We start from the raw sequence: 72,089 nt of genomic DNA on the forward strand, positions 1-72,089 counted from the left end.
CAAATCCTCCCCAAACTTCAGACCCGGCTTAAATCTTATTTTCTCCACGATGTCATCTTTAACTATTTGAGCCCGTGCTTATCTCTCCTGTGTCTGAATGCCTTTGGCAGACATAATAAAATGTATTAAGGTATTCTCGAATTCCATGATGCATGTGTCTTGCTTTTCTCAGCAAGAGTATTAGCTCTTCTGGGCAAGGATCACATCTTAATCTCTGTTGGTAATAGTGCGGCAGATTATTAAACTGGTAAGTCAACAGAACTATTTTCATCCTTATTACTAATTTCTCCAACGGTGAAAAAACTTAGGCCCCCATACCCTACTTTTGCCTGTAAAAGGACCACAATACCAGGTTTGTGAGAAAGCCTAAAGATCAGTCAATATTACTCAAAGTGATAGATTTTTAAAAACCTACTTTTTTGGCAACCAAGTCAGAGTTTCTTTGCAGTTAGTCTAGCTGGCTGTCTTGCGACAGGTTACGGCAGCTGGGAGAAAGAGTGAATTAAAAATGATTGACTTTTGTGGCTACTAGAGAAACAGGGCTGAACAAGGCCCCAATAAATTAAACTGATTATCATTTTTTTCATTGTGGGCAAAATAATAAAGCCTAAATTCCTGATGATTAGGTTATTCTAGCCCTAAAAATCTACGTGGACGATATTTGGACTCCCAACATAGATTTAATCCGTTCAGGCATTTAAGGGGTTGCTTAAAAGGCCTGAATTGGGGCACCTGGGTGATTCAGTCGGTTGAATGTCTGACTCTTGATTTCGGCTCAGGTCATGATCTCCCTCACGATCCGTGAGATCGAGCCTGCATCAGGCTCATCGCTGATGGCATGGAGCCTGCTTGGGATTCTCTCTCTTCTCTCTGCCCTTCCCCCACTCGTTCTCTCTCCCTCCCTCTCTCTCTCTCTGCCCCCCCCCCCAAAATAAATAAATAAACTTAAAAAAGAGACCTGAATTACTAGGCCTGCTTTGAGCTGGAGAAGCATACGTCGGTTCCACATACGACACAAGGAAGAACTAAAGGGCAGAGTTGAACAAAAGGCACAGTGTAGCTTAGGCTTTGTGTGAACTGAACTCTGTACCTCGACGATGTGCAGGGAGAAAAAAAGAACAGCATTTCTGCCATCATTTCTGTATTTTTAGATTCATTTCTCATTCTAGGGAATCTGTTTCCTCTTAAGCATTTTGACATGTTTCTAACACAACGAACTGTTTAGCTGCATTTGACTTTTCCTACAATTGTTTTAAAAGTACAATAATAAACCATGCCATTGACCATGTCAGAAGGCAGATGAGATCAGACACTTTATGGAGGTCTGGTTTGCTTCTTACAGTCACTCATTTTTATATTTTTTCTATTAATAAGGATAAAACGTTGCATTCTTTCTTTGGTCTCTGTTCTGTCGTTTCCAGCTGCCACAGAATGTGAACTGTTCTATCATCAAAGTTCCTCTGGAAGCCTTCAACCATCACCAGTCACCGGCCACCGCTTCAATGGGTCACTTCAGTCATCATTTTTTTTTTTTTTGTGGACCACCAAAGGCTAGTTACAAAAGTATTTAATTAAAAATGCTCCCTCAATTTAGTAAAGGTTTCTAGTTAAAAAAAACACACTTAGAAACAATGTCCATACAGAGACTTGAAGATGAATGTTCAAAGTAGCATTAGGTATAATAGTCAAAAAATGGAAGCAGCCCAAGTGTCCATCGACTGACGAATGGGTAAACAAAATGTGATATAGCCACACAATGGAGCATTACTTGGCACTAAAAAGAATAAAGTACTGAGAGATGTTACTCTATAGACGAACCTTGAAAACACTAAGTGAAAGAAGCTGGACAGAAAGAACACATTATTGTATGATCCCATTTGCCTGAAAGGCAAATCTCTAGAGACAGAAAGTAGATTAGAGTTTGCCAAGGCCTGGGGGGAAGAGGTGAATAAAGAGTGATACTTGGGGCTACTGGGTGGCCCAGTCAGTTAAATATCTGACTCTTGATTTCGGCTCAGGTCACGATCTCACGGTTGGTGAGTTGGAGCCCCGTGTCGGGCTTTGTGCTGCCAGCACGGAGCCTGCTTGGGATTCTCTCTCCGCCTCTCTGCCCTCCCCCACTCTCACTCTCTTGCTCTCTCTCAAAATTAAACATTAAAACAATTTTTTTAAGAAGTGTGATCCTAATAAGTATGGGTATTCTTTTGAGGTTATGAAGATACTCAAATTAATTGTGATGATGGTTGTACAACAGTGTGAATATGCTGAAGAACTTGGAATTGTGCATTTCAAATGGGTGAATTCGAATGGTATGTGGATTATATCTCAATCTAAGAAAAAACTTAGAAACCCCACTTGAGGATGGAATTAGATACCAATTTCAAATACTGGTTTTGTATCAGAATCTCCAGAGGTTGGGTTGGAGGGCAGTGCCTGGGTGGCTCAGTCAGTTAAACATCTGACTCTTGATTTCAGCTCAGGTGATGATCTCACCATCTGTGAGTTCGAGCCCCGAGTCAGGCTCTGCGCTCATTCTCTCTCCCTCTTTCTCTCTGCCTCCCCCCACCACTTTCTCTCTCTCTCAAAAATAAATAAGCACTAAAAAAATTTTTTAATAAGTTAAAGGGGTGCTTGGCTGGCTCAGTCGGTTGAGTGTCTGACTTCAGCCCGGGTCATGATCTTGTGGTTCACAAGTTCGAGCCCAGTGTTGGGCTCTGTGCTGACAGCTCGGAGCCTGGAGCCCATTTCGGATTCTGTGTCTCCCTCTCTCTCCGCCCTTCCCCCACTAATGAGCCGTGGGCGTGCTCTCTGTCTCTCTCTCTCTCTCCAAAATAAATAAACATTAAAAAAAAAAAGTTGAAAAAAAGGAATCTCCAGAGGTGGGGACTCTGAAATCTGCATTATGGCAAATTCCTGAGTGATTATTACGTACAGCTAAAGTTCAAGGATTTCTGAATTAAAAGGTGCAGACTTTCTCACAGACTTATAGGTTATATCTTCGTGAGATATAACCTCAAGGGTCTCCACTCAGGGAGAGGTTATAGCCACCCTTTAAAAAAATTTTTTTTTAAATGTTTATTTATTTTGGAGAGAGAGAGAGAGAGAGCGCAAGTAGGGGAGGAGCAGAGAGAGAGAGAGGGAGACACAGAATCTGGGGCAAGCTCTAAGCTCTGAGCTGTTATCACGGATCCCGACACGGGGCTCGGGCTCAGGAGCTGTCACATCATGACCTGAGCTTCAGTCCGACGTTTAACCCACTGAGCCACCCAGGCGCCCCGGGTTGTAGCCACTCTTAAGAGAATAATACTCACCTTCTTGGATCTTTTTCTGTTATTGTTGTAATGAGTGTCTAGGTTTTGGTGGATCTTTCTTGGTGCCTCTACTTTCAATTTGCAAACCATTTCTTTTATTCCTGTGACAGATGGTGAACACACAGGAGTCACTACTACTGGGCTCCCTGCTGAAGCCCGAGAGTTATCACTTTCACTTATGAAGGCATTAGTGGAAAAAATAACTCAACTTTTCCTTCCTCCCACAGCTAAGCAGAGGAAAAACAAGATTCACATCATGCAGCAAGTTAGAACCCAGTGAAGTGAGAACTTCCAAGTCTATGTCTTAAGTGCCGTTTTCTCCACTGTCATCAAAGTTTTGAATCGTACATCCATCTGTGGTATTGATTTCCTAAATGATATGCAATGAGAACCATATACCACATTCTAGCTCTATAAAGAAACATCTCTTCTTCTTATGCCATTTTAGGAACTGAAGTTCTCTCTCATGCCATGCGTATGCAAAAAAGGAATGCTGTACAATGTTCAAAGCCCTGGGTGGCTCCGTAGGTTAAGCGTCCCACTCTTCATTTCGGCTCAGGTCGTGGTCTCACATTTGTGAGTTCAAGCCCCGCATCGGGCTCTGTGCTGACGGTGCGGAGCCTGCTTGGGATTCTCTCTCTCCTTCTCTCTCTGCCCCTCCCCGACTTGTGCTGTCTCTGTCTCTTACAAGAAATAAATAAACATTTAAAAAATATTCGAAGCAGTGGATTAATAAATACTATTGGTCAGAATTGAAGGGCTGGATGAATCCTCTGGATATCATTATGCAAAAATCCTTTTCGTGTCAACCATTCCAGCTGATCTTGGTAATCTTATTATCAGAAGTAATTGAACAAATTGGATTGACATTTGATGGGTGACTGGCAATGTACCAATCTTAATAATCAGAACCAGTGTAGGGAAGGTAAATATTTATATTTATAGAATTTCTAAATCCTATATATGTTTCATATTGACAGAGTTCCTGTGCTGATAGCTATGTAACGATTCATGTGGTAAAAATGTTAGGACACTTCACCATCATAATTGTTTCTCAAATAAAAAAAAAAAAAGGATATCCACAGAAGGTTTACTCATATATGAGAAAACCATTTCTTGTTTCCTGAAAATCTAAACAAAGCACATGAAATTTAACTGAACAAAGGGTTTAAAGAAGTGTAATTATTTGAAACCTGATTTTCCCATGTGAATGATTAGCAGTTGATGTTCATATAGTCAATAAAATTTAATATATATTCATTGATCGCCTCTGGTAATGCCGGGACATACATTAAGTAGGCATTGTGCTGTTGGATGAATAAGAGATGATTCTTGACCTTGAGGAGTTCAGCAGAGGAAGTAGCCAGTCTTACTGATTCATAAATTATATCTGTAGTAATATATTGACTATGTATGGTTCTAGGTACTGGGAAAAAAAAACCCTGGGAACAAAATATGTGGTTAGGCATTTGAACTTGGCAAGAGCTAACAATCTCTTTCACAAAAGTCCCAATGATATGTAGGCCATGACAATAGCATGAAATGCCAAATGCTATGTGGTAAATAACATTGAGTTTTGGATAAACTACGTCCTATAATTTTAATAGTTGGACATACAGATTGGCCACGTCCTGTTATAATCTTAGCACTTTGTTATTACAGTGCTTGACATTTAATTCCTGAAACATGAAAAGAGAAGAAATAAGAACACCCGCAAATGTTAAAATCCTCAATAACGTTTACATTTCAGTAATTCGAGGAATAGCTGCTAAAAAAAAAAAAACCCAAAAGCCTTGAGTCTATTTTTGTCCTATTGGCAATAACTCGGTTCTGCAAGGCCATTCTGCTCTTTGCTTTGTGAATGGAATTTTGCATATAGCAGAAATACTAACTACTCTTGCCAGTAAGTCTAGCAGACTGAAGACTGAAGTTTCTTTCATTAGGGCTCTTTTCTTCCCTTCCTGCATCACAGAACTTTCTAGCTCTTGATACTGGACTTAAGTGAATTTATCATTACTCTCGTGTGTATTGCAAAAACAGTCGACTAGAAGCTTTTATTTTTTCCAGGTCTCCACTGCTGGTAGCAAGGGAGGAATGTTCCAAGTCAGATTTTCTGAATCTGATCAGAAGCTCAATTTCAGAAACCTTTCGTGGAATCAGGCCCTGAGCTGGGGAAAATATGTCACACGACAACGTTTGTCATCTTGACGCACGCAGTACTCTTCACAGGAGAAATCCAGTTTCCTCCAAGATATTTCAGAATAAAGGCGACCTGGCTATTTTTTGCAATCCAAAATTCTATTTCCAGCGACTCATCTTCTTTTTAAAAGACTGTTTTAAGGAGTATTTTTGGGTTCACAGCCAAAGGGAACAGAGAGGACAGAGAGTTCCCATGTATCCCCGGCCCACATGCACACATGGCCTCCCCCACCACCAACATCCTGCACCGTTTGTCACAGTTGATGACTCTACACTGGCATATCTTTATCACCCGAAGTCCGGAGTTTACGTTAAGATTCACTGTTGATATTGCACATTCTTTGGGCTTTGACAGATGTATGGGGACATGTATCCATCTCCCCTAAAACTCCTCTGTGCTTTACGTATTCATCTTTCCTTATCCACTTTTAAAAAGCCAAATTGCTCCACATCTCTTATCTGCCTAATCCAGGGTTTCTCAACCTTGGACTCTTAACATTTTGGACCAGATAGTTCTTTTTTTAAGGGGACATCAAGAACAATCTGGTTTTTTAAGGGGACCAGAACTATCTGGTCCAAAATGTTAAGAGTCCAAGGTTGAGTGGCATCCCTGTGGCATCTCTTGGGTAGAGGTCACTCTCTGTTGTGACAACCCCCTCCAGACATTGCCAAATGCCCCCTGGAACGGGCAACAAAATCGTCCCCTGCCTAATCTAAGGCACACTCCGCTTTTAAGACAACATCTGAGCTGTTCTGTTACGACTTGTACAGTTAGGCATTAAACTCCAGGCAGCAAATATTTATTCTGACTATGATGTGTTTGCCCGTAGCCAGCCAAGAGCTACTGAATGTTTTATATATTAGAATTGTTAGGGCAGGGGCAGCTGGGTGGCTCAGTCAGTTAAGGGTCTGACTCTTGATTTCAGCTCAAGCCATGATCTCATGATTGTGAGACTGAGCCCCATGTTCGGTTCCGTGATTCAGAGATTCTCTCTGGCCCTTCCCTGCTCACATGCATGTGCGTGCTCTCTCTCTCTCTCTCTCTGTCTCTCTCTCTCAAACAAACAAACAAACAAACCAACAAGAAGTGTTAGGTCAGAGGAAGAGCTGTTGCAGTAAATCTAAAAAATACACATCTATGCATGGTAGCTACATTGAAACTCTAGGCATGATAATCAAATCAGTTCAGCCATCTTCATAATCTTGTGACCATTCACAGCAGCATGAACCCAGAGGGAAAATGCATTGCTAGATCTTTAAGATTGCTTAACTGATTGGAAGTGGTATGCTGTGGTCTGGTTCAGCAACCACACACGAGGTAAGGACGGTGCCCCACAGGGAAATAGTTCTGAATAATGAGCCAGGGGAGGGCGATTCTACCCAAATCTCCACTCCCACGCCACCTCCCCCACTACCTTCCTGTGATAACACAGGACTTTTGCCTCGATTTCCATGGGCAATTGCCAATAAGCACTGAGGTTCTCCTTTCGTTTAGCCTCTGTAGGTAGAGACAGAACTGATGATAAGCTGGAATCCTTTCTCATTTGGTCAGTACCTGTGCTGTTCTGGCTGCTAAATTGGAATGTAACTGAGCAAGTACAATGGGCGATTTTATTTGGAGACTTTCCCTGTCAAGATTTAGGCCTTACAGGAGTCAGTTCATGAGATAAATGACGGAAATGAAAAACGGAATCAAAGTGGGATATCTTAGCAAAAGTAATCCTATTTGCATATGGCTTCAAATGTTGGGTTTCCTTCTCTTACTCCTCCTTTTTTGGGGGGACAGACGTGTGACAATCATTTTGATATCTCCTCACTTTGGTTTATTTGTTTTTTTTTTTTAATGTTTATTTATTTATTTTGGGAGAGAGAGAGAGCGTGCACGTGCACGCAAGCAGGTTAGATGCAGAAAGGGACAGCATCCCAAGCAGGCTCTGTGCTGACAGTGCGGCCATGTGGCTTGATTTCACAAACCATGAGATCATGACCTGAGCTGAAATCAAGGGTCGGACACTGAATTGACTGAGCCACCCAGGCGCCCCTTATTGGGCTTTCTTTTTTTTTTTTAAATGATTAATCAAAAATAAATAAATGCAGTTGATGGACATTTGGACTCTTTCCATAATTTGACTATTGTTGATAATGCTGCTATAAATGTTGGGGTGCATGTGCCCCTTCAAATCAGCATTTTTGTATTCTTTGGATAAATAACTAATAGTGTAATTGCTGGGTCATAGGGTAGGTCTGTTTTTGATTTTTTCAGGAACCTCCATACCATCTTCCAGAGTGGCTGTGAATGGATAAAGAAGATATATATATTATTATCTATCTATCTATTTATCTATATCTATGATACAGATCTATCTATCTATATCTATGAGATATATATTATTATATAAAGAAGATATATATTATATATATAATGGAATATTACTCAGCGATGGAAAAGAATGAAATCTTGCCATTTACAACAAAGTGGATGGAACTAGAATGTATTATGCTAAGCAAAATAAGTCAGTCAGAGAAGGATAAATATCATGAATTCACTCATATATGGAATTTAAGAAACAAAACAGGTGAACACAGGGGAAGGGAAGGAAAATTAAGATAAATAAAAACAAAGAGGGAGGCAAACCATAAGAGACTCTTACATACAGAGAACAAACTGAGGGTTGTTGGAGGGGTGTTGGGTGGGAGAATGGGCCAAATGGGTGATGGGCATTAAGGAGGGCACTTGTTCGGATGAGCACTGGGTGTTATACGTAAGCGATGAATCACTGAATTCTACTCCTGAAATCATGAACTAAATAAATAAATAAATAAATAAATTCAGAATTGACTCACTAAAGACAATTTGCTACATCTGTGGTGCCTGGATGTCTCAGTCAGTTAAGCATCTGACTCTTGGTTTCCACTCAGGTCATGATCTCACAGTTGGAGAGATTGAGTCCCACGTCAGGGTCTGCACTGACCGTGAGTAGAGACTGCTTGGGATTCTCTCTCTCTCCCTCTCTCTCTTTCTCTCTCTCTCTCTCTCTCTTCCTCTCAATATAAATAAATAAACTTTAAAAAAGAAAAAAAAAGACAATTTACTACGTTTAATTTAGTTTTCATTTCCAAAGCACTTCCTGGAGGCTATGGGGCTATTCATTCCTTAGTTCTTAGACTGAACTGATATGTATATTCCCTTCTGTGGACATGCTAATTGGTCTTCTCATCTGTAAGTAAATTGTAAGATTCCTTCCAGGTCTAATGGTCTATGATCTGTTAGCTGTTATAATTAACATAGACTGGACCATGATGCATGCTGGGACCTCAGCACAAGGAAGAAGAGAGAAGGGGCAGGAAAGAATCTTGGGAAAGGCCTGACTGAAATTCTATGGACTCACTCAGTCGTAAGACTGTACCTTCAAGACTGCGGTTAGCACATCAAATCAGAGTTCGAAGGATGAGGTAAACTTGACCTGTATTCAAAGGATGACCAGGTCCTGGAATTGGGGTAAGGGACAGCAATGGGACCAAACATTTGAGGGTAAGACCTGGTATCAGATGGTCTCTTGGGATCAGGGCAAGATGCCGGCTCAAAGAGGAAGCTATTCAGGGCCGAATCCAGCTCCCAGGGACCATGAGAGTAGAAGGGATTTCGTAGAACATCAGAGCACTGGCCAATCAGGCCAGAACTCAGAGAAAGGTCTAGCCTCAAGGTGAGAATGACAGCCCTAGTCAGAAGACCAAGGCAAAAAGCTAGTCACAGAGGTCAGCCCAACACTGCTGCCTCAAAGAAGAGAATGTAGTTCAGCGCGTGCCCACCAGACGTAGAGGAATTTGGAGAGCAATGTCAATTCTATCACTCATACTGGCAGGATGGAATGCCTGACATCCTGCTCTCTTAGGTAGTATTTGGCTCACTAGAGGTAGGAGGTAGAATTAGCCTCTGTCGGTGCAGGGTAAGGAAAGGCAGAGATGAACAGAAGGCGACCTCCTCTACCTTGTGTCATTCAACTCCTCTATTTGCCAGTGCTTAAAGAGTCACAGAAACATCATACTTGTTGATCGCTAGCTTCTCTCTGCCACTTCTAGCAGAATTGGGTGCAACTTCTTAGGGAATTAAACATGATTAGGCCCTAATATTCGGGCTCGGCGATTTCTGCGTATCCGTGGAGTTTATAGACTAAACTAGCGTTGGCAAACTTTCCTAGAAAGGCCCAGATGGTAAATGTTTGAGGCTTTGCAGGCCATGCGGAATCTGTCACAAGCATTCAACTCTGTCGTTGTAGCATGAAAGCGGCCTTAGACAATACGTAAACAAATGGGTGTGATTCTGTTCCAATAAATCTTCATTTACGGGCCTTGGAATTTGGTTGTTTTTTTTTTTTAATTTTTTTTTTCACGTTTATTTACTTTTGAGACAGAGAGAGAGACAGCATGAACGGGGGAGGGTCAGAGAGAGGGAGACACAGAATCTGAAACAGGCTCCAGGCTCTGAGCTGTCAGCACAGAGCCCGACGTGGGGCTCAAACTCACGGACCGCGAGATCATGACCTGAGCCGAAGTTGGCCACTTAACCCACTGAGCCACCCAGGCGCCCCAGGAATGTGAATTTCATACATGTTCATGGGTCACTAAAATGTTATTCTTCTTTTGGGGCGCCTGGGTGGCTCAATCGGTTGGGCCACCGACTTCAGCTCAGGTCATGATCTCATGGTCTGTGGGTTCGAGCCCCGCATCGGGTTCTGTGCTGACGGCTCAGAGCCTGGAGCCTGCTTCGGATTCTGTCTCCCTCTCTCTCTCTGACCCTCCCCCAGTCATGCTCTGCCTCTCTCGCTCTCAAAAATAAACATCAAAAAAAAATTTTTTTTAATGTTGTTCTTTTGATTTCTTTCAGCTTAAAAATGTCAAAATCGTTCTTAGCTTGTGGACCATACAGAAACAGGCAGGAGGCCATCGTTTGCAACTCCTGTATCGGAAGAAATGACTTATTTCGTGAGCAGCGATTTAACTAATGCTCATCTCCAATACCACAGTCAGGGCCACAATATCCTACTGATAGGATTAACCTGGCTCCAAGCTCTGGTAAAAACCAGGCCACAAGACAGAAGCCCTGTGACAATCTCTACCCATTATCCACTCGTAGAACCAGCGGTTCTGCTCTATTTCTACACTTCGTTCTGGTAATAGCGCTCTGATACGGTTGTTATTGATAAAGCCACTTGCGTTGCACGCCAGTTCCTGTCAATATACTTTCTTGGGTGTCTGAGTTTTGCTTGGCCCCTAGTTCCTGCAGACCTCGAGTCTCACCGTGACTCCTACCCCAAAGTGCTCCTTGAAGGGGCAGTATTGTATTTCTTTTAACTTTTGAAAACTTTCAAACTGATATATATTCGATATGTTATGTTAGTTTCAGGCGTACTGCATAATGATTGAACATGTTGTGAGATGGTCACCACAGGAAGTCTAGTTAGCATCCATCACCGTACATGGTCACAAATTTTTTTTCCTGGTGATGAAAACATTTAAGGTCTATGCTCTTACACTTACTCTCATTCTACTCCGGAAACCGTTATTACACTATATGTTAACTGAGTTGGATTTAAATAAAAGTAAATTAAATTAGGGGCGCCTGGGTGGCTCAATTGGTTAAGCGTTTGACTTCAGCGCAGGTCATGATCTCGCGCGGTCAGTGGGTTCGAGCCCCGCGTCGGGCCCTGTGCTGACAGCCCAGAGCCTGGAGCTGCTTCTGATTCTGTGTCTCCCTGTCTCTCTGCACCCCCTGCTCTCACGCTCTCTCGCTCTCTCTCTCTCACTCACTCAAAAATAAACATTAAAAAAATTAAAATTAAATTAAATTAAAAAGGAGGTGTACTCTCTTAGCCACTTTCAACTATATAATACAGGATTATTAACTATAGTCAACATACTGTATATTACAGCCCCATGATGGAAGTTTGTACCTTTTGGCCTCCCTGATCCATTTTGCCTACTTTCCATCTTCTGACTCTGGTGACCACCAATCTGTTCTCTGTATGTATGAGGGGTTTTTTTTGTTTTTTTTGGTTTGTTTGTTTGTTTGTTTTAAGATTCCATTAACAGAAGTCCATGGGGGAGGGGAAGAAAAAAAAAAGAGGTTAGAGAGGGAGAGAGCCAAAGCATAAGAGACTCTTAAAAACTGAGAACAAACTGAGGGTTGATGGGGGGTGGGGGGTAGGTGATGGGTATTGAGGAAGGCACCTTTTGGGATGAGCACTGGGTGTTGTATGGAAACCAATTTGACAAGAAATTTCATATTTAAAAAAATAAATAAAATACTTACTCATTAAAAAACAATAATAAAAATAAAAACTTAATAAGAAAATATTCCACATGTAAGTGAGAACACACATTATTTGTGTTTGTCTGCATTATTTCATCATTATGCTAATAATGCCCTCAAGGTCCATCCATTTTGTTGCTGATGGTGAGATTTCCTTCTTTTTATGACTGATAGTATTCCAGAGAGAGAGAGAGAGAGGGAGAGGGAGAGGAGTGTGTGTGCCCGTGCGCGCCACATTTCCTTTATCCTTTCATCCATCCGTAAATGTTTAGCTTTGTGGGAGTGCTGTATATTAACCTTAGTGCCTATGGCCAATGGCCAGGTTCCTGCGATCTCCCTGATATTAACTCTCTACCTGCCTGAATCATCCTCCTGTGGTTGGTGCAGTTCTAGGTCTTGCTGACCTGACCAATCTCATCAAGCCTGAATGAGGCATTTATCACCATATAAATAGAGAAACGTGCAGGAAAAGAAAATACACAGTAATAATACACATCCGAAGAGTGTCTTTCGATAACTTTTGTTATAACCCAAAACCCAAATGCTACAATCTCTTTGTCTTGTTCTATCCTTTAAGAAGCATGAGTATTGAGAGCAGACATGTCTTGCCACAATGGCTGCTCAACAGGAGGTAAAAATTTTATATATACCCGGTAAAACTCAGTAACTACACCAAGGCACAGTAAAAAGTATTTGATTTTGGCCTTTGCAGTCCTCTAACTGTCAAGTTTCTGAGTTCATTTTTCATGGTTTTAGCTCATTCTTGATTAATTAAGACTGTTTCAAAATTTTATGGAATATGCAAAGTGATTCAGTCATGTGGTTTAGTATTTTCAATAATTCTCTCTCCCATGTACTGAATTCTACACCATGGTAGATAGATTTCTCCAACTGCCAATGTGCAAACTACTTCTTCAAGAGGAAACCATACATTATAATATAGGTGATGCATTTCACTTCTCATCAACATATCATACATCCTTTGCAAAGACAATAGGAAAAAAACTGTATCACAGCTCCCCATTTTGAGTTCATGTGTTTCCTGGGAAGAAGTCTCAGGATCTGTATTTCCAACCAAAGGGTTAGACCCGATCATTCAACAGGAATATAGGCCAGCTGCTCTGTGCCAGGATTTTCAAATGTGGCTAATTATGAACACTATATGTTGCCTGCATTTCAGCGACACTAGAGGCTGCAGACTGCATGACCTGAAGATTCAGATTGTCTATTATTAACGACCTAACTTGGATGTAATTCCAAGAGCCAAATATCCAGCCCACACTTTTGATTTCCAAGTGGAAGTATGGATGTACAGTTACCTGTTATTCTCCACAACCACTGCTGCCATCCAGTTGGTCCTTTTTGACTACTTGGGTTATGTTTACTCAGCTATCTTACTTGGCACAGACTAACAGATTGACGCTTTGGGAACCATTCCAAGGTTTTTGTCCTGCAAATATTACCTCAGAGCAACATGCAAAGACTCCTTAGCGAATATATTGGTCACATGGGAAAATGGGTCTAATTATTTTACAGTCCTACGACCCGCACAATTCTTTTTTAAATTTTATTTTATTTTAAATTCCAGCATAGTTAACATGCAGTGTTATATTACATTAGCTTACTTTCAGGTGTGCGATATAGTGATTCAACAATTCCATTCATCACCCAGTGCTCATTACAACAAGAGCACTCCTTAATCCCCATCACCTAGTTCACCCATCCCCCTACCCACCTCTCCTCTGATGACCATCAGTTTGTCCTCTGTAGCTAAGAGTCTGTCTGTCTCTCTCTTTCCGTCTCTCTCTTTCACTCCCCTTTGCTTGTTTTTATTTGTTTGTTTCTTAAATTCCACATATGAGTGAAGTCATATGGTGTTTGTCTTTCTCTGTTACACTCTCTAGTTCCATCAGTGTCATTGCAAATGGCAAGATTTCATTAATTCTTATGGCTGAATAATATTCCATTGTGTGTGTGTGTGTGTGTGTGTGTGTGTATCACATCTTCTTTACCCATTTATCAGTCAATGTACATTTGGGCTGTTTCCATATGATGGCTATGGCAGGTAATGCTGCTATAAACATAGGGATGTACATATCCCTTTGAATTAGTATTTTTGTATTCTTTGGCTAAATACCCAGTAGTATGATTGCTAGATTATAGGATAGATCCGTTTTTAACATTTTGAGGAATCTCCATACTGTTTTCCACAGGGGCTGCACCAGTTTGCATTCCCAGCTATGGGGCACGAGGGTTCCCCTTTCTTCACATCCTCACCAACACCTGTTTTTTCTTGTGTTGTTGATTTTAGCCATTCTGACAGGTGTGAGGTGATATCTCCTTGTAGTTTTGATTTGAACTTCCCTGATGATGAGTGGTGGTGATGTCGAGCATCTTTTCATGTGTCTGTTGGCCATCTGTATATCTTCCTTGGAGAACTATCTGTTCATGTCTCCTGTTGTTTTTTTAATTGATTGATTTGCCTTTTGGGTATTGAGTTATATCAGTTCTTTAGATATTTTGGAGACTAACCCTGTATCAGATATGTCATTTGCAAAAATATCTTCTCCCATTCAGTGAGTTGCCTTTTAGTTTTGTTGATTGTTTCCTTCGCTGTGCAGAAGCTTTTTATTTTGATATAGTTCCAATAGTTTATTCCTGCTTTTATTTCCATTGCCTTGGGAGACATATCTAGAGAAATGTTCTTGTGGCTGATACCAGAAAAATTACTGCCTGTGTTCTCTTCTAGAATTTTCATGGCTTCAGGTCTCACATTTAGGTCTTTAATCCGTTTTGAATTTACTGTTGTGTATGGTGTAAGAAAGTGGTCCAGTTTCATTCTTTTCCATGTTGTATCCAGTTTTCCCAGTACCATTTGTTGAAGAGACTGTCTTTTCCCCACTGGATATTCTTTTTTTAAAGTTTATTTATTTATTTTGAGAGGGAGAAAGAGCATGCAAGCAGGGAGAGGGGCAGAGAGAGAGGAGAGAGAGAGAATCCCAAGCGGGATCTGTGTTGACAGTGTAGAGTGCAACGCGGGGCTCAGTCTCACAAACCATGAGATCATGACCTGAGCCAAAATCAAGAGACTGATGCTTAATTGCTTAACCAGCTGAGCCACCCAGGTGCCCTTCCCATTGGATATTCTTTCCTACTTTGTTTGAAGATTAGTCGACCATATCATTGTGGATTGATTTCTGGGTTTTCTATTCTGTTCCATTGGTCTATGTGTTTATTTTTATGCCAGCGCTATACTGTTTTGATTACTACTGCTTTGTAATACAATTTGAAGTCTGGAATTGTGATGCCTCCAGTTTTGTTCTTTTTCTTTTTTTTTTTTCAGATTGCTTTGGCTATTCCGGGTCTTTCGTGGTTCCACACAAATTTTAGGATTGTTTGTTCCAGCTCTGTGAAAAATGCCGTTGGTATTTTGATAAGGATTGCATTAAATGTGTATGTTGCTTTGGGTAGTATAGACATTGTAACAATATTTGTTCTTCGAATCCATGAGCATCTTCAATTTCTGTCATCAGTGTTTTATAGTTTTCAGAGTACAGATATTTTTACCTCTTTGGTTAGGTTTATTTCTAGGCATCTCATTACTTTTCGTGCAATTGTAAATGGAATTGTTTTCTTAATTTCTCTATTTGGTTCTTCATTATTAGTGTGTAGAAATGCAACAATTTCTGTACATTGATCTTGTATCCTGAAACCTTACTGAATTCACTTATCAGTTCTAGCAGTTTTTTGGTAGAGTCTTTTGGGTTTTCTATAAAGAGTATCATGTCATCTGCACATAGTGAGTGTTTGACTGCTTCATGGCCAATTTGGATTCCTTTTCTTTCTTTTTATTGTCTGATTGCTGTAGCTAGGACTTCTGTACTATGTTGAAGAAAAGTGGTGAGAGTGGGCATGCTTGTCTTCTTCCTGACCTTGGGGGGAAAGCTCTCAGTTTCTCCCCATTGAGTTTGATGTTCACTGTGAACTACACGATTCTTAATCACAGGGCAAAGGAAAGACACCTTGAGCCGCAAAAGAAACGTGGGAAAATACAGAAGAAATCAAGGATGGTCCTAATCGAACCAGCTTCACCTTCCAACTTTGACACTGCTTTCACTGGTGTCAAATCATAGCCCTGATTCTCTGTTCACTGCTTGGAGCTTGGAGCTTGGAATTACAACAAAGAAGCAGGAAGTCTTTCCTTTATTCTGTTCGTCGGTTTAGATAGCATGAACTTTTTAGTCTAAAATTCACACCGAAGACTACGAGGGTTTTGCTTAACCTCATTTGTCTTAGATTTATCTCATGGCCGTACCATTTTTCGCCCATACTGAACAATACGGTGATGTGGAGGGACCTGCAGGGTCCCAGCAGTGTTTATTAAGATGTGAGACACTGGAGTATAAATGTTGATGGGAAGGAGCCAGAAGATCACAGGAAAATAAAAATAAAAGAAGATGATAGTGTAAGATCCCTGGTAAAGTGAGAATAGGGGCACTTCACCTGTAACATCACCAGGCAACAAATAGTACATGGGTCCGGGAATCATGCAAAGTCTTTATCATGTGGATAGCTCCCTTTCCTGGATCCCGTGGGAAACGTAGGTTTTTCCTTATTTTGATCTTGTCATGGCCATTTAGGCTTAGGAGGGAGTATCATATGTCAGTCGTCTGCTGTGCACGGCAGAAGCAGATTTAGGAATAGAACCGGCTTGGATTCCGAGGCCAATGTTCTTCCTACACACCATATTGCTGTTGAATACAGTGTTGTTTTCAAAAATTGCTTTCATTAGTTTTTGATGGCTGCTTAAGAATTTTCTCTGCGTTTCAGTACATTCTGTTTGATTCGAAGCTGGTTCTGCATATGAAATGAATCGGAGGGACAGGATCGTCCCCTGCCTAGGTGTCTAGAGGAGGCCCCCGGCTCCCGCTGTCCCCTTAGGTCCCTAGAAAAATACGGAAGAAACTGACAATGTTCATATAACCAGCTTCACCTCACCACTTTGACAAATTTCTGCCATCCTTTATTCACTGCGTAGAGCTGTGATTCAAGAACAGGCCGCTTTGCCTTTATTCTACACATTTCTAGTCCCAAATTCTGCACCGGCAAGCTCAATTATAAGCCCATAGAGAGTATTTATAAATTCCTTATGAAGTCAGTACTCCGCAGTACTCACGATGATCCTTTGACTAATTCGTCTACCGCTTTTCTAGGACGTGAGTCACCCATTCAGGTGCTCGGCTCTTTCATCCCTCAAGTTGTGATTATTTTTTGTTCTTGACCCTCATAACTTCACTCTGTTTTAACAGGACCCCATAAATTCTTTATGGCCATTAGCTCGCTCTGTATTTTTTTTTCCTCTCATAACATTGGCTGAAAGGTTCTTGCGTGACATTTTCTGAGCCTGTGTTGCTACGTGGGCTAGTGGGTTGGAAGCTAGTCTCCAATTACTATCCTTTGCTTTCTTAACGTGAAAGCACTAAAACTCAAAAGCGTTGACTAATTCTGTATTGAGTGTGTCCAACCTTTCTTTCTCTGGTTGCAGTCTGCCTTTTGACTGTAATTCCTTTTTTTTTTCAATAAAATGGTTTTTTTATTATGTATTTTTCAGAGGGAGAGAGAGAGAGAGAGAGCATGAGAGGGGGAGGGGCATAGAGGGGGGACAGAGGATCTGAAGCAGGCTCTGTGCTGACAGCAGGAAGCCCATGTGGGGCTCGAACTCATGAACCCTGAGATCACGAGCTGAGCCAAAGTCGGACGCTCAACCGACTGAGTCACCCAGGTGCCCCCTTACTATAATTTCTGAGGGTCGTGCCAAACGTTGCTACGGGCAGGCCTAACACTGGATGCTAAAGGACTCTCATTTTCTGATGGCTTTGTTCCCAGGAACCAGAGTCCTTTAGCATCATCCCCCCCCCCCCCCGCCCCAAACAATAGTCAAGAACTGTGCCTGGCTCTTTTTCCACCTTTTCGTCTTACACAGGGACACCTCTCCCTTGAACCACCATGTTTACAGCTTTATTCTGTTTCACCGATGTTGGCTCCTGCCTGGTAAGCCTGTTCTTCATGTGCTTTGAGCCCATGTTGCTTTGCTTCTGTTGTTTTTGCCAATGTGATATCACACATTAGCTGTGCCTGGAGTGACTGGCCGTGGCGGGATGTGACCCAAGGAGGCCCACGTGAGGACCAAAATGGGAAACTCCCAGATCCTCGAGTACTGGCACAGCAAAGTAGACGTTGCCCCAGTGCTGGCCCAGCAAGAAGTCCAAGACCTCAGCACAGAAATTGGGCCTGGGTTATATGACTACCAGAGTAGGGGAATTATCACCTGCTATCACAGTGATGAGCTGTCTCCAGGTGCCAAACATGGGGGCAAAAAGGGTGCAAAATATAGCAAACCCAATGTTCACACTTCCCCACACCTGATGGGTATTTCCCTCTGAGTGGGATGGCGAGTCTACAAAACTTACTGTGGACCCTGCCACGGCTTGAAGAGAATGTTATGATTTGCTGAGATCAAATGGCTAGTGTTCATTCACCTAGGATAAATATTCTTTCTACACCTTTCCATGGGTGTTTTCTGTGATATCTTAGCCCAGCCTCTACCAGTCATCTTCTGTATGAGGCATGCTGCTACAAGTTCATGAAATCCATGGTCAGTAAAGCCAATGAATGGTATTCAGTTTCTGACATCCCTTGTCTTCCTTTTGAAAACATTGCTGTTATACCCAATGATGATAATATGAGCCATCATCTATTGAGTGCCTGCCATGTGCCATATGCTTTTATAGATGTTACCTAATTTCATCACCCAACCACCCTATGGACGACATATTATTATCCCCCTTTCTACAGATGAAAATACTAAGGCTTATGAACGATGACCACCTTGCCTTGTGTTATATAGCTAGTGAGTGGCAGAACTAGGCTTTAGACCTATGCCTGTGTCAAAACCTCCTCCCCTTTCACCATACTGTGCTGCCAGTCTCCCTAGAGTAGGTTGTTTCCTCCAAAATAAGGTGTCATAGACCTGAGCCTTGGAACCATCATCTTTTTTTAAAGTATATTTACTTATTGTGTGTATGTGTGAGAGACAGAAAGAGAGAGAGAGAGAGAGAGAGAGAGAGAGAGAGAGAACCCCAAGCAGGATCCATGCTATCAGTGCAGAGCCCAACACAGGCCTCTATCCCATGAACCATGAAATCATGACCTGAGCTGAAATCAAGAGTTCGATGCTTAATTGACTGAACCGACCAGGTGCCCCCTGGAACCATCTTTTGAGAGTGTATCTTTTGAGAGCTTTCACTTTTATGGTAGATCTTGTCACGATCAGCCATCTTAGAAGGTAACAAACCTTCACTTTCCTTGATCTTTTCTGTAGCCATAGAATGTCTTTTCTGTAGAAATGCTCTCTATTCTAATAAGACTTTATTTACCCTTCCTACATCCACGTCAAATGTTTTGTCTTTTGAGAAAATAATTTCAGCTATTATACGAGCAGGATCAAAAAAATCAGTATATGGGGCGCCTGGGTGGCCCAGTCGGTTAAGCATCCGACCTTGGCTCAGGTCCTGATATCACGGTTCATGAGTTCCAGGCCCATGTCAGTCTCTGTGCTGACAGCTCAGAGCCTGGAGCCTGCTTGGGATTCTGTATCATGCTTTAAAAAAATTTTTTTTGTCAATGTATAATTATTCTGAAATAAAAAGCTTTTAAAATATTAAAATATAGGGAGATATTTTAAACCAAAAAATCCCAACTTATTGACATTTCTTTGGTTTTTATCATAAACGTTGGATCCTGCCCAGTGTGAGAAAACTTAAATTGATAAGGTGGTTTAAGGTCACCTCTCCAATCGGTGTGCAGGTAGTTACAGCTTCTTCAATGATGGAAAGGTCACAAGTTGGAAGGGGAGCTCAGTGGACAGTAGAAATAAAACTGGTGAAGTAAACCAGAAGTCATGGTCATCCCTGAGAGGGTGCTGATTAAGTTTGAAGATATTCAGAATTAATAGAAAGAAGTAAATAAGGAACTAAAGAGGCAACCGCAAATAATCAAAGCTTAATACAGAAAGTACTAAATAATGCATCAATGTTGGCATTTCATCAAAATTCTGCCTGTGAAGGCAGCCTAACCAAGGCTTGACTACCATCTTTCCATCATTCTTTGGATAATATAATAAAATTGAACCTTGCTGAGGCTCTGTTTTCTCATGGGCAAACAGATTAATATTATTTATTTCTCAGTGGTGGCTGTGAGAATAAAAAGGAACAAAGCGGGGCACCTGGGTGGCTCAGTCGGTTAAGTGTCCGACTTCGGCTCAGGTCATGATCTCGCGGTCCATGAGTTCAAGCCCTGCGTCGGGCTCTGGGCTGACAGCTCAGAGCCTGGAGCCTGATTCAGATTCTGTGTCTCCCTCTCTCTCTGACCCTCCCCCATTCATACTCTGCCTCTCTCTGTCTCAAAAATAAATAAACATTTAAAAATTAAAAAAAAAAAAAGGAACAAAGCATGTAAAGTGCATAGCACAGTTCCTGGAGCATAAATACACAAAAAGATATTATTAACCTCTCTGTTTTCCCTAAAAAGAAGGGAAGAAAAGAAAGAAAAAAGAGAAAGAGAAAAAAATTCTTTAGCAAACCAGAAATAGAAGAAAAATTTCTTTTTTTTAAATGTTTATTTATTTTTGAGAGACAGAGAGACAGAGCACAAGCAGGGGTGGGGCAGAGAGAGAGGGAGACACAGAATCTGAAGCAGGCTCCAGGCTCTGAGCTGTCAGCCCAGAGCCCGACGCAGGGCCCAAACCCACAACTGTGAGATCATGACCTGAGCCGAAGTCAGATGCCCAACGACTGAGCCACCCAGGCACCCCAGCAATATACATATGTAATGCAATCCCTATCAAAACACCACCAGCATTTTTCACAGACGCTTAACCAACTGAGCCACCCAGGTGCTCCAGAAGGAAAATTTCTTAACATGTTCAAGGTTATACATTAAAAACTAATAATATTATAATAAATGGAGAAACTTTATTTAAAAAATTTTTTCTTTTTTTTTTTTTTTAACGTTTATTTATTTTTGAGACAGAGAGAGACAGAGCATGAACGGGGGAGGGGCAGAGAGAGAGGGAGACACAGAATCTGAAACAGGCTCCAGGCTCTGAGCTGTCAGCACAGAGCCCCACACGGGGCTTGAACTCACGGACTGTGAGATCATGACCTGAGCGGAAGTCGGACGCTCAACCGACCGAGCCACCCAGGCACCCCAATTTAAAAAATTTTTTAAGATTTTATTTTTTTTAAGTTGTCTCCACACTCAACACAAGGCTCAAACTCACAACCCCAAGATCAAGGGTCACGTGCTCCACTAACTGAGCCAGCCAGGCGCCCCGGTGAGAAAATTTAGATTTATTCTTTTTAAGATCAGATATAAGATCATAATTCCCATGTATCATTGCTACTATTAACATTTAAAAAAGTTGTTTTTGAATGTTTATTTTTGAGAGAGAGAGAGAGAGAGACAGAGCATGAGCGGGGGAGGGGCAGAGAGAGAGGGAGACAAAGAATCTGAAGCAGGCTCCAGGCTCCGAGCTGGCAGCACAGAGCCCCACACAGGGCTTGAACTCACAAACAGTGAGATCATGACCTGAGTCGAAGTCCGACGCTCAACCGACTGAGCCACCAGGCGCCCCAGCTAGCATTAACATTTTATTGTCAGCACTGACCAATGGTATAAAGAAAAAAGAAATTAATTAAGAAATCAATTAATTAATGAAAGATTGTACAGGAGAGGAAACTGTCATCATTTGGAGAGAATATGATTATCATCATTTGGAGAGCATGTGATTATCTGAAAATCAATGGCAACAGAGTCAATAAACAAACTGAAGTATTAGAATTAATAAGAGAATTCAGCATGGTTGCCAGATAAAATACCAACCTACAAAAATTATTTATCTATACCAGTAATAACCAACTAAAAAAGATAATCAAATGTGAGAATAATCCTAGTAGCGAAAATACAAACATAAAGATGAAAACAACTAATGCCTTTATGAAGAAAATCTCTAATAAGAGACATAGAAGAACACAATATCATTTAAATAAATAGAGAAATAGTCCATGCTCTTGGATGGGACAACTTATTATAAAGATGCCAGTTCTCCCTAATTTAATCTGTTTAACACAATACCAATCAAAACTTTAGTTGGATTGTTCGAAAACAATAAATTTAACTAAAATTTATATTGACAAATAGATGTATGTGAATGGCTAAATCAACCTTACATAAGTAGTGATAAGGGTTGACTTAAGAATAATAGGCCTGGGGCGCCTGAGTGGCTCAGTCGGTTGAGCATCTGACTTCGGCTCAGGTCGTGATCTCACAGTTTGTGGGTTCGAGCCCCACATAGGGCTCTGTGCTGATGGCTCGGAGCCTGGAGCCTGCTTCAGATTCTTTGTCTCCCTCTCTCTCTGCCCTTCCCCCACTTGCACTCTGTGTGTCTCTCCCTCCATCTCAAAAATAAACATTTGAAAAAAATTAAAAAAAAAAGAATAATAGACCTATGGAATAGAATAGCAAAACAAATCGATGAAGGAAGAAGAGTAACACCAGATATTGGGGAAACCAGCTCATTATTTGAAGAAAAATATGATTGAGACCCTATCTAACTCCACATACAAAGACACACTTATTGGATTAAAGATCTAAACATGAAGAGGAAGACAGTGATGTTAACAAAAGAAAATACAAGATAATATGTTTGTGACCTCATGATAGGAAAGAACTTCTTTTAAAAACTTGGAAAGCACAAACCATAATGAAAAACATTGATTAGTTTGACACATCAAAATCAGAGTTCTGTTAAACCAAGGACATCACTGTCAAAAATTATTCGATAATGGAATTATGGCAGGTGAAAAGATTTTTGCAATTTCAAAAGCAAGGAACTAATATCTAGACTACCTAGAATACACAAAACAAGGAATTAATATCTGGAAGACACAAAAAAATCGGCAAGGGAGAAAGAGAGCAGCAAATCCCGTAGCAAATGAATAAAGAACATGAACCGGCCATTCATAAATTCAAAACACTAGCATGTATGTGACAAGATGTTAAAAACCACTGATAATCAGAGATGTGCAAACTAAAATGAAGATCTCGTTTGATACTTATGAGACTGGCAACATTTTCGAAAGCTACAAAATACCAAATGTAGGCATGTGGTGATAGGAGAGCAAAAGATCTTTTTCACTTCAGAATTGTTTACGGAAACAGGAAGGTGGAAGTAACCATGGAGTTCTGATACAGAAATTAGAAGCAATGAGTTAGATTCACTCACGGCAACTTGAATGGATCTTCGAAACATATTGCTGAGTAGAAAAGTAGGGACCAGAATGAAATACAATGTGTAATAGAATACCATTTCCCTAGATTAAAACACATGTGTATAAAAATGCTTCATATCTGACAATAACACAAACACATGGAAAAAAAACACACATTAAACACACATATATTAAGTTAAATTTAAATTGTTGCTTACCAAGTGAAGAGAAAAAGGGGGGTAGATGTGAGATAAAAATAAACTAATTAATTACCAACTGATAAAAAAAGAAATAGGAAACCTAAGTGGACTGATAATCATTAAAAAATTGAATATGAGAGGGGCGCCTAGCTAGCTCGGTCGGTAGAGTGTGCGACTTTTGATCTCGGGGTCATGAGTTCAAGTCCCATGTTGGGTGTAGAGATTACTTAAAAATGAAATTGAATATGAGAACAAGTCTCCTCCGTTACCACACTCAAAACAGATATCAGGCCCTTGGAGATTTACCCGCAAGTTTTACCAAAACTACTAGGAAGAGATGATCACTATTTATATAAATTGATTCAGAAACTAGAAAGAGAGGAAACTACCCAAACTGTGCTGAGGCCAACATATTATTTTGATAACAAATCCAGACAATTTCATATAAAGGACATGTATCCATATTAGCATGAATTCAAAATATCCTAAATAAGGGGCACCTGTGTGCCTTCGTGGGTTTAGCGTCTGACTCTCGATTTCAACTCAGGTCATGATCCCAGGGTGGTGGGATCGAGCCCCACATCAGGCTCCATGCTGAGTGTGGAGCCTGCTAAAGATTCTCTCTCTCTCTCTCTCTCTCTCTCTCTGTCTCTCTGCCCCTCTCCCCTGCTTGCACATGCTCTACCTCTCAAGTAAAATTAAAAAAAAATCAAAATGTCCTAAATAAAGCACAAGAATACCAAACTGAGCAGGGTATAAAAACGTGACGTAACACAACATCCTCGCGTTTCCTTGAAGAACAAAAGAATGATTCTGAATTGGAAAAATGAATCATGTAAATTACTATATTAACAGATTAGAGGAAAACCGCATATAATATCATTTATAGGAGACTGAAAGCTACGCAATCGTACCCAACGTAGGAAAAACTGTTAGAAAATCAGGAATAGAAATAAATATTCTTACTATGAATTTTAAAAATCTACCAGAAGCCTACGGCAATCGTACTTCATGGTAAAACTTACGGCAAAGAAGGCACCTTCCATGGTGAACAATTTTCCACGTTCCTTCCAGCTGGGAATAGCGATTTGGCATTTTTAAAATTTTTACAAAGATCCAACTTTGCGTTTCGTCTCTCTGCTGTTTTTCTGTTCAATTTTCATTGTTTTATTTCCTTTCTTCTAATTTCAGATTACTTTTCACTGTTTCTTATGGTAGAGGCTTAGATTATTGATCTGCAATCTTGTTTTCAAATATAAGCCTTTATGGCTACAAATCTCCCTCTCTTTGCTGCTTTGCCTACCTCCCACATATTTTGATGGGTTGTGTTTTCATTTTCATGCAGTTGTTTCTTGTTTGGGGCCATTACAAGTAAGTTCGGCAAAAACATCTGTGTATAAGTGTTTGTATGGACAAATATTTTCATTTCCCTTGGGTAAATGCATTGGAGTAGAATGGCTGGGTACTACGAGTGGTGTATGTTTAACTTGTTACAATATAGGACAGTTCCAGTTGCTCAAAATCCTCTCCAACAGTTGGTATAATCAGTCTTTTTTTTTTTTTAACACTTATTTATTTTTGAGACAGAGAGAGACAGAGCATGAACGGGGGAGGGGCAGAGAGAGAGGGAGACACAGAATCAGAAGCAGGCTCCAGGCTCTGAGCCGTCAGCCCAGAGCCCGACGCGGGGCTCGAACTCACAGACCGCGAGATCGTGACCTGAGCTGAAGTCGGACGCTCAACCGACTGAGTCACACAGGCGCCCCTAATCAGTCTTTTTAATTTTAAACATTCTAACAGATGTGTGGTCAATTGACGTTTGACAGAGGTGTAAAATCAATTTAGTGGTGAGAGGGTCGTGTAAGATATTGATATGCACACAAAAAATACAATTTTGATTCATATCTTTCATCCTATCTGAAAATGAACTCAAATAAGGGCGCCTGGGTGGCTCAGTTGGTTAAGTGTCCGACTTCAGCTCAGGTCATGATCTCAAGGTCTGTGGGTCCGAGCCCTGTGTTGGGCTCTGTGCTGACCGCTCAGAGCCTGGAGCCTGCTTCAGATTCTGTATCTCCCTCTCTCTCTCTGCTCCTTCCCCTCTCACACTCTGTCTGTCTCTTAAAAAAATAAATAAACTTAAAAAAATTTTTTTTAAATGAACTCAAATGAAAGCACATACCTAAATATAAATCCTAAGAGAGTAAAATTCTAGAAGAAAAGATTGTACAAGATGTTTTTGACCTCGGGTTAGGCAAAGATTTCTTAGCCGTGACACCAAAAGTACTATCCATAGAAGAAAATATTGGAAAAATGGATGCCATCAAAATGAAAAACTTCTGCTCTTTGAATGACTGTTAAGACAAGGAGAAAACAAGCCAAGGACTTGGAGAAAATATTTTCCAAATCACATTTCTGATAAATGACTTGTATCGATGATATTATTTTATCAAAAATAAGACAACAAATAACCCAATTTAAAAATTGGATGAGATTGGGAGCGCCTGGGTGGCTCAGTCCACTAAGCATCTGACTTTGACTCAGGTCGTGATCTCACGGTTGGTGGGTTCAAGCCCCGCGACGGACTCTGCGCTGACAGCTGGGAGCCCGGAGTATGCTTTGCATTCTGTGTCTCCCTCTCTCTCTGCCCCTCCCCTGTATACACTCTATCTCTCTCCCTCAAGAATAAATAAACATTTTTAAAAATTGGACAAGATTTGAACAGACACTGAAGAAGATGTATGGATAGCAACTATGCACGTGAAAAAAAAACGCTCAACATCATTAGTAATTAGCTACGTACAAATTAAAACCACAGTGAGATGTTTCTATATACTAATGGCCAACCTAGAAAAACCAATCTCTGGTCATATCAAGTGCAGGTGAGAATGTTGAGCCCCTCCAGAAACCAGTTTGACAGTTTCCTATAGAGTTAAACCCGCCATATGACCCAACAATCCTATTCTTAGGCATTTCCCCACAAGAAATAAAGACTTGTGCTTCACAAAACCCGTATGCAAACTTTCATGACAGCTTTATTCATAATTGCCAAAATTTAGAAGCAATCTTTCCACTGGTAAGTAAGCACGCTGTCATAGATCCATACAATAGAATGCCACTTGGCCACCATAAAGGACCACTGAAATGCATAGCATCGATGAATCTTAAACACATGAGGCCAGTTAAAAGAAGCCAAACGCGAAAAATATACATACTATACAGTTCTGTTTATAAGACGAAAATATTGGGATGGAAAATAAGTTTCCAGGGATCCTGGATAGAGAGGGATTGACTACAAAGGGGCATCACGTCCTATGTCTTGTTTTTGGTGGTGATTATGAAACTCCATGCATTTGTCAAAACTCATAGAACTCTACATCAAAAAGAATGGATTTTACTGGATATAACTTTTTGAATAAGTAATTTCTTTTTTTAAGTTTTTAAAAAAATTTTTTAATGTTTATATTTGAGAGAGTGAGAGACAGACAAACAGAGAGACAGAGCATGAGTGGGAGGTGGCAGAGAGAGAGGGAGACACAGAATCAGAAACAGGCTCCAGGCTCTGAGCTGTCAGCACAGAGCCCGACGCGGGGCTCGAACTCACTAACAGTGAGATCATGACCTGAGCTGAAGTTGGACACTTAACCAACAGAGCCACCTAGGCTAGCCCAAGTTTATTTATTTTGAGAGAGACAGAAAGAGTATGAGGGGAGGGGCAGAGATAGAGGAAGACAGAGGATCCCTGATGTAGGGCTTCAACTCAAGAAACCATGAGATCATGATCTGAGCCGAAACCAAGAGTCAGATGTTTAACTGACTGAGCCGCTCAGGCACCCCATTGAATAAACAAGTTCTAAAAGGAAAAATGGGCAATTCGGTAAAGAAAAAATCCAAGTGGACAATAAACCTATGAAAATATCTTCAACTTTACTAATATCAGGAAATGCAAATAAAAAGCCCCTTTGAAATAACATTTCCTACTCACGAGGTTAGCAAAAAACTAAGAAATGATTTTGAGAAAAGGAAACACTCATAAGCTGCTGGTGGGTGTGTAAATTGATAAATTTTGGAGAGCACCTTGGTAATATTTTGTAAATTTGAAGATACATATAACCTATGACCTACCAATTCTGTTTCTTGATTTGTATCTTAGAGAAAAAGTAGCACATATACACAAGGAGACATACACGCACAAGAATGCTAAGTGCAGTATTATCTGTAATAGCGAACATTGGGAATAATTTATGTGTCAATCAAGAGGAGAACGCATGAATAAATCTGACATGGGTATAATGGAATGGTCTATGGCATTTAGAATTCATGAAAAAAACCCCGCGTGTATTCAATAAATAAGTATCAGTAACAAAATGTCAGGCGGACAAAACTAGTTGCAAAATAACACATATGATCTGCTATTTATATAAAGTCTGAAGAGAAGCAAAACTTAATGCTACATCTTGTATATTGATAAATATGTACTTAGCAGAAGCTTAAATCTTGTAAAGGAATGATAATCACTAAATTTAAGAGAGTGGTTACCTCTGAGGAGGGTTGAAAAGGAATAAGATCTGGAGGAGATCAACAAAGAGATCTTCAACTGTATACAAAATATTTTATTCTTTTAAATAAAAATCTGAAGTGGGGTGCCCTGGCTGGCTCGGCTGGTAGAGTGTGCAGCTCTGCACGTTGGGTTGTAGGTTTGAGCCCCACATTGGGTGGAGATGACGAACAGACCCATGGAAAGATGCTCACATCGCTCATCATCAAGGAAATACAAATCGAAACCCCGATGAGATACCACCTCACACCTGTTCAAATGGCTAAAATCGACAACACAAGAAACAACAAGTGTCGGCAAGGATGTGGAGAAAGGGGAACGCTCTTGCGCTGTTGGTGGGAATGCAAACTGGTGCAGCCAATGTGGAAAACAGTGTGGAGGTTCCTCAAAAAAATGAAAAACAGAACTACCCAGTGACCCAGCAATTGCACTATTGGGTATTTACCCAAAGGATACAAAAATACAGATTCGAAGGGGTGCATGCACCCCAGTGTTTATAGTAACACTATCAATAGCCAAACTGTGGAGAAAGCCCAAATGCCCACTGACTGATAAATGGATGAAAAAGATGTGGTATATATATTCAATAGAATATTACTCGGTCATCAAAAAGAATGAAATCTTGTCGTTTGCAACAACGTGGATGGAGCTAGAATGTGTTACATTAATGGAAATAAGTCAGTCAGAGAAAGACAAATACCATATCACTTCTCGTATGGGGAATTTAAGAAATAAAACAGATGAGGGGCACCGGGATGGCTCAGTTGGTTAGCTCTGGATTTCAGCTCAGATCATGATCTCACTGTTCCCGAGTTCGAGACCTGCATCAGGCTCTGTGCTGACGGTGGGGAGCCTGCTTGGGATTCTCTGTCTCCCTCTCTCTCTCCCTCTCCAACATGCAGCCTCTCAAAAATAAACAAACAAAAATTTTAAAGAAACAAAACAAATGAACATGTGGAAAGGGGGGGGAAGGAAAAAAGAGACAAGGAAACAAACCGTAAGAGACTCTTCACCATAGAGAACAAATTGAGGGTTGCTGGAGAGGAGGTGGGTGGGGGTTGGGCTAAATGGGTGATGGGTATTAAGGAGGGCACTTGTTATGAAGAGCACTGGGTGTTGTATATAAGTGATGAACCACTGAATTCTACTCCTGAAACCAATATTCCACTGCATGCTAACTACCTAGAATTTAAATAAGAAATACCTGCATACATATATAAACATATAAAATCTCTATAAATAAGTAAGTAAAGCAACGTGGGCAAAATGCTGAGAACAGACTTGTTTTCTTACTCTCTGTATGTTTCACAAAAGTGAATAAAGGGGAAAGTATTCATGTAAAGATGTTCTGCACCATCTCAAATCCTGCCCCAAAGCAGCAGTGGTTTATGTGCCACTCTTTGGGAAACAAGGCTGTAAGTGGCTTAAAATACAGACCACAGAACGTGGGTCCAAATGTCACCTCTACCGTGTACTCACTGTGTAATCCGAAGAGTTACGTAATACGGGGGCGCCTGGGTGGCTCTGTCCGTTAAGCGTACAACTCTTCATTTCGACACAGGTCGTGATCTGATGGTTCGTAGGATAGTGCAGAGCCTGCTTGTGATTCTCTCTCTGCCTCTCCCCCACTCATTCCCTCTGTCTCTCTCAAAATAAATAAATAAACATTAAAAAAAAAAAAAAGAAAAGTTACTTAATACCTTTAGGCTGCAGTTGCCGCCTGGGTCGGTTGCATTAATATCTCCCTCACAACGTAGCGGCGACAGTGAAACAATGACTTAACGACCGTCACGAGGGATAATGACCTCAAAGCGGTACATTTTTCTGGCCAACGGGAAGTATCAAAAAAAAAAAAAAGACTTGTATCCTTTTATTATCTAGGGGGAGAGGTCAAGAAAGACAGACATTCTAGGAGAAATGACACTTGATTTGAATGTCAAAGGACTTTGAGGAATTAATCAGTTGGGCAAGAGAATCAAGGAGTGTTTTGTACAAAAGGGACAGAATGGCATGTGGCAGAAACCTGAGTGTACATAATCGAACTTGGGGAGCACCTACGGACAAAGCCAAGCATTTAATGTTTGTAGTCCCAATCTCTGATAATATTTCACCTCCAGCCTCGGGTCTATCCTTTCAATGCGCGGCGTAAGTCAAAACCCACTTAGGAGATGATGATGAATTGCTTTGAGATGAATGGAAAGAATGACAGTGACCTGTGGGAAGCAATAATTTATCTGGACTTGAACAGACTGTGTAGTCAAATGCTAAAAACAGAACTGGAGGGAAACATGGTGAACACATCTGAAGATGATCCCCCTTTTCCCTACTTTTATTTCTGTTTTCCATAGCATCTCCATTTTCCAGACACACTTTCCAGATGCGCTCTGGAAAACTAGTCCGTTAAAAGAGCATGACGCAAATTATAAGCCTTTACACAAGATTGCTGTAACTGAAGAAATTAGTTTTTTGTTGGGGTTCGATGGCTGAGCCATGGACTGGATCACTGCCTGGCTGGTTGGCTGGTTGAATTACGTTAATAACCAGACTGGGAACCTGTAGGTCCGGCTATTATGTTGTCTTAAGAAGCAGAACATCTTGGAATGATTCATATCAGTGCTTAAAATCTTAGACTTTGTGACAGTCAAAGAGGAAAATTGAATACAAAATGGCTAATGTGGCAGTGGGGTGTAGCCGTAACCTAACTGTAACTTTTTTCCTTAAAATAATAATTTTTAAAAAATGGACCCGAGCGGGGAAAGTAATAAAATAGCAAAAGAGCCTGTGGAATAAATCAAAATTCTGTGGCCACACCGCCACAACATTATACCCAAACTGTCTGGCCAATCATATCGTATTAGCAACCATATATCGGATGGATAAGACCAGTGAGCTTGAGCCAATTCTCTTTTCAATACCTATGCCCTCAGGGAAAAATGCAGAACCAAGGCCCTAGTGAGTGATCACATGTTCAGTGCTAAGAAAGGGACTGATATTGGAGCCAAGGCATTTTCCCCTTTGTCCAAAACTCTGAAAATGATAATTGTTCAAAGATGTCAGCAATCAACAAGAAGCAAGGAGGGCCATGGTTACTCAAAAGCCATTACAGAAAAGAGCTTACCAGAACAGTTGTAAGCAAGTGAGGCATCCCAAATGACACAGGATGCAATTTCATGGCTTGGCTTGCCCTGTTTCCTGAATGCTGCCATAAATTCATCTCCTAAGTATGTTTATTTGACAACTCATGAAAACCTTCATCGAGTGTTCTTTCGGGAAGCATTAAATGAAGATGGCTAGTTTTCAGTGGGTTAAAAGTTTCGCATCATGAATTTGTTTTTAAAGGTCCCAAAGCTAATTTTACTAAAATACATTCGTATTCAAAAAACCTTTTCTAACTGAATGGGGGAACTTTTATTTCATTCAAGTCTTAAAATGCACCTCCCTCCTGAAATAAGCGGTTTCCCATTTTGTGTGGAAAAGACTAGCACACAGTCCCCTTGAGGGGCTGAAGTCACGCAGTCAGGGTCTGAGGTCCAAGATGACCAGGCGGCCTGTGTCCAGGCCTTGGCCGGGCCCAGCCTTGGCCCCCAGTGAGGCCCTGACGTCCATGGCCAGGCTGGCGAGAAAGGGCTCATCTCCTGTGGGTCTGCACACTCAAGATGTCCACTGTCCTCTCCACCAGGTCCAGGGAACCAGGGCCCTTACAGGGGTCGCCCCTTGTCCCTGATTTCACTAACCCATCATCAACCGTGGTCCAGAAGCAGATGCTCCTTCTGACACAGTGTCAGAACGTCGCTAATAGCCTAACGCTACGTCACAAGGCCTACGTCATTCACACCCGTTCATCTCATCAGGTAGACATTTTATTACCTCCCATCATCACAAGAATTGTGAGTACAGTACAACAGGATATTTTGAGAGAGAGAGAGAGAGAGACTATATTTGCATTTCTTTTACTACAGTATCTTGTTATAATTGTTCTATTTATTATTATAGCTGTTCATTCTCACTGTGCCTAATTTATGAATTAAACGTTGACGTAGATACGTATAATTAAAAAAACCCATAATATATATAGGGTTAGGTACTATCCCTGGTTTCAGGTATCCACTGGGGTTCTCGTAATGTATTCCCCCACAGATACGGGGGAGGCTACTGTACTTCAAAAGGTGAATGTTGTGGATGCATCCAAAACGTCTCCTGCTCAGACAGTAAGGAGGTGAGGTGCACCCACAGAGCGGCGTCTGGATCCTGGGCTGGGAGCGGCTGCTGCTGGTCTGTCACCTGAAGTGAAGAAAGTCCCCGCCCCTTACAGATGCCGGAGACTCAGGTGGTCTTCAATGGCTCCCCCCACTCCCAGAGGTCTAGCAGATGATGACGGGCACCCCGGCTGCTGGGAAGTGCAGGATCCAAACCCCAGGCTTGGGCCTTTCCAGAGAGCCCCCTAGCGGTAGAAGGCCTTCTCCATCTTCTTTGCAGCCGTGTCACAATAAGCAACAACCTTCGACCCTTGCTTGCCTACATTCCAGATAGTGAAGGTTGCCCCATGCGGGAGGACCTTTTCTTCCAGAAAGTGGACATGGTGGGTCCAGATGGTGGCCTGAAGAATGGAGTGTGTGGCCATGGGTGATGGTAGCAGTAGAGAATCTCCACTAGGATGACTCCACTGTCCTTTGTGAGGTGGTCATAAGAGAACAGCAGATCCCTTGGCATACTCTGCAAGAGAGAATGAGAACCATCAGCCATTGCTGGTGTTTCCCTCCATGTCCTGAATTTTTCATTCCTACTATCCAATCTAAAGGCAAGGCATTTCAGTATTAACAAGAGGCCCAGAACCCCCTAGATGATGTTCAAAACAATAGGTGCGGATGTAACGTTATAACGCTTTACACTTCATTGCCCAAACCTTTTTTTTAATTTATTTTTGAGAGAGAGAAAGAGAGAGAGAGGAAGTACATGAGCAGGGGAGGGGGCAGAGAGAGGGAGAGAGAGAGAGAATCCCAAGCAGACTCCATGCTGCCAATGCAGAGCCCCATGTAGGGCTCGATCCCACGGACAATGAGATCCGTGACCTGAGCCAAAATCAAGAGTCGAACGCTTAACCGACCGAGCGGCCCAGGTGCCCCCGATTGTCCGTATCTTTAATGACTTCACGAGCAATGCACATATATATTAATTAATTTTCATATCCGATTCTGAGGTGGCCAGAGAAGAAAACAGAAACTCAGACAAGTAATTGACTTTCTCACATTGTGGGTTCCACAAAAGGAGAAAGAGAGAAGTTAGGGAAGCCTCTTTGAAATTTCTCTGGATGATAGAAGAAGGAGACAGAGGGGCACCTGGAGGGCTCAGTCGGTTGAGTGCCTGACTCTTGAATTCAGCTCAGGTCACGATCCCAGGGTGGTGGGATCGAGCCCTGTGTCGGGCTCTGAGCTGAGCACGGAGCCTGCTTAAGATTCTCTCTCTCCCTCCCCCTGCCCCTGTCCCTTGCTCTCTCTCTCTCTCTCTTTTTTTTTTAACTTTTTTTTTCAACGTTTATTTATTTTTGGGACAGAGAGAGACAGTGCATGAACGGGGGAGGGGCAGAGAGAGAGGGAGACACAGAATCGGAAACAGGCTCCAGGCTCTGAGCCATCAACCCAGAGCCTGACGCGGGGCTCGAACCCACGGACCGCGAGATTGTGACCTGGCTGAAGTCGGACGCTTAACCGACTGTGCCACCCAGGCGCCCCTCTCTCTCTCTCTTAAAAAAAAGGAAGCAGATGGAAAAATACTGGAAGCATAGACATTGGGAATCAAAGAATGGGAAAGAATTTAAGAAAGAAAATTCTTCATACTTTTAATTAAACAAATCAGATAAATCTTTCTTGGGAGTAGAAGCTGCTTGTTTTACTTTGTTGTCTTACAAAAGGTCGGGAAGGGGGGGGAGCTGGTTTGGCAGAAATACCAAAAGTTCAGTGTTTTGAGTTGAAACACTTTTTTTCCACAACCACCCCCAGCAGGAGCTTTTATAGGTAAAATGACACCTTGCATTTTTCGGCGTTTGGGGCATGTTTAAATGACGGAAGCGGAAAACCATTCACACTGGAACCAAGGTCCTATTTGCCCCTCGTCATAGACCTTCCCCATGCCGTGTACATAAAGGCCGCGGTTGCTCCTGAGGGGTAATCAGGGGCCTTCGGACCGCAGAGAGTGAAAAGCAGTGTGCTCCAAAATGTCATCTGCCGCTATCGCCCAGGAAAGAAGGATCGCCTGTAAGAAAGGTATAAACAGCTTGCAGAAGCACAATGGGACCATTTTTGGCAATCAAGAACCCAAGCAAATATTCATGTGAAATCCAAGACCACCAAGTAGAAGGATCGGACTGTTCCTTCCTGAAGGCTTGCCGTATAGTGTTTAAAGCTTGGACTTGCCTTTTAGAACACAGTGCATCTTTGGGTCTGAAACCGCCCTTCCTACTCTGCTGGGCTCTCTAGATGCCTTTCGTCACTCTTGTCCATGCACTGTATCAACTCAGTCATTCAACAGCACATTTCTGAAGTGTGGAAGGCAACGTCTCCTACTCCGCGATACCCAAAAGGAACAAAAGTTCCTGTCTCGAAAGCAGAAGTTTGGAGCCTTAAAGGCCACAAGCCTTTATTGGGCTAATTTGAATACCTTGTTTACATCTAATATTTTTAGATCGAATAATAAAGCATCATGGTCTTGTTGCAAAAACGAGTTCAGATAAAGAAAAGTATTGATTTCATTTATTTATTTTTAGATGTTTATTTTTGAGAGAGGGAGAGCGCAAGCTGGGGAGGGGCAGAGAGAGAGGGAGACACAGAATCGGAAGCAGGCTCCAGGCCCTGAGCTGTCAGCACAGAGCCCGACGTGGGGCTCGAACTCACGAACTGTGAGATCATGACCTGATCCGAAGTCAGATGCCTAACCAACTGAGCCACCCTGGTGCCCCAAAAGTATTAATTTTAAAAATAATAAAGATATTTCCTTCCCTCAATACTGTTTCCCCAAGAAAACCTAATAGCTTGGAAATAGTCTTAGAGAGCCTCATCACTGTTTATAAAGATATCTATGCCTTGTCCAAATGTCTCTGTATTTAAAAACAGTGAGACCGTAGTGTTCGGAAATTTCCTCTTTAAAATGTCCTGTGATGAGCATTTTCTACATTGGTATACTCAGATGTATTTCACTTCCTAACCTTTTAAGATGTCACATTGTATGAATACACCATAACCAACTAGTTATCTACCTATTAACATATAGGTTGTTTTTCCAATGTTTGCTATTCTACCACAGTAGAAAGGAAATATCTGTGAAATTTTGTTTAAAAATTGCTTTGTAGGGGTGCCTGGGTGGTTCATTCAGTTAAGCGTCCGACTCCTGATTTTGGCTCAGGTCATGATCTCACAGTTCATGAGTTGAAACCCCACATGGGGTTCTGTGGTGACGGTGCGGAGCCTGCTTGGGATTCCCTGTCTCCCTCTCTCTCTGCCCTGTGCTCGCTCTATCTCTTTCTCTCTCTCTCTCTCTCAAAAATAAACAAACTTTATTTTAAAAAGTAAGTAAATAAATAACCATAAAGTAAATAAAAATTGCTTTTTATCTGATTATGAGAGTAGTATATGTTCACTGTAGAAAACTTGAAGAATACAGATCTTCCTCAACTTACAATAAGGTTATGTCCCAACAAACCTGTCATAAATTGAAAATATCAAAAGTCAAAAACCCATATAACACACCCAACCTACCGAACATCATAGCTTAGCCTAGTCTACCTTCGATGTGCTCAGAACACTTCCATTAGCCTACTGTTGGCCCAAATCATCTAACACAAGGCCTATGTTATAATAAAGTGTTGAATATCTCATGTAAATTATTGAATACTACACTGAAAACGATAAGCAGAATTGTGGGGACCGAACGGGTATATCAGTTGTTTACCCTTGAGATCAGGGGCTGAATGAGTGCTTCCATGGCCCAACATCACGAGAGAAGATTGTACCTAGCCTGGGGAAGGATTAAAATTCCAAAATTGCAAGTGTGGTTTCTACAGAATGCGCAACGCTTTTGCACCATCGTCAAGTCGAAAAATCCTAAGTCGCCCCATTGCAATTCAGACTATCTGTACAGAAAATTATAATAAGCACCAGGTTCCCCTTGCTATTTCCTTTTTTTTTTTTTTTCTGGCCTGGAGCAAGCATGTGAGGCTGGATATGGAGGAGTCACCTTGTGACCTTGAGGTGACAAGCATGAGGACAAAAGCCGCAGGCTAAAGATGATAGAATGCAAAGACAGAAGGAGCCTGGGACATCGATGACATTGTGGAGACAAGTCACAAGCTTTGGACATTCTATATCCATATTTTCTTGTTAGAAGAGAAAAAATAAAACACTATTTGAATAACCTACTTGACTGTAGTATAGGGTTCTACTATATACTACTAAACATAATTTCTGATATTCCGTATATGCAGTTTTCTTTATTGGACTTCACTCACTTAACATTACAATGTGAGCACTCCCCATGCCCTTTAAACATTTCTTAAAAGCATGATTCCTAGGGCATCTGGGTCGCTCAGTTAAGGGTCTGACTCTTGACTTTGGCTCAGGTCATGATCTCACGATTTGTGGGATCAAACCTCCCATCGGGCTCTGCACTGGCAGCATGGAACCTGCTTGGGATTCTCTCTCTCAGCCTCTCTCTTTGCCCCTCCCTCACTCGTGTTCTGTCTCTCTCTCAAAAATAAATAAATAAGCTTTTGAAAAATAAGCGTGACTCCTAATGACTGCACCACGTATCTTTATATGGGTGTATCATAATATTGTTGAGCTTGTAAGTTACTTCTAATTCCTAATTTAAACTTATCATGGAATGTATACGGATAAATATTAATTTTGATTATATGTTTGTTTTCTTAACATTTTTTAAAGGTTTATTCATTTTTCAGAGACAGAGAGAGACAGAGCATGAGGGATGGGGCGGGGCAGAGACAGAGGGAGACACAGAATTCGAAACAGGCTCCAGCCTCTGAACTGTCAGCACAGAGCTGACATGGGGCTCGAACTCACGGACCGCGAGATCGTGACCTGAGCTGAAGTCGGAGGCTCAACCGACTGAGCCACCAAGGTGCCCCATGTTTGTTTTCTTAAGACACATTTCTAGATCTGGGATTATGATGTCAAAGAGGAAAACAATTTTCAATATTTTAACAAATATTGTTTTCCTGGAATATTTTTTTCAAATTAACTCTCCAAACTGCAACAGTGTATTAGAATAGCATCTCAAAACATACTCACCCACACTTAAATATGTTTTTAGGGGCACCTGGGTGGCTCAGTCAGTTAAGCGTTGCACTCCTGATTTCAGCTCAGGTCACGATCTTACAGTTTATGAGATTAAGCCCCATGTTGGGCTCTGTGCTGACAGCACGGAGCCTGCTTGGGATTCTCTCTCTCCCTCTGCCCCTCCCCTCTACTGCACCAGCATGAATGTGCACTCTCCCTCTCTGTCAAAACAAAAAAATAAACATTTCAAAAACTGTTTTTAGTCATGGAAAATAAGAGAATAATGGCATTTAACTGTTGCTTTAATTTTTAGTTTTCAATTGCTAGTTATAATATTTATGTCCCCTCCATCATTTTACTCTCTTAACGCATTATAGAAGATAAGCATTTTCAAACACGTTATAATCATCTATTATTAAAAACGAAGTCTCCAAGTCACGTTACAGCTTTCAGACACACGGCTATTAAAATTATTACAGCATCTAATGAACCCATGATTTCCCTGGATGTTTAACAAGTGAATAAGTGATTACGCCAGTTCCTCGGTGATTACAGACGTCTCTCAATATGCCACTGAGATATTATTCCAAAGTAACGACAATTTCATAATAACAAATATAAATACCCACAATGGGCCAAGCGCTGTCCTAAGTGCTTTTGCATATATTGACTCATCCACGCATCATAACAACCAATGAAGCAGGTACTATTACTGTCCCCATTTTGCAGATGAGGAAACTGAGGCACAGAGAGGAAAAGTAACAAGGCCCCGTCTCGCAGTTTATAAGTGGTGAAACTAGCTTAGGAACTCAGCGGTCAGGGTCTAGAACCCATGCTGACAATTATTATATGATGTTGTTTTATCAGACGGTGCTACGAATGTTATCACAACTCTGCGCTTGACATACTTCTCGGGGGTGGCTTTTAATCACGTCCGTCCCTTCACGAACTCGCTGTTTGAACTCAGACAAGCCCTTTAACCTCTCGGAGTCTCAGGTTCCGAGCTCCATTTCTTCCAGCACAACGTGCCTGGCCGTTTTGGTGGTCTTATGCCTGAGAAGCATTTACTTGGTTGTGGTCCAATCCACCTCTCGGTAATCAGTATCAATGATAATTAGAAAACCCCCAATCCATCTGAAAACGATTGATTCCATAGCTCATGTTGACAGGGCCCTGAATCACACTGCAGACCTTGGGAGAGCAGGCTGCTCCCTACGGCGGCAGAACTGCAGGGGGGCGGGGGGACCAGCGGAAGGGGGAGCTTGAGGAGAGCCCAGAGGGAGGACGGCCCAACTGGCGAGGTTGGCAAGCAAAGGCGGCTTCTTCCATAAAGCTGTTCTGTGATGAGTGAGAGAAGTCGAAACTCTCACAAGAGCACTCCGTTATTCAGCACCATGGCCCCAACTTCTCACCGTGGGGGCTTTTAAGGACTTGGCTTTGGAGAAAGTCACCAGATCACATTTCCTTCTGTACTCCAAATCAAAGGGTGTGGAGTCCTGGGAAACCTTCACAGGAAAGCAATCTATTGGTTCTGATGAAGGAGGTGAAGGGATGATGTTTTGAGGTTTTAACTATTTTTTTTTTCTCAGTATATTCTGCCCTTTGTCTTCCCTCTGTGCAAGCAGGTAACTGGCTCTGTTCTTGTTGCCCTAAGGGAAAGAGGTAGGGCACCTCAGGCAAAACAGAAGCAGCTTGCAAGGTCAGTGATTCAAAAAGTCTAAGCGCATGGAGGAGGCAATTCCACAGGGAGAGAGGACCTTTAAAAGAGAGAAAGGGAGGGATGCCTGGGTGGCTCCGTAGGTCGGGCACGCCTTGGGCTCAGGTCATGATCTCGCTTCAGTTGTTCGAGCCCCGCGTCGGGCTCTATGCTGAGAGCTCAGAGCCTGGAGCCTGCTTCGGATTCTGTGTCTCCCTCTCTCTGCCCCTCCCTCACTCGCACTCTGTGCCTCAGTCTCAAAAATGAATAAAAACAATAAACATTTCTAAAAAAAAAAAAAGAGAGAGAGAGAAAGGGAGAAGGCTTGTCTTTGCACTAGAAATAGATTCTTCCAAGTTGGGGGGAGGGGAATGAAGCCAAAACAGAAGAGATTCTTGAAGGCAGCCAAGGACCTTTTACTTCATTTCATTTCATAGCGGCTCCAGCAGGGAAGCATCAAGACCCTAGAAAGCAATGTCTGCGAGGTGTTCCCAGCAGGTGGGTCTAAATGCAGAGTTGGCAATGATTCCAGAGTCCCAAGGGTAGTGGGAAGGCAGCCAAGGACCTCTGACTTAAAGAAACCATGTGGCCCAGGAGAGTAGACATCTCAGCAGTAACCTATATAGACCCCTGATTAATGACCACAAGCCTGTTCTCTCATCACCTGTTACCACCCCGATTCCCACCCCCCCCCAACACCACATAAGAGGTTGACAGTGTGAGGTTGACCTCCTTGAGTAGACCCTAAGAAGGACTGTGGTTAGTCCCCCCCCCCAAAATCCCCCATCATTGAGCCCTTGATGCTCAAGGTCTGAAATATAGATGTTAGACTACAGGGATTGGAGTCTGAGAGTCGTATATGCCCTAGCAATTTTAAGGGTCAATTCTCTCAGCCCCACTTTTTTTTTTTTTTATCATGTGGTGATTCACTGTTTTCTCCTCCTCCCAAGGTGGGGGGGGGGTGGTGGTGGAAATAAACATCCTGACAGAAAGGAATTTATCTCCTATTTGATGAAAAGGCTTCAATATCTGTACTTAAGATTTTGGCATTCACTTTTACCCCTCACTCATATGCACATTCAGGGCTACGCAGAGCGATGCCCAAACAAAAGTCAATTTCAGAATGTTGAACTTCTCATGAGCTGGCTTCTCCACAATTTGAACTTAGGATGCCAGGAAGTTTAGTTATTTCAAATCTGAAAAGAATATCACCAAGCCACACCTCTCAAAAAATGTTATTAACATATGATTCTTTCCTAAACAAGGAAGAAGGGAAACGTAGTTGCATTCACAAAGAATGTACGAAGTCTGCCAAGAAAGCAAATAATTTTTGGAAGTCACCCTTATTTGGAAATATTCTAGTCATAGAACCACAGTTGTTTAAACAAAAGCATCCACCATATCTCCTTCTGAAAATATGTACTTCCAAACTATATAAAAAGAATTAAATACTATGTTACTCAGTTCTTTTGTGATTTGCTTGAAAACAGCTTAGGTTAAAAAAAACAATCAAGATAAAGGCGGCCAAGAACTACAAGTAGCTTCCTGTCGGCATTGTGATGTAGTGGAAAACTCATACCTCTGGAGTCAAACAGACCTGTTTTGGAAGGTTGGCTGCACTCTTAACTAGTTGGGTGACCTTGGGCAAGTAACTTTATCTTCCCTATGATTCATCTGCAAAAATAATTAAATTATGTTAAATGAGAAAACAGATGTGAAAGGGCTCATTGAAGGATATTCCCCCTCCGGGCCTCAATAGAAAAACAGGGAAGAGTTATACACGGTTATTATAATATAAAGTAATAAACGAAGACGTGTCTCAGTCTGGACGCAAAACCACTTACATGAGCTCAAATAGGCTTTGAACAGAATGAAACAATGTAAAGTGATATTTGGCCAAGTGCAAAATTATAAACTGGAGCGAGATGCATTGAAATAAATTCTACTTATTTGACTTTCAAGAGTACTCCTATAAAAATCTTTTTTTAAGGTCACCAGGTGCTTTACGAAATCTGCTATAGGCAAGACATCTAGAAATTCTAATGTATAAAAAATGTCAGGTCTTGTTATTTCTGAGGGAATTCTGAGAGCAAGATCAATGAAAATAAATATCTACCATTTCTACTGTTTTAGCCTCAAGCCTAAAAGAGCAGACGAGGTGGCTCTGATAGAATGAAGACACCAGGGTCGATGGCAAAATTATAAAGTAGCCACCCTACCTCAAGGCATTCACTTCGTTGTCCAATCATTTCGTGATGTCCTCCGGCTGTGTTGAAATAATTCTGCCAAGAAACCTATGCTCTACTCTAATTAAGTGTTATGATCTAGGGGGTCAGCAAACTATGGAACTGTGGGCCAAGGTCAGACTGCTTTGTTTTTGTAAATAAAGTTTTATGGGAACACAGCCATGCCCATTCAGCTATGCGTTATGGCTGCTCTCATACGACAACGAGCAGAATTAAGTAGCTGTAACAAAGACCATATGGCCCACAGAGACTGAAATATTTACTACCTGGATCTTCACAGAGAAAGTGAACCCCTAACAACCCACTTGCTACCTAAAGTCAAGGGCAATATATTTAACCTATCAATGGGAAATTTTCATTTTAAGATGACCATGTTAACTTCGTCTGGAGATTGCCTGGGAGAAAATTTCTGAGCAGAGAGAGACAGAGGGAGAGTTCTCTTTCTGCACCTGACTCATGCTTATTTCCTTCCAAAACTAATAAAAGTCAGCAAGGTGGCACCCTACATTGAAAAGTTTGCCAAATTTAGAACTCAGGGTGACTTATTAGCTGACCTTATTTCACTTGAACCTTTTTATAGCCAAAGTCAGCTTTGGGGAAGGGTAGGGGACATCTACCAATCTTTTAGGAGATTTGCTCTGAAATAATATGGCTGAAACACATTAGCTGTCCAACATTCTTTGTAAGATTTTGAAAATTTTGAGAATCATATCAGTGATATTTCTTGGAATACTGAACAATGAGCTACAGCACTGTTGAGTGTCATAAACCTTCTGCCCAAATCCGAACTGACAATCAGTCTGATTCAACCCACAGCTCGTCCTCCCAAATAGTGTTGTTTGAATGAATGATAAGGAATCCAAATGAAGTAAAATAGTGACTGAAATAACTGGAAAAACCAAAGACAGGAATCGGGGCAAAAATCTCCATTCTGAGTATGCAAAACTTCACGATGGAGGCATGCCACAATAAGTAATTCAAAAGCTTCAACTAACTTGTGTCAGAGGGTCTTTGTTATAGAAAGCTGGAGGAGAGAAAGTCAAGGTTAGTCTGGCTTTCTTTCTTCTTCGTGGACATATTCCCTGGTAAAGTTCAAACCAATGCTAGTCTTGATTATTTATTTTTATGATGCCTACAACAAAAATAAAGCACTCTCCATATTTTTCCCAAGAACTTGCAAGTTTTAAATGTATTTTCAAATAAAAGTGGTAGGGGGAAGCTTTTTTTGAAAAATAGGATCTCAGGGTCACCTGGCTGGCTCCGTCGGTAGAGCATACAACTCTTGATCTTAGGGTTGTGAGTTCAAGCCCCAGGTTGGGTGCAGAGTTTTCCTTAAAAATAAATAAATAAATAAATAAATTAATTAATTAATTAATTAAAAATAGGATCTAAATAAATGCCAGCAAAGTTTAGAGTCTAGGCACTGAGGAAGGGGAAATTTTAAATGGCAAATTAGTATCTTTTAGCAACAAAGCCACATATAATGAATGACATAGATTCATACTTTTCACAAATAGCTCTTACTCAATTCTAAATCTGGTTCTACCATTTGGTTGGTAAAAAAACTTCTCGGTTTTTCTCTGAGAGGGGGGAAAGAACAGAATGAAAGCTATTCCTGGAACAATGTGGTAACAAATTAGACTGTAGGTTCTAAATTGTGTTATAAGATATCCAGGTATGTGCTTACCCGTTTGGAGACAAAGGGGCTTTTACCACAGTTGCTGGGGGGTTATTTGCAAATACGTTTTGACGCCAGAGGTGACAGAACAAGGTAATAGGACAAGTCTCAGAGGATCAGGAGCCCTATCATTGGGTCAGTAATGGTTTTGGAGAGCCCAAGTAATGAAATGCCGTTAACAGTAATGTCATGTCCAACAGCTATCCTACTCACAGGCTTAGGGACAAGGACAGCCAGAGTTGCAAAATGGACCGGTGTCCTTAAAGCTGAGTAGGCTACTGTCAGCCAAACACTAATGAGGGGCCTCGGACCGTGTCCACCAGAAAGAACGATGTGAAAACCGAAACAGTTATGGCAGAGAATTGGAATACCACTGAGTTCTCCTGGGGTCTGAACTTAAAGGCCCATTTCACCCTGCCCAAAATAACAAGACTTAGGACTTTTCAGGAGGCCACATCAACAGGCCATCAGGAATTGGGAGGCAAATTTTCACCTATACAAAAACAGGAGCAAGCAGAGAGCACTCAGATCGTAAATCATAATCATGCTAACCTTTTCAGTTAGCATTCTCATCACTTTGAGAATCAAATCTGACATCCTAATCGTGGGCCAATATGCCCCTACATGTTTTTGATTCTGTACATTTCTCAGCCCTTACGTCTCACTGTTTTTGGACACCCTGCCCCAGCCACACTCTTCTCCCTGTCATTGTCATAACGTGCCAAACGCATTCTCACCTCAAAACCTTCAGATTTGCTGTGCCCGTGACCTGGAATATCCTTCCCCTGGAACCTGACTTAGTTTACCTCTTGACTATATTGGTGTCTCTAGTCAAACATCACCACCTGAGAGAGGCTGCCCCTGACTTGACATAAAACTACTGCCCAATTCATGCTCTATCCATGTCTCCTGTTTTAATTTTCCTTCTAATAATTATCACCATGTGATGATAGAGGGCCTATTTGCGGGCTAATTTATTATCTATGCCTTGGAGACCTGGTTTTGTTCACGCCTCATCCCCGAGACTTAGAATAGGGCCCGGCATAGAGTGGCTGCTCAGCTAATGTTTGTTGAATGAATAAATGAATGCAATCGGCTTTTGGAGAAATTTTGCTTCCAGACTGTGCGAGACTTCCACTGCCTAACACCGTTACACATAGGAAAATCAATTTTTTTTTGAATTTCTGGGAAAGTTCATTCCATAAGTGATCTTTGCCATTTCACAATTTAACTCACATTTCAACTTCAGCCTACATGCGGCCATTTAAGCTTGGTTCCTCTTTGGTGGCAAGACATCGGGTTGGTATAATGTCTCTTATGATAGACATTGGTCTATTGGTCTCTCCAAATCATCTCAGAATAGATGTCAGAACAGGTGTCAGAATATCCAAACGCCCTTAGTTCGGCAAGGCCGGAGAGAGATTCGAGTATCTTTTGTTCAGAAGAATCCCAGAAGTAGCAGACGTCATGATTTAGAAGATTAGACCCACAGAGATGGTTGGTCTATTTAAACAGACTCAATCCCCAGCCGGCTGTAGCAGCGGACCTGAAGCGGCTTGTGGCACTTGATCAATAGGACACCCTCATATTGTTTACGGAAAAGCTGTGATGCCCTGAAGTAATCCAAGCACTTCCCCTGAAGCACCTTGGAGAGAAGGTTTGTCGGGTTCTACCTGCTATCTTGGCCTATGAAGCAAAGATTTTATATCTCTCAACAGCTCGGCCAAATATTGACAGTCACACCATTTTCAGCTCCACTGTGTACCCAAGTGAACACATGTTTCCCGAATTATCTTATGTTATTCTCTGCGGGCATCCCATATTCTCCTTTGCTCACACTAGACCACTTCCCTTGATTTTTCTGCCTTAATACGTTTGCGCGTATGGTTCCCTCCCTCGTCCTATAGGGTTTTTTTTTTCCCCCATGCACCTAACGTACCTGTTTATAGTAAACTTCAAGTCCACTCGTTCACTCAAGTACAGCCTCACATCGAAGAGGAAAAGAAAATAAGTAAACGAATCTAAAGATCTGATGGGAAATTTCATTGCCAAAACTTGTGGTTCACCAAAGTGTTGGATTTACTATATGACAACTTTAAAAATAAAATAACAAGGTATTAGCAACTAGGTATATAGCACTCTACGACATAGTCTATTTTTCCCGTGATGCCTATCTTGATGCTCTATATAAAATAATATAGACCAAATCCTCCCACCCCCAAAAAAGTTTGTGCCCCAGGTTTGCAAACATGTGCTTAGACCGTCTATTGGGAAAACCAGCACTGGGTAAGGAGATATCCCCATGGCCTCCTCTGACTTTAGAATCCTTTTTTTTTTAAGTTTATTTATTTTGAGAGAGAGAGAGAGAGAGAGAGAGAGAATCCCACACAGGCTCCATGCTGATGGCACAGAGCCTGATGTGGAGTTCAAACTCCCAAATCATGAGATCATGACCTAAACTGAAATCAAGAGTCCCGTCGCTTAACCGACTGAGCCACCCAGGCGCCCCGGTTCTAGAATCCTAATGACAATATTTCCTTAACACCATACAGGACTGAGGAACATCCAGGAATAAGTTCGCCTTGAGTAGAAGTGTGAAGGACATGGCTCTTGCACTGGCTACCTGAATAGGCCTTCTGAGACCCAGAGAAACTAGCTGCTGACATAAGGTGATTTCAGGGGCCCCCTGAAGCCATCTGATCCTGCTGACCTGTATTTCTTACCATGTACTCAATTTTCATGGTGCTTCTTAAGAAGAAATGAGCCGCGTACCTGGGTTGAGGCATTCTGTTACGTCAGAAAAATAACATTCGTAGGAATTTGTTTATCTAACTAAAATATACTCTTTCAAGGGTGCACGGATGGCTCAGTCAGTTAAGCATCTAACTCGATTTCAGCTCAGGTCGTGATCTCATGGTTTGTGAAACGGGGCCTCACGTCAGGCTGTGTGCTGACAGCCCGGAGCCTGCTTGGGATTCTCTTCCTCTCTCTCTGCCCTTCCCCTGCTCTCTCTCTCTCGCTCTCTCTCTCTCTCTCTCTCACACACACACACACACACACACACACACAATAACTAAACTAAACCATAATAAACTAAACTAAACTAAACTAAACTAAACTATATTCTTTAGACACCAAGCCAAGAGCTGATGTGAGGCTGGTCAACCGTGATGGAGTAGGGATGGGAGTGGGAGGAGGGGAGAGCTAAAACACGGTTCATATTAATTCTGTTCAAATGTGTTGGGAACGTTATGCTAAGGAGTAGCTGAGTTATATAAGATCAGACTATTTTTAGGGGCTAGTCTAGATCAGAAACAAATACTCTTGCCTATGTCAGATCACTTGCACGGGGCCAAATGCATAGGTGGCAAAATACAGATGGAAAATAGCAGGAAAGCAAAAGCAGAGGTTGAAAGGCACCCTATTTAGGGAAAGATTGGTCAGCAGGGATGCAGAGGAAGGGAAGGAACCGTTTATGCTGTGGGGACGGATTAATTTTTCTGTTGTGGAGGCTGGGGGAATGAGACAGATTCTTCTTAGGCTTGCAGATAAAAAAAGACTGAACAGTTCTGGGGAACAGAGCCAAAGTGCCACAAAATACTTAAAGCAGTCAAAATCCTGTTTCTAGGGTAGATAATCTCATCATGTGGAAGGGAGGGAGGTATATGGGGATTGTGACTCTTGATTGAACTGTCAGAAGTCTAACTAACTCAGGAGGGGTGCCTGGGTGGCTCAGTGGGGTAAGGGTCGGGTTCTTGATCTCGGCTCAGGTCATGATCTCACAGTTAATGAGTTCAAGCCCCTCATGGAGCTGGGCGCTCGCGGTGTGGAGCCTGCTTCGGATTCTCTGTCTCCGTCTCTCTGCTCCTCCCCTACTCATTCGTGCTCTCTCTCTCTCTCTCTCTCTCTCTAAAAAATAAACAAACGTTAAAGAAATGTTTTTTTAAAAAGTCTAACTCAATAGCCAAAACGTAGAAACAGCCCAAATAGTCATCAATAGGTAAATGAATAAACAAAGTAGGGTATGGACATCGTTTAGTGAAAAAGGCACGCACAAAAGGTCACGTGTTGTATGATTCCACTTATGTGAAACATCTAGAATAGACAAATCCATACAAACAGAAACCGGATCAGTAGTTGCCAGGTGCTGGGTGTTGGGAACTGGGGAGCATGGGGTTTCCTTTTGGGGTGATGAAAAAAATTGGGAACTGGAGAGCCTTAATGGGTATACAGTATTGTAATCCCCTTAATTGGTCACTGCAAAATGGTTAATTTTATGTGAATTTCCTCTCAATAGAAAAAAAATATTGAAGTTTTGTTCAAATTACAGGGGACTGTAACTTTCAGTATTGAAATACTGAAGATTAGTTCGTTCTTTTTAAGCTGGAGTTAACATCAAAATCAGAAAGTAATATTTAAGGGTTGATGAGAACCAGAGCTAATTGCTTTTGTTTATTTATCTTATTGTTTTTTATTTTCAATCTAGTATAGCTCACATGCAGTGTTATATCAGTTGCAGGTGTACAATATAGTGATTCAACAATTTCATACATTACTCAGTGTTCATCGTGATAAGTCCACTCTTAATTCCCATCAGCTCTTTCACCCCTCCCCCCATCCACCTCCCCTCTGGGAACCATCAGTTTGCGTCTTGGTTTCTCCCCCCCCCCCCCACCTCTTTTGAGCAGGGGAGACGGGCAGAGAGAGAGAGAGAATTTTAAGCAGGCTCCGTGCTCAGCACAGAGCCCAATGCAGGCCTCGATCCCACGACCCTGGAATCATGACCTGAGCCAAAATCGAGAGTTGGATGCTCAACCGACTGAGCCACCCAAGCACCCCTTGTCTCTTTTTTTTTCATTGTTCACTTTTTTTCTTAAATTCCACTTATAAGTGAAGTCATATGGCATTTGTCTTTCTCTGACTGATTTTTCACTTATGATTACCCTCTCTAAATCCATCCATGTTGTTGCAAACGGCAAGATTTCGTTTTTTCTTCTGGCCGAGTAATACTCTATTGTGTATCCATACCATATCTTCATTATCCATTCACCTATCAGGGGACACTGGGGTTGCTTCCATAATTTGGCTATTGTAAATAATGCTGCCATAAACGTAGGGGTGCGTGTATCTTTTGGAATTAGTGTTTTCGTATTCATTGGGTAAATACCCAGGACTGAAATTACTGGGTCATATGGTATTTCTGTTTTTAATTATTTGGGGAACCTCCATGCTGTTTTCCACAGTGGCTGTACCAGTCTGCATTCCCACCAACAGTGCATAAGGGTTCTTTTTTCCTCCACATCCTTGCCAACACATGTCATTTCTTGTGGGGTTTTTTTTGAATGTTTATTTATTTTTGAGAGAGAGAGAAAGGGAGAGGCATAGGGTGAGAGAGAGAGAGAGAGAGAGAGAGAGAGAGAGAGAATCCCAAGCAGGACACATGCTGTCAGCACGGAGCCCAATATGGGGCTCAATCCCACGAACTGTAAAATCATGACCTGAGGGAAAATCAAGAGATGGACGCTTCACCGATCCAGTCACCCAGGAGCTCCTCTCGTGTTTTTGATTTTAGCCATTATGACAACTGTACGGTGATATCTCATTGTGTTGCTGTTGTTGTTGTTGTTTTACTAGACTAGAGCAGCTTTATCGGGGGAAGCCAGGGTTACAACGGATCTAAGAGTTGGCATTGGGGCCCTTCTTCTTGCCAAAGGTGGGCGCAACATTGACAAAGCACAGTTGTACTGCACCCACCCCTTGGCTTCAACTGTCTTCCTTGTCTCATATTTGGCCACCTTGAGAGTTTGCCCTTTTCCTTTCCCCACACGTGAGGGGACCACGGACTTTACCGCCAAGCATGTGGTCGGCTACTTCCAAGGTGATCAGACCCTCGATTCTACACTGACTGACCCAGGGTCGCCTCATCCTCTAGGGGTTTGGCTTCCAGGAGCACAACTGGATCTTCCAGAGCAACACCCTCCAGCGAGGCTACATGAGCCTTGATCTGGGCAACCCTCTTCTGGCCGGTCACCTCTAGGGTGTGTAGGTCCTGGGTGTGGACCAAGAGCTGCATGTCAGCTACTGAACCACCGCCGCTGCAGCTGCTACTGCCTCATGGTGGTTTTGATCTGCATTCCCCTGACGATGAGTGACGTTGAGCATCTTTTCATGTGTCTGTTGGCCATCTGGACGGCTTCTTCACAGAAATGTCTGTTCGTGTTGTCTGCCTGTTTTTTAAATGGATTGTTTGTGGTTTTGGTGTTGAGTTGCGTAAGTTCTTTACACATTTTGGATACTAACCATTTATCAGATATGTCATTTGCAAATATCTTCTTTGTTCGTAGGTTGCCTTTTAGTTTTGTTGGTTGTTTCCTTTGCTGGGCAAAAGCTTTTTATCTTGATGAGGTTCTGATAGTTCATGTTTGCTTTTATTTCCCTTGCCTCCGGAGATATGTCTAGAAAAATGTTGCTATGGCCAATGTCAGAGAAATGATTGCCTGGACTGTCTTCTAGGATTTTTATGGTTTCAGGTCTCACCTTTAAGTCTTTTTTTTTTTTTAATTTTTTTTAACGTTTATTTATTTTTGAGACAGAGAGAGACAGAGCATGAACGGGGGAGGGGCAGAGAGAGAGGGAGACACAGAATCGGAAGCAGGCTCCAGGCTCTGGGCCATCATCAGCCCAGAGCCCGACGCGGGGCTCGAACTCACGGACTGTGAGATCGTGACCTGAGCTGAAGTCGGACGCTTAACCGACTGAGCCACCCAGGCGCCCCTCACCTTTAAGCCTTTAATCCATTTTGATTTCCTTTTTGTGTATGGTGTTAGTGGTCCAGTTTCATTCTTCTGCATGTTGGTGTCGAGTTTTCCCAGCACCATTTGTTGAAGAGACTGTCATTTTCCCAGTGCATGTTTTTGCCTCCATCGTCACAGATTAACCGACCATATACTAGGAGGGTTATTTCTGGGCTTTCCATTCTGTTCTATTGACCTGGGTCTATTTTTGTAACAGTAGCATACCTGTTTTGGTTACTACAGCTTTGTAGTATATCTTGAGATCTGGGATTGTGACACTTCCCGTTTTGTTCTTCTTTTTCAAGATTGCTTTGGCTGTTCAGGGGCTTTTGTAGTTCCACACAAATTTTAGGATTATTTGTTCTAGTTCTGTGAAAAATGCTGTTGGTATTTTGATAGGCATTGCATTAAATCTTTAGATTGATTTGGGCAGTATGGACATTTGCACAATATCTATTATTGCAATCCATGAGGATGAAGTACCTTTCCATTTGTTTGTGTTATCTTCAATTTCTTTCATTGTTTTATAGTTTTCAGAGTACAGGTTTTGCACCTCCTTCGTTAAGTTTATTCCTAGGGATTTTATTGGTTTGGGTGCATTTATAAGTGGGGTTGTTTTCTTAATCTTTCCCTCTGCTGCTTCATCATTACTGTATAGAAATGCAATGGATTTCTGTAGATTGATTTTACATCCTAAGACCTTCCTGAATCCATTTATTGGTTCTAGTTAATTATGTTTATATCTTTCTGCTTTTTTAAACTTTGATTTACTTTTTTGCTTCAGTGAAGAAAGCCTCCAGACTTGGCCTGATCTACACCACTGGCTTTCCTGGGTGTCCAGTGTGTAGGTAGCAGATCATGGGACTTCTCCGCCTCCATAATCATGTGAAACCATCTCTTTCTAGAGATGGGTAGGGAGAGAGAGAAAGAGAGAGAGAGAGGTAGATAGATATCTCCTATTAATTCTGTTTCTCTGGGGAATTCTCATACACTCAACTAACGGGAAGCTTAGCCGAGCAAACACCGAAGACATAGCCAAGCCACACCACCTCCCTTATAACACTGCATGTGATTTACACACCTGTACCCAGAGGAAAATAAGTAGCTCCATGAGCACTGGCATTAAAAAGAGAATGGAAGGAAACAAACCATAACAGGCTCTTAACAATGGAGAACAGACTGAGGGTTAATGGAAGGAGGTGGGTCAGGGACGGGTTAGACGGGTGATGGGCATTAAGGAGGGCACTTGTGATGAGCACTGGGGGTTGTATGTAAGAGATGATTGCATAACAGTATGAGCATAACACTATCAGCTGTACGCTTGAAATGATTAGATGGTAAATTTCACGTTACGTGTTCTTTTCACAATTGAAAAATAAAACCTTAAAATCAATCAATCAATCAATCAATCAATCAATGTTGCAAATGCTTTAAAAAGCCAGCCATATATATTTGGAAAGTGTTATGGAGTCAATGTTTGTGTCCGTTCAAAATGTATACATTGATAGGAGCGCCTGAGTGTCTCGGCCAGTTAAGCATCCGACTTCGGCTCAGGTCATGAACTCACGGCTCTTGAGTTCGAGCCCTGCGTCGGGCTCTTTGCTGACAGCTCGGAGCCTGGCGCCTGCTTCGGATTCTGGGTCCCCCTCGCTCTCTGCCCCTTCCCCACTCATGCTCTGTCTCTCAAAAATAAACATTAAAAACAATTTCTTGAATGTATAAATTGAAGCCCTAACCCTCACTGTAATGGTATTTGGAGGTGGGGCTTTGTAGGGTTTGATGAGGTCATAAGGGTAGGGGGCCTGGTCTGATGGGATCAGTGCCCTTATAAGAGGAGACGACAGAGAGCTTGCTCTCTCCTCCCCCACCCTGCTCTAACCCAAAGAAGTCCTGTGAGCACACAGCAAGAAGCAACCACCTGCAGAGACCAAGAGAAGTGGCCTCAGAACAAAACCTACCTTCCCAGTATCTGATGGTGGACTCCCAGAATTGTGAGAAATAAATTCCAGTGGTTTTAGCCACCAAGTCTATGGTGTTTTGTTAGGGAAGCCAGAGGTAAAACGTAAAAATTCCAGTTTTTATTTATTGTATTATTTTTAATAATTCCAAATACATTTCATAAAAGGGAAAAAGAAAAGCATTACAAAATAGCCACAGTAGGAGCTTAGTATCAATACATTTTGGAAATCCATATTTTATTTTATTTTATTTTATTTTTAATTTTTTTTAACGTTTTATTTATTTTTGAGACAGAGAGAGACAGAGCATGAACGGGGGAGGGGCAGAGAGAGAGGGAGACACAGAATCGGAAGCAGGCTCCAGACTCTGAGCCATCAGCCCAGAGCCCGACGCGGGGCTCGAACTCACGGACCGCGAGATCGTGACCTGAGCTGAAGTCAGACGCTTAACTGACTGAGCCACCCAGGCGCCCCGGAAATCCATATTTTAATTATGTAGTACATTTTCTAAAATAATAAACACTGGCAAACTTGCTAAAAAATTAAACTTTCAATATTGTCTTCTTTACAAGAACCAAAAAGATTATTGACTGTCACAGACTTTGCTATATTCATACATATTCATAGGCATATATTCATATATATGAATATGTATGAAGATTCCAGTCTTTAAACTTTTCACATTTATATGGGACCTTTATATTCCTTATGTTTAAGGAGGTCAAACAAGGATTTATACCCCTATCCTGATGGCATTCTGTGCATGGGCCCTTTCTCTATAGTGATTCCTCATTTATTAAAAAAAATTTTTAATGTTAATTTATTTTTTGAGAGAGACGGAGAGAGAGACAGAGCGTGAGTGCGGGAGGGACAGAGAGAGAGAGAGGGAGGCACAGAATCCAAAGCAGGCTCCAGGCTCTGAGCTGTCAGCACAGAGCCTGACGCGGGGCTCGAACTCACTCACGAACCGCGAGATCATGACCTGAGCTGAAGCTGGATGCTTAACCAACTGAGCCACCCAGGTGCCCCTCGTTATTTTGAACATGGAGTATTCCTACTGTAATAAAAAGACAACAAATCCTTTGGCCCTTATCCAAAGAATGAGAAGATAAAGGGATCTTCTCTTTGCCAGGTTTTTGGAACTCTGAAGTGAATATATTAATATTTATTACTGATCAGACATAGAGGTAGATAACATAGAGGTTTGTTTTTTCATTCCTAACGTTAGTTAGGAACATTGGGGTCTTTATTTTTCTAGTACATTGCTTTGAAGAAGCTTGCTTTGACCTTTCTAACATAATGAATAGTTTAGGGCTCGGCTTGACTGCTTAAAAGACCCAGGGCTTTTCCTCGCATAGTCTGTAACACAGACAATCATTAGGCTGGATATTACATCCCACTTTCCATTGGGCAGTTCGGTTAACAAAGGCTGGGGGATGGCCTCCACGGACCCTTGTCTGAGATCCAATTATGTAGACATGCCACATAGGGCTATGATTCCTACGGTCGAGCCTTGGATCAACATGACCTGACCTGCCGCAGTCAGACCAGGACCATACAAATTCCATTTAATCTGTAGAGCTTGGAATAATTTGCCATAAGCGACTAAAAAAATGAAAGTCTTTACCCGTGATTTGTCTCCTACGTCTTCTAGACCCAGATCCCCTTCTGTAAGGAAGAAAGCAACATTTTGGCCAAAATCTGTGGATGGTGGACTTGCCTGGTAGGACAACGCTACTTTTGTGTGGATTTCTGAAATTAATTCTCATCGAAAGCGCTTCAAGCTGTCCATTAACTTTTCTAATCCTGGTTTAGATACCATTCGGTCTTTTTAATTTATTTTTTTTTTTTAAGTTTTACTTATTTATTCTGAAAGGGAGAGCACGAGCAGCAGAGGGACAGAGAGACAGGAGAGAATCTCAAGCAGGCTCTGCACTGGCAGCTCAGGGTCTGACGTGGGGCTCGAACTCACGAACTGTGAGATCGTGACCTGAGCCGAAACCAAGAGTCGGACGTTTAACTGTCTGAACCACTCAGGTGCCCCATTTTTTTAAAATTTTAAAATACTATCCACATGGCATAAGGTAGTGGCAAATATAACCAAATGGCTGACTTTTTAACCAGGTTCGGTAAACTTTTACAATTGGGAAAAACAAGTTGGAGGTCACAAGTTGTGTGTTGATTGAAAAGAGAGTGTGAGGTTCTCCGTGCTGTATAGCAGATACCCAACCCCAAGGCAGCAGCCAATGCCATGTTAATAACTGAGGAGAAGGCCACATAGAAAATGAAATAAAATTGGGGCGCCTGGGTGGCTCAGTCGGCTAAGAGCCTGACTTCCGCTCAGGTCATGATCTCGCGGTCCGTGAGTTCAAGCCCCGCGTCAGGCTCTGTGCTGACCGCTCAGAGCCTGGAGCCTGTTTCAGATTCTGTGTCTCCCTCTCTCTCTGCCCCTCCCCTGTTCATGCTCTGTCTCTCTCTGTCTCAAAAATAAATAAACGTTAAAAAAATTTAAAAAAGAAAATGAAATAAAGTTAAGGGATCCACCCAGATGAAACAAATGTGGCAAAAAGAATAATGTACACAAATAGAAGTAAAATATTTGTGGGTTTTGGTGCTCGATGAAATGCATGAATTCAGAGGAACATTTTTACTCATATTTGGATTTCCCATCAATCTTTGACATTGTTGCATGGCTTTGGACAGCATACTTTATGGACATAACTACAAACATACTGTTCTATTTTGTAATTGAAAATTATAATTTAAAATACTTGGAGGGACGCCTGGGTTGGTTAAGCATCCAACCCTTGGACTCGGCTCAGGTCATGATCTCAAGGTTCATGGGTTCCAGCCCCGTGTCAGGCTCCACGCACTCTCTCTCCCTCGCTCTCCTCCCCTCACCTGCTCGCTCGCTCTCTCTTTCTCTCCCTCCCCCAAAACGGACAAACAGGCAAAAAAAAAAAAAAATTCTTTAAGAAATAAAAACTTGTTTTAATCACTATGGATTCAAATAACAACTTTTTTTTAAAAAGGATACTGTTATATAAAGTATCTCAATTAGCTGGGAGGTGGTTTGATAAGGTGGAAGGGGCACTGGCTTTGAAATCAGGGAGATACGGAGTGCCTGGCTGGCTCCGTCAGTAGATCATGTGACTCTTGATCTCAGGGTTGTGAGCTCCAGTCCCACGCTGGGAGGAGAGATAACTTTTAAAAAAATAATCTTTGCGGCGCCTACGTGGCACAGTCGGTTAAGTGCCCAACTTCGGCTCAGGTCACGATCTCACGGTCCGTGCGTTCGAGCCCTGCGTCGGGCTCTGTGCTGACAGCTCAGAGCCCGGAGCCGGCTCCGGATTCTGTGACTCCCTCGCTCTCTGCCCCTCCCCTGCACCTTCTCTGTCTTTCTCTGTCTCTCAAAAAGAAATAGACATTAGAAAACATTTTTTTAACAATAATATTTAAAAAAAAAGAAAAAGAAATCAAGAAGACAAGTTGTGGGGCTCAAGTAACTGATTTCACTTCTCCATTCCTCTGTTTCTTCATCCGTAAAGTAGAGATGATAATGGTATCTGCGTTTTAGACCGCAAGACTAATATGAACGAAGGCACATAAAATGCTTGGCATGTACTAAGCACTGAATAAATATTCACTCTTTTCAGATGCCTTGGAATAAAAGTGTTCTATCAGAAGTGTCAGTGGAGAATCTCAGTAATATTGCTGCCTTTTTTTTTTTTTACTGTATTTGCCGTAGGCAAATATTTGCCGTATGCAAATACTCGCCGTATGCTTCTGTCTGCACCGTTCCCCTCTGTGTTTCTTGGTCATCCTCCTAGTTCCTTTTCATGTATTATGTCTTCACTAGTTTGATTTACCAATGGCGTGTTTACCCTTGAACGGTGCTGCTTCCTTGCTAGTTCACCTTTTCTCTTCATCCCTCTCCTCCTATCTCTGGCCTTTCATCTGCTTTTACTCAAACCTTGATTCTTCTAGGAGTCACAGCCTCTGAGGCATGTTTAGTGTTTGATAGATTCTTGCTCGCCAGCGAAAGCCCTTTGGAGGAAAGGTAATAGATAAATGAGGTGAGGCCAGTACATTACTTTAGTGATGTGACTGGACTGTTTTTCAACACGCATGCCAGAGCTTAATGCTTCCAAGGAAGGGTTGTGATAGTCAAAGTGGTCACTGTGGGATCTCACCCGTTTGTCGGAAATGCTGTAACTTTTGTGAATAACACGAGTCGCCAGCAAGAAGTATATTGTGCTTCGCCTCCTCGCTTTCAGGCTCAACTGGCTTACCCCTTGCTTCATCTTACACACTTGGAGAAGCCCCAACTTCCGTTCAATCTAACTTTCTGCCTATTCCACCCTTGCCCCCGCTGCTGCTGAATGAAGGTGGAGGAGAAAAACCACAACCACCCACGTCAAATAGATCCTCAGTGTTGTTCCAGAATCAGACTCCATTTCCTAGTGCGTTCTGTCTCTCGTGGAGAACTATTTCACATTTCTACCCTCGTCAGACCTTCACCATTTCTCCCCGCCATCATTCTTCTCACCTAAGAGAGAGTGGAAAATAAAAAAGAACCCTCACGATCCCCACCACCGCATCGACACAACTGCATGCCGTTGGAACTGTGTGTGTTCATCCACGTTCCTATCTAATGCCAACCCTTCCGCTAGACCCCATCCCCTCGCACCTACCCAAGGACATCACCCCAGCAATGCACCTCTCTCTCCCCTACGTCACCCACTTTCTACTTACTACTGAATCGTTGCCATCAGTATCTAAAAAATCTCTTATTTCACCCTCCGAAAAACAAATCGTTTATTTCACATCTCCCTCTGGCAAGCCCTTCCCTCGTTTTGATTCTCGACTTTAGAGCAAAACTCCTCAAAAATAAGAACTGTCCACAGTCCTATTCTTTCTTGAGAAGCCACTGCACTCAGGCTTCTGCCACCATCATTCCACAAAAAAAATAAAAATAAAAATGTCCTTTTCAAGATCACCGATGGCCTTTACGTTGACAAGTCCAAAGTTTAATTCTCTGTTCCAATATTTGTCTTGTAAGTAGTGATTATTATAGTTGATCACTCTCTCCTGATGGGCATCCAGGGCCCAGCACTCTTCTGTTTCCATTGGCCGTTCATTTTCTCTTTTGCTGATCCCTCTTATTAACTCTACTTCTAGAATGCCTACGGCTCAATCCTTGGTCCTAGTTTCTTCTTTATCTATTGAACCCTGAGGCACCCCCTGGCAACCACACCCATTCTTTACTGTCTGTATGCTGATGACTTCCGAATATATATCATCAGAAGTCTCTCCTGAACTCCAGACTCACATACCCAACTGTTTACCTACCCTGTCTATTCGGATGGCTAATAGGCATCAGACCCTTATTAGACACAAAATCAAATCCCTGATATTTCCCCTCAAACCTGTTCCTGCCACATTTTTTACTTATCTTAGGAAAGAGCAATCCCATCCCTCCAGCTGTCCAGGCTAAAGAAACATCTGGTACCGTCATCCCTCTCTTTTTTTCCACTACCCTCAGCTCATCTATCCACAAGTCCTGCCAACAATACTTTCAAAACCTATCTAGAAGGCAACCGCTTCTCACCACCTCCACTGCCATTGTCTTAGTCCAAACTATTATCGTGTTTTTTTGTTTTTTTTTTTTTTGGTCTGGATGACTTCAAGAGCCTCCTAACCCGTCTCCCTGCTTCCATTTTTGCCCACTTCCCCCACAGAGCCTGCTCTGAACACAGCTGCTAGAGCGATTCTGTTAAACGGGAGTCAAATCACATAACTTCTTTTGTCCAAAACCACATTTCTCAGAGTAAAATCCAAAGTTGTCCTGATGACCCATAGGGCCCTACCAGAGCCGATTTTCTGTTTCCTCTCTGAGTTCATCTCGAGCCATCCACCCCCTTGCTCACTGCGGGTCATCCACACTAGCCTCCTATTTCTAAAACCCTCCAGTCATTTTCCTCTCCCAGAGCCTCTCCCATTGTTGTCCTGTCTACTTGTAATATTCTTCCCACAGGCATCCACATGACTCACTCCCTCACTCCTTTCAAGCCTTTCCATGTGACTTTCTCTGACTATCCTCTGACTACCCTATCTAAATAGGACAGCCACCTTGCAATCACACGTTTCCTGGATTATTATCTTCTTTATCAACATCTAACACATATTTTACTTATTTGTGTTGTTTTAATGCTTACCCCCCAACTCTAATGCAAGCTGCTGAGGCAGAAATTCTGCCTGATTTGTCCATTGTTGTATCTGCAGGATGTAGAACCGAGCCCAGCACATAGCAGGTGCTCAATACATTTTGTTGGATACGTGATTTCTGGCTTAAAGACCCCTAGTAGACAGTTCCTCCTGTTCTGAAATGCGGCATACTTATCTGAGATTCTAGAAAGAGCAATGCTGATTTTAAAACGACAAATAAACTTGGAAGTAAGGGCGTCTGGGTAGCTCAGTCAGTTAAGTATCTGACTCTTGATTTCAGCTCAGGTCATGATCTCGTGGTGATCATGAGATCATGATCTCGTGGTGATCTCGTGAGATCGAGCCACAGGTCAGGCTTGGTGCTGACAGCATGGGGTCTGCTTGGGATTCTGTTTCCTCTCTCTCTCTCTCAAGATAAAAAAAAAAAAAAAAACATTAAAAAAAACTTGGGAGTAAAATAAAGGACATAACAGAATGAGATTTCAAGTAGAACAAGATTGCAAAGACGAGAAGTTGAGGAACAAGGGGGAAAGTGGGCAGTGAGGGGTGACCAGCATGAACCCTTTGACAGGGATGCAGTCATCAGACGCCTAAGCCCATGGTGTGTTTTGTTAATGTCCACTTGCACTGGAGTGAGAGTGGTCCAGTTTGACAGCTGGGTGGGACCAGGAATGTCCTGATTAAGTCTGAAGATGTCTGGGAACTTAGCACAGCACCCACTTGGATATGAGGATTTCCTACTCGTAGTTGCTGAGTTCTTCGTTGGTGCAGCCATTTAAAGAGGACACAGAGGGTCTCTCACAATTCCGTTTTACAGTGAGTGGAGAAATCGTACCATCTTGGATTCTTCTTCGAATTTAGAGCTTTAGAAGTCCATTAAGAGCTCCATTTGCAGGAAAAATAATAATTAGGTAGGAACCCATGTGTATATGTCCAAGTACAGGTTTGATAGTGCAGGAGGGGGTATTTGATTTTTAGATGTATGCATACAGGCAAAGCAATAATTCTCTCTCCTCTGTCACATGAATGGTGAGTACAGCCAGCTTATTCTGTATGACTCAGTTTGGGCCCCACATTACTAAATTCCTTTAGTGCCTAACACCTTATCTATTGTCTCCGGGTGAATGGTAACAATCCTCAAGAATCTTGGATTCTGGGCAAAAGGTCCACAATCACGGCAGTGGACAGTAGAGAGATAGGGGGCCCAAAGCCCTGTTCTCAGCTGATGAGGCTAATAAACTCCTTCAAGCTACTTGCTGTGGATATAGCAACGGATAGGCTACAACCTCTGCACTTAAAGAGCTCAAACCCTAGTGGGAATTGGGGTGGGGGGATACGGTCATATAAATAGACCATAATAATAAACTGTGTTAAGAGCACTGACAAAATACCGGATGCCATAAAAGAACATCAAGGGGGGAAGCCTAGGTCGAGTGGGGTCAAATAAATCTTTCAGGTGATGCCTGAACCGAGGCCCAAAGAGTAAGTAGGGCGATCGTATAGAGAAGGCCATGAGCAAAGGAATGGGAGTGAATAATGGCGTGGTGCATTCCGATGAATGATAGAGCAGTGACGGTTGCTGGGTAATGAAGTCTGAGTCAGAGAGTGATGAGGCATGAGGCTGGAGACGAAAGGGGAAGCCAGATCAAGGAGGCTCTGTGTACCAACTTAAAGACTTTCTCCTGGGGCACCAGGGTGGTTCAGGAGGTTAAGAGTCCGACCTCGGCGCAGGTCATGATCTCATGGCTCGTGAGTTCGAGCCCCACGTCGGGCTCTGTGCTGACAGACCGGAGCCTGCTTTGGATCCTCTGTCTCCCCCTCTCTCTGCCCTCCCCTGCGCACGCTCTCTCTCTCTCTCTCTCTCTCTCTCTCTCTCAAAAATAAATAAACAAACAAAAAACAGTTAAAAAAATAAAATAAAGTAGGATGATGATGGACCTAGAGGGTATTATGCTAAGTGAAATAAGTCAGACTGAGAAGAACAAATACCATATGATCTCACTCGTATGTGGAATCTAAACCAAAAAATGAATAAACAAACAAAAAGCAGAATCAGACCCAGAAGTAGATAGAACAAACTGATGGTTGCCAGAGGGGAGGGGGTGGGGGGGATCGGCAAAAGAAATGAAGGGGAGTGGGGGGTACAGGCTTCCACATATATAATGAATAAGTCGTGGGAATAAAAGGTACAGCATAGGGAATGTAGTCCATGGTATATTGAATCACTCACATTGTACACCTGAAACTCATGTAATATTGCAAGTCTACTCAAATTTTAAAAAAACTTATAAAAAGTTAAAGTAGGATGATGACAGCGAGGTTGGAGAGAAGAATTGAGGAAACATTTCAAAGTTAAAATCACAAGGTCTTTGATGATGGACTGGAAGTTAGCACAAGAAAAATGAAGGGGCACCTTGGTGGCTCAGTCAGTTGAGCGTCCCACTCTTGACTTCTGCTCAGGTCACGATCTCACAGTCATGGTCTCCAGCTCCGCATTGGGTCCCACACTGAGCATGGAGCCTGCTTGGGATTCTCTCTGTCTCTCTCTCTCTCTCTCTCTCTCTCTGTCTGTGCCCTTCTCCCTGACTCATGCTCTTTCTCTCTCTCTCTCTTTCTCTAAATAAATAAATTAACTATAAAACAAAACAAAACACAGACCATATTGTATGATTCTATTTATTTGACCAAAAGCATGATCAAATGGGACTATTAAATGGAACTATTCTGCCTTGAATATTTTTAATGTTTTTGAGAGAGAGAGAGAGAGAGAGTTGGGGAGAGGAGCAGAGGGAGAGAGAGAGAGAGAGAGAGAGAGAGAGAATCTTAAGCAGGCTCCACCCCAGCACTGAGATCCACGACCATGAGATCATGACCTGAGCCAAATCAAGAGTCAGATGCTCATCCTATTGAGCCACCAAAGCTTCCCTATATGGCCTTGAAACACCTCCTCCATCTTCCACTGCCCCTCCTTTCCCCTGGTCGGTGGCTTCTCTTTCTCCTCCCACTCCTGACTATAGATATTCCCCCCAGGGCTCAGTCTTTACTCTCTGTAATGAATGTGAATTTGAGGGTGGGGGCAAAAGAAAGACTATAGTGCGCTGAATAACGGTCTCCCCTAAAGATATGTCCTCATCCTAATCCCCAGAACCAGTGAATATTACGTTATATGGCAAATGAGTAGATATTAATATTATAAATTTTTTTAACGCTTATTTCTTTTTGAGACAGAGAGAGACAGAGCATGAACGGGGGAGGGTCAGAGAGAGAGGGAGACACAGAATCCGAAACAGGCTCCAGGCTCTGAGCTGTCAGGACAGAGCCCAACTCGGGGCTCCAACTCACAGACCGCGAGATCGTGACCTGAGCCGAAGTCGGACGCCCAACCGACTGAGCCACCCAGGCGCCCCGGATGTTAATATTATAAGGCAAAAGATTTCACGAAATTAAGGATCTTGAGAGAAGGAGTTTATCCTGTGTTATTTGGCTGGTCCCTGAAAGCAATCACACTTATCTTGATAAGATAGAGGCAGAGTTTTGAGACAGAAGAGGCAATGTAAACAGAGAGGCAGAGATTGGAGTGATGTGATCATAAGCCAATGAAGCTGGAAGAGGCAAGGAATAGATCCTCCCTGGGAAGTTTTAGAGACAGCAACCCTGTTAACTCCTTGATTTTGGACTTGTGCCATCCACAAGTGTGAGCTAATACATTCGTGTTGCTCCAAGCTACCCCGTTTGTGGTCATTTGTCCCAACAGCCACAGAAAACGAATATGCTACCTTTTTTATTTCTGTGGACTCGTTCTCTTGCTCAATTAGTCATAGCCTGTGGGCTCTAAATCTCCAGGAGCCAGCCGAATTATTGCAAGGAGTCCTCAGATCCTTGTATGAAGAAAGCCTGGTATTAGATCATATACATTTGTCTTGCATATACATCTAGCATTTTTTCAAACATGTCCATATATGGTATTTAATAGAATGTTAACTCACAGTGTATTACTAAAGTCATAGTAGCTCTGTGTCATCATATAATGCCTCAAGTAAGGGATATTCAAAGTAATACTATTATGTAAGTTTAGAAAACCATTTTATTTAATTTTTCTTGTCAAATAAACGTAAAATTTACCTTTTAAACCACTTAAAAAATGTACAACTCGGTGGCCTTAAGTACATTCACAAGGTGGTGCAATCATCCACCATCGAGCTCCAGAAATTTTTCATCACACGAAAAAGAAACCCCTCACCCATTAAGCGGTCATTCCACGATGCCTCCTCCCTCTGGGGCCTAGCAGTCACCGCTGTGCATTCTATCACCATGGATTTCCTTATTCCAGATATTTCATTTAAATGAAATTATACAGGGGCGCCTGGGTGGCTCAGTCGGTTGAGCGTCCGACTTCAGCTCGGGTCATGATCTCACAGTCTGTGAGTTCGAGCCCCGCGTCGGGCTCTGTGCTGACCGCTCAGAGCCCGGAGCCTGTTTCAGATTCTGTGTCTCCCTCTCTCTGCCCCTCCCCCGTTCATGCTCTGTCTCTCTCTGTCTCAAAAATAAATAAACGTTAAAAAAAAACCAATTTAAATGAAAGTATACAATACATGTCCTTTTTTGTCCAGCTTCATTCACTCAGCATAATGTTTTCAGGGTTCATCCATGTTGTAACATGCATCGGAGCCTCATTCCTTAACATGGCTGAGTCATAGCCCCTTGTATGGTGAAGGGAGGAAGAAATTTTCCTTTGTCCGAGGTTCTTCTAGGTGGGCTAAGAATTAAATTTACATGAGACAGATTAACAGGAGAAAAAAGATCAAGGTTTTCTTACTTGCGCACGAAGACCCGATAAATTACCTAAATTACCTGTCTCTGGTCATAAGGATGTCTCTTTACCTCCGGGTACAGGGAGGGTACCTTTCACACAGATTTATTTCCTTTTTTCAGCTGGACAAGGGAAGTTCTGAGTGTTCTTCTTGCACAGCTGTTTTTTTTTTTTAATGTTCTATTTTTGAGAAAGAGAAAGAGAGAGAGAACACAAGCGGGGAAGGGGCAGAGAGAAGGAGACACAGAATCCGAAGCAGGCTCCAGGCTCCGAGCTGTCAGCACAGAGCCCGACGCGGGGCTCAAACCCACGAACCGCGAGATCATGACCTGAGCTGAAGTCGGCCGCTTAACCGACTGAGCCACCCAGGCGCCCCTTGCACAGCTGTTTTTAAGTAGCTTTAATTCATAATAATCAAAATGCCATTGTGTTACGTTTGGGGGTGACCTCTCCTTGGCCCCTACAATGGATATACTAATTTTGTTTACCATTAATCCACGGATGAATGTCTGGGTTGTGTCCGTGTCTTGACAATTGTGAGTAGTGCTGCTCTGAACGTGGGTATTTATCTAGAAGTAGACTTGCTGGGTTATATGGTAATTCTATGTTCGATTTGTTGAGAAACTTCCAAACTGTTTCTCACAGTAGCTGCATCATGTTACTTCCGCACAGCAATGTACCAGAGTCTCAATTACTCCACATGCTTGTCAACACTTATTATTTTCTGGGATTTAAAAAAAAATATTAGCCCTTCTGATGGGTGAGGTGGCATCTTACCGTATTTTTATTTTCGCTTCCCTAATGATTAATGGTGTTGAGTGTCTCTCCGTGTGCTTGTGGAACATTTGTTGATCCTCCTTGGAGAAATGTTTGTTCAAGTCTTCTGCCCATATTTTAATTGGGTTGTTCTTCTTGTTGTTGTTGAATTATAGGCTCTCTTTATGTATTCTGGATCCTACTGCAATCAGATATATGATTTGCAAATATTTTCTTCCATTCTGTGGATTGCCTTTTCCTCTCTTGACACAGCTGTTTGTTGCAGAAAGGTTTTTAAGGACGAAGTCCATTTTACGTATTCTTTCTTTTGCTGATTGTGCCTCTGGTGTCGTATCTAAGAAATCTGCCAAGTCTAAGGCATTAAGTTTTACCCCTATGTTTCATTCCAGAAGCTATACAATTTTATCTCCGATATTTAGGCCTTTGATCCATTTAGAGTTCATTTTAGTATCCAGTGTGAGGTAGGGGTACAACATCAATCTTTTGCAAGTGGATATCAAGTTGTTCCATTTTTTATATGTTTGATATTAGAAAGGGATCCTTAAAGAAATAATGTGTTCAGCGATATTCACTGCAGGATTCTTTAGCAAAAAAAACTAGAAACACCATATGTGTTCAACAATAGAGTAGTGAAATAAATGGTGATATACCCTTCCAGTATTATCTAGAAATAACAATAGTACCATGGGTAAATATTTATTGTAATGGAAAGTTGTTCCTAAAAATATCATAAGTGAAAACTGAAAATGCTTCAAATGCAGTAACTACATATATACATATACATATATATATGTATATATATATATCAACTTCATATGCATAGAAAAAGATCTTTTTTTAAGATTTTTATTCTTAAGTAATCTTTACACCCAACGTGGTGTTTGAACTGCCAACCCCGAGATCAAGGGTCACACGCTCCATGGACTGAGCCAGCCAGGCGCTCCAAGCATAGGAAATGATTTTATGGGATGTACCCCAAGGAGCCAACTGCAGCCATCTCTGCTGCATTTTTTATTTTCTAAAAATCTTTCGATAATGAACAATCATTTCCTTACTTTTTCAGCAAGCTATCGTCTTCTTAGTAATGAGTAGTCTCCATTTTCTAAAAGGTCAGAAATGAGGGTCCTAGTCTATTCAAGGCCCCAGTACCGAACTGTTCTATCCTGTGTTAGCTGGCTTCCCTATCCCTGGCATTGTACCTACCTGATCTCTAATTTCTCTCCGATGCTTCTCGTTGAAGCAGGCTGCCCTTGTGAGTCAAGCTATTCTACCGCGCAGCTCTTGTCTATTGAATTTCTCCAGCAAGAGGACGTGTGGGGATGAGACACAGCGGTCACCGTGACCATCCCCAGCTTAGGTTAGCCCTCATTTGTATTCTAAGTCTGTGGTTAGCTTGGTCAGAAGGTTAGTCTGTATTGCAAGCAACCTTCATAAACTGTATGATTGTGACTAGCGACTCGGGGAGGTGGTGCAGAAACTTGTGCATGCCGAAAGGCAAGAACAGAAGTAGAGGATAAATATCCCACCAAGATCTTTGTTTCTGGTTCAGACTGACAGATGAGATCCACCATATGTAGTAGCAACAGTTGTTCTCTAACCTAGCAGACTTCTGTTCTTACTATTTTTATGAACGCTGATTATGAAATTTTATTGCTGGATCTGCTGGCCCTTAAACGGTTCTACCCAAATCCTTGCATATAGCATGCTGACTTGAAACCAATGTTTAGATACTTTTCCCCTTCTTCGTCTTTAATGGATTCCAGAAGGCCTGATCTCTTGCCAATGTTTTCTTTGTGATTCCATCCAGTGACTATCAGACAGACACAGAACCAACTTCGCAGAATGTCTCTCTCTCTCTCTCTCTCTCTCTCTCTCTCTCCTTCTCTCTCTGTCTTCCTCCCTCTCTCTCCCTCCCTTTCTCCCCCCCACCCTCATTTTCTTTCAAAAAGATTTCATTGATAGTATGGGCTGAGAAGGTGAACAGTGTGTAATTTTTATTTGTTAAGAGATTTGTTTTGGGGGGACCTGGGTGGCTCAGCCAGTTGAGTGTCGGACTCCTGATTTGGGCTCAGGTCATGATCTCAGGGTCATGAGATTGAGCTCCGCATCCATCTCCATGCTGGGCGTGGACGCTGGTTAAGATCCTCTCCCTCTCTCCCCCCTGCCCCTCCCCAGCTCATGTGCTCGCTCTCTCTCCCTTTAGAAAAAAATAATAAAGTAAAATAAATGGAAAAGATTTGTTTTTCTGAAATGATATCTCCTGAATTCATAGTGGGGATGAAATTCTGTCAGGGTACATTAATCAGCAGTTTGGCTCCCTTTGGCCCCAATCCATTTTCTGGATTGCCACAGTGTTCTTCTTCTTGTTACTTGCATCTGTCAGAAGCTTAGTCACAACATTTCTAGTTCCTTTTTAGCTTAAGCTCATTTTAGCCAATATCCAGTTAACTCATTTGAAGCAAGCGAGATCGTCTTTGATATACGATCCTGATTGAACTCAAACTTTGTATACAGCTTATACTCTTCACTGAAAGAGTTTCATATTCCCAGAAATGCATAAACTTGAGGGAGTTGCAGCTCAAGAACCATTTTTTCAGTGTTTTCTACTCTTTGATCTTTCTCCTGTGCCTGCTCGAAGATGTGGACACCATATCTGTGTCTCTGTGGATATTTTCCCCTGAAGTTGTATCTCTTTCTCCTCTACAAGAGAATCTGATTCTTTCTGTTGAGTTCCAGTGTATTTGGAACATGTGGGTGCCTATAAATCATAAATGGGAAGCCTAATTCTCCTGTCTAAGAAAGGAAAATAGTTTGTCATATGCCTATGGAAAAATACTCAGGCCATTTCTCCATAAGCTTTATGAGATTCAAGAGGAGAAGGGCGTCTGGGTGGCTCAGTTGGTTGAGCGCCTGACTCTTAATCTTGACTCAGGTCGTGATCCCAGGGTTGGCTCTCTCTCAAAAGTAAATAAACTTTAAAAAACAAAGATTCCAGAGGAGAATTATTTTTCGCCGTATTGCCCCAGTTCTGTAGATGTAGTGCAGCCACCTTGCCCATGTATTTACGCCCTACAGTTCAGCTGTAAGTGTAAGGGCATGATGGGATGCCTACTAGAGAGAATCTTATATGTGTCACCCTTTCAGTCTTCGGCTTAGAAGATCATAGCCTCCTTGAAACAGTCTTCCCAGAGTGCCTGGCTGGCTCAGTCAGAAAACATATGATGTTTGATCTCGGGTTTGTGAGTTCAAGCCCCACATTGGATGTAGGGATTATGTAAATAAATAAAACTTTGGGGAAAAAAACACCCTTCCCTTCATTTCATCCTCAGTTTCACCCTCTTTTGGTTTTCTTCCTTTTATCTGGTCACTCCACCGGCATCTTTGTTGTTTCCTTCATTGTATTAAATGGTTGATTCTTCCATTTTTTAAAAAGGTTATTTCTTTTGAGAGAGAGAGAGAGAAAGAGAGAGAGAGCATGAGCAAGGGAGGGGCACAGAGAGAGAGGAAGAGAGAATCCCAAACAGGCTTCTCGCTGTCAGCACGGAGCCTAACTCAGGGCTCGATCCCACAAACCGTGCAATCATGACCTGAGCCGAAATCGAGAGTCGGATGCTTAACTGACAGAGCCACCCAGGCACCCCTGATTCTTCCCTTTTTGATCAAAATTGAACTGTTGGAATTTCTCAGAGAATGGCCTTTTCTCTCCAGACAACTTCATTCACTCCCAGAATCTCACTTATGTGCCGATGACACCATCCTAGATTTTCGTGTTGAACTTAAAAGCTGCCCACTCTAGGCGTCTGGTAGGCACCAAAAGTTCAACAGGACAAGTATCCTCAAGACTTACACCACCAACCCCCAATTCCTGTTCTTCCTTAAAGGCACCACTATCCACCCAATTACTCAAGTCAGAAAACCAGGAGTCAACTTCAACAGTATAGTCTCTCTTCTGCCATCGAGTAATCACTAAATTCTATTGATTCTGCCTCTGACATCTCCCTCAACTCTGCCCACTTCTCTCCATGTCCATTGCTAGGACTCTAGGGCAAGCCAACAGATATCACTGCCTCTAGCTCTAATTGTGCCCAGTTCTCCAATCCATTTCACACACTGGGTATCTAGTGACCTTCTTAAAGTTTATTTGCGTATTTTGAGAGAGAGAGAGAGAGAGATCAGGGGAGGGCCGGGGTGGGGCGAGAGAGAGAGAGAGAGAGAGAGAGAGAGAATCTTAAACAGGCTCCATGCTCCGCGCAGAGCTGGAGATGGGTCTTGATCTCACAAATCTGTGAGATCGTGACCTGAGCCGAAATCAAGAGTTGGCCGCTTAACCGACAGTGCCGCCCAGGTGCCCGTCTAATGAACTTTAAATACATAAATCAGATCGATTCACTCTTGAACATGAAAATGATTCAATGATTTCGTATGGTTCTTAAGGTAAAGCCCAAAGTCTCGCCCTTACTCACTATCCTTGAGCTGTTGTGACCTTCTTTTACATCCTACAACATGCCAAATTCCCTTCCATCGCAGATCGCACGCATATGCGTTTCTATTGGGAATACTCTTTAATACCTTCTCCTCCGAATCCCAGTTTAATTCTCAAGTGAAGGAAGGAAGGAAGGAACTAGGGATGGTAGCAGTTAAGGAATTCTTTGGTTCACCTAACAGCACACACACAAAACAGAAAAATAGAATGTCCTTCAGGAAGTCCTTTCTGCTAGGCCTGCCTACCTTGGTATGAATTAATATCATCAAACTTTGTGTTCTTGTTGGTATGGCAATAATCTTTTCTACAGAGAGACATGAATCACTAAGAAAAGATGTTTTTGCAGTGTCCACATGGTTACAGCTAAAATGTTGCCTGAAAAATGGAAATTTTATTCTGTCATCATGTAGACATAAACTCAGATTTTTGACCGAATGCTTCCACGTTTATTTAAATATTTGTGGTTGTCTGTACGCATTATCTCTTTTATTAAGCTATCTACTTATTTTCAGGAATCCTTAAAATATGGTACTTACGTTATCAAACTAAATTCCTGTGGATCCTAAGCCATCTGGGAGGCTAAAGATGAAAGAATGGTTTTAATAACATCTGGATGATAAATTTCTTAAAATTATATTTAATGGCAAGACCGGACATCAGAAAAGGATAACGGTGAGATTACATGTGAGTTGGATGGTTAGTAACTCAATAGTTTTTTTTTCTCCTATATTATTTACATTTCATACATGTATTTTAAGGGATAAATTGCCTTTGCTTTGCGTTTAACTATTTGTCTTTCTTTGTCCAGGAGTACAGAAAGGATATTGCCAATAGGAAATGTTAGAACAATGCCCCATCTTATCCAGACGTATCCCTAGATTTCTCAGAGTTTAAAATAAATAAGAGGCAAATTGTCCTAGGCATGTAACCGGATACTGTCCAAGGCCTGTCTCCTACTGTAACAGGTGTGCTTTCAATGGCCTTTTATTGCTCTTTTCATCCCCCTCTTGTTCTGTTGTCCCCTAGAGTCAACAGCTGTGACTACGGTTTCGTCTCCATAGCACCCAGATTCCTTTCTCTTGTATGGTTTCATCAATCCCATTTTCCTAATGTCTTTGTCTTACTGCTACTGATTATGCTACAATGTGCATTGCAGCGGCCATTTGACTTTGAAGCTCTATTTCAATCTAGTGTTAATACCAGTAACTCTGTAAGTTTGTGTAAATGACACCGAAGCTAGTTCTTTCCAGGCATAGCCTAGAAATACTCTGGCTCCCTATGTCATGCTCTATAGCCCTGTGGCCATTGAGTTAAGAATGACGCGGGACACAAAATAGGGGTGCCTGGGTGGCTCAGTCGGTTAAGAGTCCAACTCCTGATCTCGGCTCAGGTCATGATCTCACAGTTTGTGGGTTCAAGCTTCGTGTTCGGCTTTATACTGATAGTGCAGAGCCCGATTGGGATTCTGTCTCTTTCTCTCTCTGCCCCTCCCCCAGTTGCACTCTCTCTCAAAATAAATAAACTTAAAAAAAAAAAAAGAAATACTCAGGACATGAAATAAAGCAGTTACCCTAAGCCTGCCCTTGGCCAGACATACGTTCTCCCCTCAAACATTCATCCTTCACTCATTCAAAAACTATTCATTGAACAACTACACTGGGCAAGGCATTGGATTAGGAAATAGAGATAAGGGATGGTTAAGATACTGTCCCTGCATGGGCTGGGACTATATCTGTATATCTTATGATTGAGGCAGACAATCATAAAATATAGTAAGATGGAAGGGAACTATAGGGTCACAAAAGAAAAATACTTTAGTGTCAGGGAAGCTTCCTAGAGAAAGTGAAATCTAAGTACGGGTCTAAAGGATCTACAGGAATTGCCTTCACTAAATACTAGAAAACAGTTATCTCAGGTATGGAGGCAGCCTTTACAAAGGCACAAAACCTTGAGATAACATGGCTTATTGGGTGCATTATCAGTAACTCCCCATGGCTGGGACAGAGTTTTCTTTTTCTTTTCTTTTTTTTTTTTTACATTTATTTATTTTTGAGAGAGAGAGACAGAGAGACAGAGCACAAGTGGGGGAGGGGCAGAGATAGAAGGAGACACAGAATCCGAAGCAGGCTCCAGGCTCCTGGCTGTCAGCACAGAGCCCAACGCGGGGCTCGAACTCACGAACCGTGAGATCATGACCTGAGCCGAAGTCGGACGTTTAACTGACTGAGCCACCCAGACGCCCCTGGGACAGAGTTTTCAAGGGAAGAGTAAGAAGCGGAGTAAAAGAAGCTGAGGAAGAAATCAGGGACAACTTAACTAGACCAAGAATCACAGGCTTTATCATTTAGGACAATGGGGATCCACAAAAAGTTATAATGATATAATCATGATATAATCAAAATAGCACCTTAATAGGTCACCTTGGTTGGCAGTATGAAAAACAGATGGGAAAGGGTCACAACTGGATGCTGTTGCAATAATCCAGATAAGAGATGATGATAAACTGAACTAAGGCATTGGTAGAGGGAATACAGAAGAGAAGATATGTTCAAGTAATATTTAGAAAGTTGAGTCTCTAGTAGATATAATAATAATATAATAGTATACAACATGGGAAACTCTATAATAACACCAAATACAACATACCGTAACAGCGAAATCTTGGTTTGCGAGCATAATTCCGGAAACGTGCTTGTAATCCAAAGCACTTGTATATCGAAGTGAATCTCAAGATCCATTGGCTCAGTTGTGACCATGTGACATTCGGCATCACATACTACCCGTGTTGCAAGCCATCGCTCGTTTAACAAGTTAAAATTTATCAGAGATGTTTGCTCATCTTGCGGAATACTCACAGAACAAGTTACTCACAACCCAGGGTTTTACTGTGTGAAAGAGATAGCGAATATCTTTTGGAAGGGTTGGATGAGACTCTAAGGAGAAGATGAACTTTCGTACTCCTGGGAAGAAGAAACAACCTGAGCAAGGGCACCGTGTGTTCAGTGAGTGGCTTGAGTGATGTGCATATGTGCACATGTGCGTGTGTGTGTGTAAGTTTTTAGCAAGAGAGCATTTTTTCCCGACTAAATCTTTCTCTAAACCTTAACGTTGATAACAGATAGAAGTGATGAACTGATTCCTCAGGCATTTGAAATATTTTCACAAAGTATGTCGTTGTTTGCAGAACTCTGAAGCACATGCCCTACCAACCCTTATGGAGCCCCCTTGAAAACCTCCTGGGGCAGAACGTAATCTACCGACGTCCCAATCACTGACTGACCACGGATCATTAGACTACATGAAGAGAAATTACATGAGCCGCCTCACGTAAGTTCATTGTTCCCGAAATCCAAAGCGTGTGCCATATGCTACCTCAAGCACTTTAAAGAGATGCGTTTCAGCCCTGAAGTTATGGAGAATCTGGGAAACCATGTAAAGGGCTAACCTCATTTGTGGGACTCATCCTCTCTGCCCGGTACTGAGTTCCTTTGTCCAAAGGGTGAATTGCGTTTATGCAATCCTCCCCCACCTCTGTTCAGTCTCCTACACTTTAGTCTGAATATAAGTAAATGAATGCCTTGTCCCAAGGATAGGAGTAACGTATGCATGTTGAGTTCTAGATTGAATTTGAGTTTTGGGGTCTCATATCACAATGACTCAAAAATGAATATTAGAGTGTCTGGATGGGGTCAGTAGGGATAATGCCTTCATCCCTACTCCAATCCCCTGCTTTTCTTTTTTTTTTCTCCCTGCTTTTCATATTATTCATATTTCATATTTCATATTATTTGTAGGTCAAAGTTGTCCAAACCGAATGCACATACTTCTAGAATACATGAAGACTTTGGGGCGCCTGGGTGGCGCAGTCGGTTAAGTGTCCGACTTCAGCCAGGTCACGATCTCGTGGTCCGTGAGTTCGAGCCCCGCGTCGGGCTCTGGGCTGATGGCTCAGAGCCTGGAGCCTGCTTCCGATTCTGTGTCTCCCTCTCTCTCTGCCCCTCCCCCATTCATGCTCTGTCTCTCTCTGTCCCAAAAATAAATAAACGTTGGAAAAAAAAATTTTAAAAAGAATACATGAAGACTTTACAGAGATACATAGGCAGGCTTTATTTGTGTGTTTGTTTTCAACCAATTACCAGGTTTGTAACTTCTGTTTGTATTCTTTCCTAAACTTGATCTGCGTAAGAACATACCTGATGGTCCTACTTTTCCACATTCCCTTCTGCCACT

The 72,089-nt window shown here is 42.1% G+C and overlaps 1 protein-coding gene and 1 pseudogene across 1 annotated transcript; both read right to left on the reverse strand.

The window, feature by feature from the left end:
• Positions 1–32,266: 32,266 nt before the first annotated feature.
• Positions 32,267–32,737, reverse strand: LOC113597843 (UDP-GlcNAc:betaGal beta-1,3-N-acetylglucosaminyltransferase-like protein 1). Its single transcript, XM_027054913.2, is given in 3 exon segments — positions 32,267–32,352; positions 32,355–32,531; positions 32,534–32,737. Coding segments are annotated over 3 exon segments (378 nt in total). The 5' UTR covers positions 32,649–32,737.
• A 15,748-nt stretch (positions 32,738–48,485) lies between these two features.
• LOC106985369 (ubiquitin-like protein FUBI) lies at positions 48,486–48,961 on the reverse strand (annotated as a pseudogene).
• Between the last annotated feature and the right edge of the window lie 23,128 nt (positions 48,962–72,089).

This window comes from Acinonyx jubatus, chromosome X (genome assembly GCF_027475565.1).
Source record: "Acinonyx jubatus isolate Ajub_Pintada_27869175 chromosome X, VMU_Ajub_asm_v1.0, whole genome shotgun sequence".
NCBI lineage: Eukaryota > Metazoa > Chordata > Mammalia > Carnivora > Felidae > Acinonyx > Acinonyx jubatus.